Source organism: Mus caroli, unplaced genomic scaffold (genome assembly GCF_978045245.1).
Source record: "Mus caroli unplaced genomic scaffold, Mus_caroli_1 scaffold_20, whole genome shotgun sequence".
In the NCBI taxonomy this organism is placed as follows: domain Eukaryota; kingdom Metazoa; phylum Chordata; class Mammalia; order Rodentia; family Muridae; genus Mus; species Mus caroli.
Genome location: NW_028227275.1, coordinates 8,847,981 through 8,920,069, shown reverse-complemented (window position 1 = coordinate 8,920,069; position 72,089 = coordinate 8,847,981).

Here is a 72,089-nt window from a genome sequence, read left to right as displayed (position 1 = left end):
ACTAAACACAAAAATTTAGCTTGGAAGTTACAGCAATGATCACAGATGTAGGCTTGCATGATCCCAAACAAAAGATGCTATGAAGTAGGCCTGAGGCATTTTTCAGATGAGAGACTAAAAAACACACAAACCCAGAGAGCTGTAGATATCTAACACCTCCACTCTGCCTGTCTGCAAGAGTCAAATATTTGGCTGGTGATTGTTGGATGAATGCATACATACACATGAGTATGCGTGAATATATTACATGCACAAAAACGTTGAAAAGCCATAACCAATTCTGCCGGGTAGTCCAAAAGAGACACCAGATAAAGAGAAAGCAGAAAGTCTGTCTTGGCATAAAGTACAAACACAGGCTTTTCTCAAAGGGTTCCACACAGTCTTTGAAGTCACATAAAGCCAGGAAAGGCTTCCAAGGCTAGCTCAAATATGCACAAAAGCAAAAGAAAGGGGGAAATCAAAGAGGGAAGACAGAATTGCAGAGGGCAGCAATCTTAATCTGGAGCAGTCCTAAAAACCCAGTGCCTTAGGTTCCTAATACATACACAACAGTTTATCTGGACATTCTAGATGCATTGTCTCAGAAAAATGTTACAAGTAGAGGATTCATTTTCCTCAACAAAAGAATGGGAAGATTTATATATTATTTATAATAATGATAATAATAATAATTAAATTCATACCTCCATCATTAGAAAGCCCCTTCCCTTCAACCTTCTGTTGTCTTCTCAAGGAATAGCTTTTACTACCCCTTCTTCCTTACTGCAATTTCTGTTTGAGCCTTCCTAGCACTCATGGGAAGACATGGGGTTTCCCATTCCAGGAAAAAGCAGCCACACTTAGTGACCTGGAAAGTGAAAATGGTCCAGTCTGTTGTTCTCAGAGTGTTTGCTCTTTAGAAGCCCATAACATTTAAATATCATGATCTGTCCAACTCTCTCTCTGCCAGAACTGGGAATCCATTTAAATATGCAATTAAATTTTACTGTTATTTTATGACAGGAAACCCCACCAATACATTCTGAATTCTATGGCAATAAGGCAAAGGAGATATTTAATAGGCTTCAGAGTACATGAAAAACTCCGTGTTGGCAGCAGACTCCAACAGCAGCAGGTACAGCAATCAGGTAGTGAGATGTTTTCTATTACAATGCTGTATCTTTTCCTAGAATGAGTTAGTAAACCAGATTTGCCTGGAGCCCTTTGAAATGGAGGATGGCATGGAAAGAAGGGCTGGTGCGTGATCATAAATGAAGTAATCACACAATTTGTCAATGTTATAAAAAGGACATTGAGCTGGTGAGATGGCTCAGTAGGTAAGAGCACCCGACTGCTCTTCCGAAGGTCTGAAGTTCAAATCCCAGCAACCACATGGTGGCTCATAACCACCTGTAATGAGATCTGAGGCTCTCTTCTGGTGCATCTGGAGACAGCTACAGTGTACTTACATATAATAAATAAATAAATAAAATTAGAAAAAGGACATTGGAATTGATAGGACATTGAGTCAAAGAAGCAGAAACATCAAATTTCCTGAATGAACCTGGAATCTGGAGTTCATAGACTGTTTATAATTCATTTTCAAGGAGAGAATAGTTTTCCAGTCACACTGTTATAGCTGTCTCATATGAGGCTATGCCAGTGCCTGGCAAATAGAGAAGTGGATGCTCAGTCATTTAGAAGATGGAACATAGGTCCCCCAATGAAGAAGCTAGAGAAAGCACCCAAGGAGCTGAAGGGGTCTGCAACCCTATAGGTGGAACAACAATATGAACTAACCAGTACCCCCAGAGCTCGTGTTTCTAGCTGCATATGTAGCAGAAGATGGCCTAGTCGGCCATCATTGGGAAGAGAGGCCCATTGGTCATGCAAACTTTATATGCCCTAGTACAGGGGAATGACAGGGCCAAGAAGTGGGAGTGGGTGGGTAGGGGAGCAGGGTGGAGGGAGGGTATAGAGAACTTTCAGAATTGCATTTGAAATCTATATAAAAAACATCTAATAAAAAAACTTTCAGATTCCCCCTTAGCCATACTTATTTTTATCCCATGGTATGTTGTGGATTGATGTTTGTATGTTTTGCTCCCTCATGAGGGATGCCCCGATGAGGAGAAGATCACATACTCAGGGAGGTCAGGTAAATTCTTAATTGGTCAGATAAGGCTAGAGCCAGTGATTGGGCAGTGGAAGGAAAAGTTGGAGCTGAAAGTTTTAGGGAGGGGAAAGAAGAAGAAGATTAGATGAGACGGAGGACAAAGGGAGAAGAAGATGGAGGGAGACGGAGATGAAGACGAAGCAGACCCACGTGTCCTGGAGGAGCCACAAGTAGCTAGGGACTTCATAGATGGGCAGTAGAGCAGTGTAATGTACATTTGCCCAATGTAAATGTGCAGCTTGTATTTGTATCAGTTGAGTGTTGTGTTCTTTGTGCTGGCATTTTGGGGTTGGAGATTTGCCATTATACATCTGACTGGTATAGTGTAAGTCTCTAGTATTTTCATTTCACAGGGCTAAGGGAATCTGTATAAGCAGTACCTGGCTTTCTGCAGGCCAGCCACAAGGGGTGGATGGCCTGGGAGGTACAAGTGGCAGCTCCAGGCATTTCAGGAAAGATCGGTTCAGTCAACTCAGCTAGCAGAGGCAGAGCTAGCTTGGGAGCAGGTTTTTGACTGGAGTGGCTTGACAGCAGGTCGACCGTGGAAACTAGGGCAAGACTGCCAATGGGGACTGGCCATGGAGGTGGACAAGACCACCAAGGCCAGTGCATAGCTGGATTTAGTGTGGGTTTCCTTTTAAAACTACATGCTCTAAGGGTAACAATTGTTTTGATCTGCAGAAAATAATAGTTAACCATTTTGGAGCAAAATTAAATATAAATACCACTAAATCAAACCTTTTAACTTTATGCCTTAGTTACTTTTCTATTTCTGTGAGGAGACTTCATGACCAAATCAATTTATTTAAAAAACTTACTGGTGGTTTATAGTTTAGAGAGTTAGAATCTATGACAACTGTGGCAGGATGTGTGGCATCAGGCAGGCACGCATGTCACTGGGTAGGAGCTGAGAACTTACATCCTTTCCCACAACCAGGAGGCAGAAAAAGAGCTAACTAGCAACAAGTGAGTGATTCCAAATAACCACACGTAAGTCTCCCAGATCTGCCTAGAGAGGCAATGAGCCCATCCCTGACACCAGGCATAATCTAGACCAAGGTGTCAGGCTGTAGGGAGTCAGGTTCCAGAGGAAGAGGCAGAGTATAAAAGCAAAGCACACAGAGCCTGCTGCTGAGTGTCAAAGCACACCTAGGTCACCTGTCTCAGCGCTCTGAGCCCTCTTATCGATAAACTGCTGGGCTTCTCCTTGTGACTGTCCTCATTCTGGGATTCATTTTTTTTTAACACCTAGAAAGTGAAAAACAATCAAAGCCATAAAACCAAGATAAGGAAGGAAAGATACAGGACAATTCAGATAGAAGAAAAATGGAAATCATAAGATACAAAAGAATTTGAAAGTAGCAGTACACAAGGATTCTATATTACAGTCAAGGATACTGGAGTCCAGATAGAAGCATGCATGTGTCAATTTTGTATACAAATTCTCTGTGCTGGTATCCTAGCAACCATGAGGAACTGATTTTGATGCCTAGAATCTATGCAAAAATCTAGGGAGATGGTATTGCCTGTAATCTTAGCACCGAGGAGTTAGAAGCCAGCAGAACCCTGGGATGTGCTAGCCAGTCAACCTAGGCAAATAGACCAGTGTAAAGTCCATGACTCAAAAAGCCAGGTAAGTGCTCCTGACAAGTGACACCTAATGTTCACTTCTGGCTTCTACACACGCACATACACTCACACACACCACACACCACACACACACACACACACACACACACACACACACACACACTCTTCCTCTCTCTCTCTCTCTCTCTCTCTCTCTCTCTCTCTCTCTCTCTCTCTCTCTCTCTCTCTCTCTCTTTCACACACACACACACACACACACATAAAGTTAGACAATCACTGCTAGTTCTAATCTTATGAAGCCAGGATAGATAGGACTTGCCTTGATTTAGTATCTTGTGACCAGTCATTTTCCGTATTTGGACCACTGAATTCTCATCAGGTTTGAAAGGAGATCTATAGAAATCAATGAAGAGTTTTCAACTGTCTCAGGATCACAATCTTGAAAAATTAGAACACATGATTTGTGGCGTACTAGGATTGAGGAACCACATGTGGTAAAATGGAGTACTGGAATAATCAATATTTAATGCATTTTGGCTGAAAGAATGAGAATTAGGGAAGGGTAGAAAGATTAATGAAGTAAATTGAAAGAGAAATGTGATAGTAAAAAAAAAGTTGTGTTTTGTTTGTTTTTGTTGTTGTTGTTGTTTCTGTCCAGTGCATATTCTACATTATCAATCTCAGCAAATCTAATTTTTTGCTGAAGATAAAATCTCACCTGCAGTAGAAAATGTGGCTGTACTGGGTGAACAGAATCGCAGCTCCAGGAGCTGGCTTTGTAGCCTCTCAGGGGCATCTCTGCTACCTTGCTATAGTGTTGTCTTTGAGGAAGGAACAAAATCTAGAACATAGCCAAGCAGAGATGGTCATCGCTCTGCCACAAGACAGACATGGTTTGTTTGGACTAAATCTTAGGATTTTCATTATTTTTAGTGGAAATTCTAAAAAACACATGGACTTCCATAAACATGAGGAGAAGAATGCTACCTCAGCGTCTGCTACTAGCTCATCTATTAAAAACAATGACTTCATGAAATTAATAGGCAAATCAATTGAACTAGAAAATATCATCCTGAGTGAGGTAACCCAGTCACAAAAGAACACATATGGTATGCATTCACTGATAAGTGGATATTAGCCCAAAAGCTCAGAATACCCAAGACACAATTCACAGACTAAATGAAGCTCAAGAAGAAGGAAGACCAAAGTGTGAATTCTTCTCTCCTTCTTAGAAGGGGGAACAAAATACTCAAGGGAGTAAATACAAAGACAAAGTGTAGAGCAGAAACTGAAGGAAAGCCCACTGGACTGAGCTCAGGGTCCCCAATGGAAGAGTTAGAGAAAGGACTGAAGGAGCTGAAGGGGTTTGCAACCCATAGGAAGAACAACAATATCAACCAAACAGACCTCCCCAGAGCTCCCAGGGACTAAACCACCAACCAAAAATTACACATGGAGAGACCCATGACTCCAGCCTCATATGTAACAAAGAATGGCTCATGGGACATCAATGGGAAGAGAGGCCCTTGTTCCTGTGAAGGCTTGATGCTCCGGTGTAGAGGAATGCCAGGATGGGGAGGTAGGATTAGGTGAGTGGGTGGGGGCACCCTCATAGAAGCAGGGAAAGGGATGATGGAATAGTGGGTTTCTGGAGGGGAACCTGGGAAAGGGGATAACATTTAAATTGTAAATAAATAAAATATTTAATAAAATAAAAAGAAGTCAGTGTGAAGTTCCTCAGAGAGAGAGAGAGAGAAGAAGGGAGAGGGAGAGCAAGAGAGAGAAGAGGAGAGAGAAGGAGAGAGGCCTCTTGGGAAGGAATGTTGATATCATAGTTCAGTCTCCCCAAAAGTCCCTCCTGCAGATAATTTTTATAGTTACACAAACTAGCATTTATTCTCCCAAACCTATTGTGAGAAAAAAAATCTGTTTTCTCCTTTCCATGCATTTCCCTCTTTTTCTACCTATATTCATTCATTTCTTCTTTTCTTTATTTCTTTCTCTCCCCACCTGCTCTTCCTCCTCCTCCTCTTCATCTTATTCTTTACTACTTACATCCAAAACTCTTATATTCCTGAAAAGCATGGCGTTTTATAAGCTTCTGTTAGACACTTGTTGGTCTTTCTGTTTCTTCAGCATATTTCACTCTCAACAACACACCAAAGTCAAAAGAAAAATCCATGTTTCAGAGCAGAAATCATAATGTTTTGACATAAATCATAAATATGCAACCCCCCTGTGTTCGTGGCTTTTCTCACTGTTGTGACAAAATTCTTGACAGAAGGAGTGTAAGAAAGGGTTTATTGGGACTCATAATTATATAGAACAGTCCATCCCAGCAAAGAAGTCATGTAGGCAGGAGCGTGGGATAACTGCTCAATTTCCATCTACAGTGAGCAGAGGGAGAGAAGTGAGTGCTGCTGGTCGAATCATTTTCTCCATTGTATTTCCTCTGGAACCCCAGTCCATTGGATGGAGCCAAGCACATTTTACAGTAGGAATTTCCACCTCACTTAAGCCTTTCCAGAAACATTCTCAGAGATATGCCCAGAAATGTGTCTCCCAGGTGATTATAAATCATTTCAGGTTGACAGTCAAGATTAGCTATTACATCCCATGTCATCCCTGTTGGATTAAGATGATAATCTCATATTGAAAGTAAGCCAATCTATGACTTGATTTATTTTTAAGAATCTGGGAGGGGCTAAAACACTATTACAGCGTATAGACACGCCACAGAAGATAACAAGTAAACCATATATCTTGTTAAACAAGAGAATTTAGAGTCTTCAAAATAACTTATGATCTGTGTGGCTTATGAAAAGGGTGATATTTTTCTTGTGAATGCAAAAATCTATCTTATGGAGAAGGATAACTTCACCTCAAACCTCTGATCTCTGTGCTTGTTGTAACAAGTACACCAATCACATTACATTTATCTGAAATGAAAGGTGAAGATAGTTCCAATTACTGGAAAATGACCACTGAGATAAACATTTTTCTTCAACTTATAAAAAGACCTTAAATGAAGGAGGCCCAGAAGAAGACAAGGTCATTACTTAATTTGGGTTCAGTATAAAATTTCTAAGACAAGCACTAGAAGATATCACAGGAGGCACAGAAAATGGCTGTTGTACTTCATGAGAACCCAAATGAAGATCCCCAGAATCCACCTAAAAGTTGAACAGTATACTATAACATGATAATCCCAAAGTGGGAGAAGCAGAGACAGGTGGAATGCTGGATTTATGGCAACCAGCTTAATCAAAAGCTGATCCTGTGGTTCAGTGAAATAACCAGGCTCAAAAAATATGGTGTAAAGTAATAGAGGGATATACCCAAAGTTGATCACTATACTCTAAGTTCATGCTCTCATACATACACACACACACATACATACACACACACACACACACACACATACAGACACATATACACACATATACACACATACACACACACATACACACACACATAACCACACACACATACACACACACATACACACACATACACACACACATACACACACACATGCACACACACACATACACAGAGAGAGAGAGACCTCTAAGAAAATATAATGCCATGTTACCTGACAATAAAGCTTCATTGTGATGATGTGATTAAAATATAGCATACTGTACAAATAAAAATATAAATTTCATGAAGAAGTAGGGGAGAAAGAAATATTTCAAGTTCACTTCTCACAGGATAAATAACCTAGAAATGTTCCTTGAACTTTCCTGACCTGAGAGAGGGGTGCTGTTGAATGCAGAAATTATGAGTGTAGTAAACTCAGAACTGAAAACACATGGTGCTGGGAAATACTGAAAGACAGTAGCAGGGCTTGTCTCAAGATGCTCAGGGAGGAGAGAAAGAACCAGACTGCAGAAAGAGAACCTAGGAGAGGAGCGCCAGTAAGGCTAGAAGTCAAACGTGTTTCTTTTCTTTAATCAAAATCAACACTAGACGGGACACTAGACAGTTGAATGTGTCCCTAAGGTCCTAGTGACCCTGTGTTGTTTAGTCTATTAAAATAGAGTTAATTGGTTCCATTGCCAATTAAATGTCACTCAATGATAGTGACCTTCTCTCTATTTCCTGTTGGTTTTTAATATCCATCCTCATCAATTCTATCCAGGATGCACACAGGAGGTGTTCTGACTCTGAGAAAAACCTTTATGTTAATTATTTCATAGTAAATAATAAAAAATAGTAAATTGTCATACATCTCTTAGTGGTTTCTCATCCTGGTCACAAGCCCTGAGACTACGTATGAGAGGCAATGCTCATGAATGTCAGACCCTCTGCAAAAGAGGGATGGAGACGGAATCATGGATTTCTACTTGCAAAGGAGGAAGCAGACCACTCCATCTAAAAGGGTCTCCATGGAAACATAATTGACATGAATCCTAACTTGAATCATTTGACATAAAAGAATGTCTCTCTAAGTTAAAGTTGCAAATTTTAGTCCATAACTACTTTATACCACTTTAAAATTCTTCACGGACATACATTCTGTCTCACTCTAACCTTTTAAGATTGGTGTTTTCCCAGAAAACCATATGTAGCTAAGAAAAGAATAGATCCTTCCCTATGGAGTGACAGCAGTAAGAAAAACAGGTAGTTTACCAGTAAGGATACAGTAATCACAAAAAATAAAATGACTTAAATATTTTAAAATACCAATTTGTAATTCTGTGTCCACAGCTTGAAAATGTATCCTTTGAAATACATTAGCATTTGTTCTCCCTACCCCTCAAAAAATGTTTTAGAAGACGGAGAGATGGTTCGGTGGCTAAGCATGTGGCACTCCTTGTAGGGGATTCAAGATTAGTTCAAAGCACTTAAATCAGATGGCTCACAGCTGCCTGTGACTCAAGCTACACGGCATTGGACACCACCACCTCCTGCTGGTTCTCAGTACACCAATTACAGGCCATAGATTGATAAGCTGAAGAGGCAAGGATGTTAGCAAAGGAATTACATTGCCTTCTATAAGGAAACGTGGAACAGTCAACTGATGAGAGAAGCAATGAAGCAGGCAACTGTCATGAACATAAAAAAGAAAAGAATCAACAAAACTTTAGCAAACCAAATCCAATGGTGTCTAAGGACAGATGTACACAGCTTGTCCACGTGGATCTGCACCTTTGTACAGATTCACTATGTAAATTGCATAAGGGTAAAATGGTATAGCAAACCAATTTAACGCAAACTAACAGCAAGCAAATCCAGCACACTTCCCTGATGAAATTTTTATGTAATTTTGAAATGGACATATTCTGTACTTTAATAAAATACTTGCAACAAATTCATAAATAGCCTTACACTTAATTGCTAGGAACTAGATACATCTGCTCTATGGTTAGGAAGAAAGAATGTCATCTGTAGTCACTACTGTTTGACACAAGACTGAAAACCATATCCAACATTATAAGGAAAAGAAGAAACAAACCATACACACTGGCATATCAAAATATATATTTTGTTCAGAAGTAGCATATTTGTCTATGTGTAAATTCCAAGTGTCTACAAAGAAAACTCCATCTAAATATAAAGTGGATACAGAAAGAACAACAGAATATGAAGCAAATATTCAAAATTGTATTAGGTTCTTCCATGCCAATGATAGACAACTAGAATTTTATTTTAAAAGATTTATTTTATTTTTTTTATTTTCTGCATCTATGAGTATCTTGTCTTATGTATTTAAGTGTACCATCTGCATGCAGTTTTTCAGTGGAAGGCAGAAGACAGTGTCAGATCTCTTGAAACTTGATTTATAGTCAGCTATGAACTATCATGTGGGTGCTAGGAACCAAAATTTAGTCCTCTGATAGAGCAACCAGTGAATTTAAGCGTAGCATATAATTTGACTTTTTAAGGAAAACACTTTACAACAGTTCTAAGAATCACAATACCTTGGTATAGATTTAATATAATACAGATAAAAATTCAAAGTTGAGGTGAAATAAGTCAAATCAGAACAACATATAATACAATGTATGACACCAATGTGTACCATAACATATGCACAAGTATCAGGAAGTCCTTACTTAATAAAAGGAATTGGAGCTCCTTAAAGGAAGGACTGATCTTGGAAACAGAAGAAGGAATATTAACGATGAACATGAAGTCTTGTCCTATGACAGAAAGTGGATGGCACTCAGAAATTTTCTTTCAAAGCAACAAGTTGAGGAGCCTGGAATTTAGCATCGCAGGTAGGTGATGTTGATGAACATCCTGAGTGACAAAGAACAACCAGAAAACATCCTCTGTATGATCGAATGAGGATTGCCTTTTCTGTCTGCAGCTTGCTCTCCAAACCTTATCCTAGATTCACAAACTAATTAAGAAAGTTATCAAAGTTGAATTGAAGGATACTCCCCAACACATCTGACCAGTATTCTTTTTTTTAAATATTTTATTAGTTATTTTCCTCATTTACATTTCCAATGCTATCCCAAAAGTCCCCCATACCCTCCCCCCCACTCCCCTACCCACCCACTCCCACTTTTTGGCCCTGGCGTTCCCCTGTACTGGGGCATATAAAAGTTTGCAAGTCCAATGGGCCTCTTTTTCCAGTGATGGCCGACTAGGCCATTTTTTGATACATATGCAGCTAGAGTCAAGAGCTCCGGGGTACTGGTTAGTTCATAATGTTGTTCCACCTATAGGGTTGCAGATCTCTTTAGCTCCTTGGATATTTTCTCTAGCTCCTCCATTGGGGGCCCTGTGATCCATCCAATAGCTGACTGTGAGCATCCATTTCTGTGTTTGCTAGGCCCCCCGGCATAGTCTCCCAAGAGACAGCTATATCTGGGTGCTTTCAGCAAAATCTTGCTATTGTATGCAATGGTGTCAGCGTTTGGAAGCTGATTATGGGATGGATCCTGACCAGTATTCTTTAGAGTTGCAAAATGTGCTAAAAAACCAAATATAACAAAACCCACACCCACACGAAGTCTGAACAACTCTCACGGCAAAGAGGCACTCACAATGACACCATGGCTAAATTGAAGACAATATTCTAGATAGGATCATGGGACAGAAGGACAGTAATTGAAACCAAGGAACGCTGAATGAGGTTTCTCATCTAATATATAACAACATAGAAATATTGAAGCTTTAATTTATCTAACTTTTGTAGGGTATAAATAGAAGGTGCTAAACATGGAGAGACCAAGAAATTTCTATTACCTTCATTACACATGTTCTGTACAGTTGAAGCTCCTGCAAAACAAAAGTCTTATAAAAAATAAATTAAATGTCCTGTAATGTTGACATTTTATAAACAAAAATGTACACAATGGAAATGTGCTGAAAATTAGCATTAATATAAGACTCTGTTCCCCCAGCATATAAGCTGTTGCTAGCAGCTCAGTCCTGAGAAGGCTGATGATTCCCTAGTCATTCATACTCTTAAACAGGCCGCCGATGCCACTAAATCAGAGAGTGAATCCGTCAAGAATATCAATTATACATCTGTCTGGTGGGAGAAGAAACTGATAAAATGGACTCCTGTCACAGCACAGGGCACCGGCAGGAAATTAACACAGTGTCCTCTCACTCTGTGCTCTTCACTGTGCTAATCAACAGGAAAGCTCCAGAGTTTCATGCATCTGGAATCCGAGACATGATGTAGAGCTGAAGAAAATAAGGGGAATAATAATCGCAAGACAGGCTTGTCAGAAAGAACCAGGCAGGGAGCGGGGGAGGGAGGGAGGGGAGGAGAGGAGAGGAGAAAAGAGGCAGATAGAGTATTTTATAAAATGTAAAGTATGGAACCAAAGAATGTATACGGAATGAGATCCAAGACCTTTCAAAGTGCATTACTTTGGTCAGATTATAAAACTTGCTTATGCTAAAAGTTTCATACTACCCCCTCAAAATTCAAATAAGAGTATAAACTCATATCTATTCTTGCAATTCAGTGACAAATTTTGTTAGCCATTTTTATGTCAGAGGGATTTCTCTGTACCTACGAACACGTAAGATGTATCATGCTGTTGCTGTTTCTATATCTGCCTTTCTGTCAGTGACCAGAGCGCCTTTCCAGGTGAACAATATGGATAACACTTAATTCCCTTCTTAGTGCTAATTTAATGATGAACTTTGCTAGGAGATTGAATGTATTGATTTTACTATGAAAATACATTCTATATATATATATATATATATATATATATATATATATATATATATATATAAATATATATGTATAGTTCATACTTTTGTAATCATGCTCTTTTTATAAGCAGGTTCTTTTTGTTACCAGCAGAAAGATCCTACATCAGAAAACCACGAGGCAAGGAATCAGTGAGCCTAAGTTTAATATTCTATAGCCGTATTTGAGGAATCTCTCCTTAAAATTTTTGAAACTTCAAATGCATGCATATGAAATTTCTCTAAAGTTATTATATATTCATCAATTACAAAGACTTTGGAGTGTAAATATAACACTTATGCCTCTATGTTAGTCTTTGTGCTGCGGTTGCTGAATGAAATTGTCTTCTTTTTAATTTTGGATTCTTTCTTCAATACACAAACATATAGTGAACATTGAACACCCTTATTTTGAGTATTATATTCTTGTTGGATAGGCAGGACTTTCCTTACAAAGGGTCATGCCATTTGTAAATAAACACAATTTATGTTTGCTTTACTAACAGATTTCTGGGAATCTCTCAATCATCTATCTATCCATTAATCTATCCAGTCCGTGTGTCTTTGGGATTTGTATCTGCTATAGAATGGGGGTGGGGACAGATGTGGTGAGCATAGTATCCTTGTCTCAATTCCAAATAAAAGTACAAATCTTCAATAAACTGTGATTAACAATGTAAAACCTAAATACTTAATATATACAATTTATTAAGCTGAGAAAATTACCTTTCAAAGTCTGCTGAGCCATTTTATCTTAAATGATTTTTTTCTCATTTTGTCAAATGTTTACAGAGCATCTGAGTTAATTATTAAAAACTTTCTTCCTTTATGTTAATTTGGTGTTTTACATAATTACATTAATGATAAGCCAAACTTTATGTTTTTGTAAATTTTAGATGGCCATGATACATAGGTCCTTTGTAAACATTTGCAGAACTTAATTTGATAATATTTGACTTAGAATTTTTGTGTTAGTATGGAGATGGGTTTTTTTGGACATAATTTTTTAAATTTCTTGTATTGACGTTCTAGCTTTTGGATCAAGGCTAAGCCAGCCCACAGAATGAGATTAAATATATTCTCTTGTCTCTCTTTTGACAATTAAGGAAGTGGGGTTATTTATTTCACCAATATTACAGTAGCATTGTATACACAAGGCCATGTATTCTTCATTTTTGCTTAATGAAAAGATTGAAAATTAATAATTGAATTATGTTTATTATTTTCCAATCCAAATTGTATCCAAGCTTATTAAAGAAATTTGTAGAGACATGCAGTGTTTTAGGTAGGCCATGAACAGATAATCATTGACAATATACAGCTTTCAGTCACCAAATGTGATTGAAATGCATGTATTGCCAAAATTATATAACCATTATAAAATCCATTAAAATCTTCATTTGATGCTCTGATCAGGGAAAGCTTTGAGTGAAGACTGATATTTCACACTAAGGATGCTGCTTAACAATTTTTCACAAATCAGTACTGACTTCCAGGAAATAAAATGGCAATGGCAGAATTTTCAATCTGAATATACAAGTCTTTTAGAAAAGGAATCATTGCTCCTTTGAGGAACATCTTCATGATGATGTGACTGCAGACTCCAGATAGCCTAACACATTGGCACACACAGATATCTGGTTCATGTCCCAACAACTCTGTTTTTAAGTCGGCCATCATTGGGAAGAGAGGCCCATTGGTCTTGCAAACTTTATATGCCTCAGTACAGGGGAATGCCAGGGCCAAGAAGTGGGAGTGGGGGGGGTTAGGGGAGTGGGGGGGTAGGGGAGTGGGGGGGTAGGGGAGTGGGGGGGAGGGGAGTGGGGGGGAGGGTATGGGGGACTTTTGGGATAGCATTGGAAATGTAAATGAAAAAAATACCTAAATAAAAAAAAATTCTGATTAAAAAAAAAAAAGAGTGGGTAAGTGACGAAAAAGAGGATGGTAATGAAAGATGAACACAGAGAAGTAAAATTTAAGTCCCCCCACCCCCACCCCACCAGTCATTTGTAACATTTGATTTAGGAGTTTTGCACTAAAAGTCAAGACAGGGTAATTTGTCACTCTAATATTTTTTCTTATATTGACTGTCCAGTTTTGGTTTTGACTTCCTCTTGAATGAAAGTGAATGTGTTGCCAGGGATTCTGAGCATGCAAAGGAAGTCTCTCAAAACCACCAGAAAATAATAGTTTTGCCTTTAGCAGCCCAGCTTGGGAGCCATTCTATCAGTAGCACATGCTGCGTACCCAAAACAAGGAAGTGTTCCATATGTTAAGCTTAGAGAGGTGAAAAATATTCTGTGTTTTCTATAAAAATTAATAGAAATGGTTTTCAATTTGCAAAATCACCAGAAGTACAGCTAGCTAACAAAAATACATTGTCCCTGATAAACCTAGTATGTTTAGTTTTCCATAGTTCTATACCTGCTGTGTGTTTATATATATATATATATATATATATATATATATATATATATATATATATATATGTGTGTGTGTGTGTGTGTGTGTGTGTGTGTGTGTGTGTATATATATGTATTTATGTATGTATATATATATATATGTATTTATGTATGTATGTATATATGTATGCACACGCACACACACACATGCACATAACCTTCTCTTGTTCCTTCATTGCAGGCTTGGACTTTGGCTTTGGCAAAGAAGTAAGTTTAGCAATCTTAGAGATCATCTGGGTGGTTAATCTTTGCCCTTGACTCCATCTTCCTTTATTACATCCTTCCGCTTGTGGAAGAATGAAGTATGATGGTAACAACAGCAAGATATGGGTGCTGAGCCCAGAGATACAGCTGTCCTTGACTTTGGTAGACAATCCTGATTCTTCTTCACACTGTTACATCTTTCCTGCTGTAGGTCAGCCTAGCTATTCTTTTTTTCTTCTATAAGTGGTTTATAAAGAGTTTAATTATATTTTTACTTGTGTTCATGTCTCTGTGTGTGCAAGTCAGAGGACAAGTTGCAGGAGTCATTTTTCTCCTTCCATCATATACATTCTAGAGATTGGCCATGGGTCATTGAGTTTGACCGCAGATGGCTTTAATCTGAGCTGTCATTCCAGCCCTGGTGTCAACTTTGTCACCTGTATATTCTTAGATATTAGAGTCATCTAAAACAGTATAAATTATATCTATAAAATTTTTCATAGCTTCATTTTATATCCGTTTGAATGTTTGTAGTAATTTTAATGATATTTCTTCTTAACTTACTGATTTGGAAATTTTGTTGATTTTATGTCGGTTAATTGAGATTAATGATGGTCAGTTTTGTTGATTTTTAATTGGATATTGTATTTATTTACATTTCAAATGGTATCCCCTCTCCTGGTTTTCCCTTTGCGAACGCCCTATTCCATCCCTGCTCTCCCTGCTTCCTTTTACTCAGTTATCACAAATGTTGGCTAAGTCATTCTGCTATGTTAGCTACAGCTGAATCTTACCAGCTAGCTATTGTTCTTGATATCTCATAGGTCTTTGTATATTCAACTGTGGTAAATAAGTCACTAAGATAAAATACTTGGTTCTTATAATTCTAAATTATCAAGTTACCTGACGGGATACAACTATATCGCAATATTACAAAGTTTTCTCATGTGTAGGACATAAAAGCAACTTAAAGGAGAAAAAATGTTTATTCTGACACCCAGTGTGAAAGTGCTGTCGATGACATTGGGAAGGTGGTGGCAGGTGCTTGAGGCAGCTGGGAAGAACTATACTCAGGAAGCAGAGTGTGGTGAGCAGTGGTATTGAACTTAGATTTTCATTTTTACTCAGTCTCAGGCCTCAGACCAAGAAATTGAAACTTACACTGTGTGTGTGTGTGTGTGTGTGTGTGTGTGTGTGTGTGTGTGGCAGGAGGAGGGGGGAGGAATGTCTCTTCCTACCTCAGTTCCTCAGTTAACTCAATCTAACTTCCCACACACTCAGATATACCTTGTCTCCTAGGTGAGCTTACGTCACGTAAAGTTGAAAATCATGAGTAACCTTTCAACACTTTTATGATTCAAATATATATTAATTATGAAGTATCCATCCTTATTCTGAAATCTTCTTAAATGCTTTTTATAATATTCAAACATTTTACTTGAGCTTCTTAGTATGATTTATTTATACTTAAAATTTTGATATTCCATCAATGAACTGCATTTCTTTTTTGCAAATATTACTGTTGATGAGCAAAACTGCCCAACATGAAGAAAATTTGGAGAAAGTGTCACATGAAGACATACTAGGAACCTGAGATATACTAAGTAAAATGATAATATAAATAAGATGATAACTTTTCAATACAGATTATTTTAGTTGGAACTTTTAAGCAAGAATATACTTTAAATTATCTACCTTTGCCAGTACTTCAGGTCATCAGATTAAATTACTTACCATCTACATTGAATATTTCTTTTGTAAAAATGTCAACAGTTTCCTTAAGATGAAATTCAAATAAAAATGACTTAGTTGTATTGCTTCTAATAAGTACAGTTATATAACACAAGGTTATTTCTCACATGGAATCCATCACTAGAAAGAGTTCAACAGAGGTTACATTGGCACAAAGCAGAAAGAATGCAGAGGAAAATGGACAGTGAGTAGGTGGTTGGGCTTGCTGATATACAAGGCTTATTCTACATCATAAAATTGAGAATATTCAAAAAGATCATTGAGCTATCACAATTTCTCCCATAGAGTTTAAGAGTATGGAAGACACTCTCTTAGATATAGACTGTATAAGTCCTTAGTCATGAGAAGTGGCATAGCACTAGGAAAATCATGCGCAGAGGACCAATCTATGAGCCAGAATGCCTGAATTATTCTGTGTAACTTCTTTGGACCTCAGTCGTCACAGAAGGAGTATGAGAATAGTATCAAGAATTATAATTGTTGCGTAGTGCTGGCACACCCCTTTAATCCCAGCACTTGGGAGGCAGAGGCAGGAGGACTTCTGAGTTCCAGGCCAGCCTGGTCTACAGAGTGAGTTCCAGGACAGCCAGGGCTACACAGAGAAACCCTGTCTCAAAAAACCAAAAAAAAAAAAAAAATACAATTATATCTGGTGGTTTTATTGTCAGGATTATAGTCATATACTTTAGTAACTTTGTAACGGGGTTTAAAATATAAGAGATTATACTTATACAACTTCTTTTATGATTTGACAAAAGGAAGCATAATTTATTGCTACTAAATTTATTTACAAGGGTATAGTCTTTCAAGAAAAAGCAAGACTGTTTACCATCCCAAATGATAAATCTCTAGTTGCTTAAACCCTACAAGTCTTGAGTCTAGAACACAATGATTCCAGATATATGCAGATTACACTAGAAAAGGCTTTTCACTAACTGCAGTCATCCATCCTTGGCTTATTTTCCCAAAAATTCTCTGTAACATCTGCAAAAGCAATAAACGAATTAAGGCAGCCATCTGGAACAATGTGAGAAGGAAGAATTATCTTAAGGATTCTCCTCTGAATAACTGGCACTGTAATCCATAACTGTGAGAAAAATGATATTAAGAAGCCCATTATCATTAAGGGAAGAAAAAGAGATTTTCCTGAAGAAGAGTATGATTGCTCATTACGGTCTCAGAATGACATCACATGGAGATCACATGGCTAACGCAAGGTGAGCATATTATCCATCTTCCTTGCATTCTGAGTCTGGAGCCAGACTCTCAGCTCACTCCTCATGGGAAGCAGGTAATGGACTGAATCAAAATAGATGGCTGATGGCTCATTCAGACACCTAGGGTAAATTACTCCTGCCCTTAGCATGCTGGACTCATTAATAAAAATGCAGCTTTGCCATCAGCCCAGACATAGCCATAGACTACTGAAAGAACATAACAAGAGGAAGATTTTGAGGTTGATGCTTCTGATCTCTATCATGTATGGTCCAGCCTTACCTAAAGGCACAGCTACACCAAGAACAACTGAATTCAAAGAATGCCCCCTACTCTATAGTCCTCTAAAATGAAATTTCCAAATGCTGCAACCCCAAAGCTTTACTCTCTAATCCAAGGAATTTGTCTGGTCATCAGCTCAGTTCTGCATTGTTCAAGACATGGTAGTGCCAGCTATTAATGTGTGAATAGTTTAATATTTGACGTTTTCAGATCATTGGAAGCATGAACACTCTAGGCTTTTGTTTCCACTTGTAAAATGAGAATTGTGCTAGACTTATCTACTTGTATTTACATGTATGAAAGATTTCCTTCATATATGCATGTGTACCATATATGTGACTAGTGCCTGTAGAGGCTAGAAGACAGTGTCCAACCCCCTGGACTTGAGTTAAGGTTTGAATTATGCAGTCATGTGGGGGCTGGGAGATGCAACAGATCCTCTGCAAGAAAAGTAACAGTTTAACCAATTTTCATGATATTATTTGACATTTTCATAGATATATATAATGTCTATATATATAATATATAATGATATCTCTTGAAGATATCAATCTTCTACTTCCCACTTAACACTTAACTTCTCCATTCCCCTCAGTACATATCTCCCCCAACTTAATGTCTTTTCTTTTAAATGATCCACGGAGTCCAGTTAGTGCTGCTAACATGAACATAAGCCTAAGGCCACCTACTGGAACAGGTGACTACATCTACCAGTGACTACATCCCAAATGAAAAGCCTCTTAATGGCAAAGGGAAGAGTGCCATATTTTTATTTATTATATATCATCCTTAGAAAGCAGAGCTATGGCTGGCCAACAGTGGTTCCTTCCAGTAGCTTTCCTCTTTTCTCTGCTCATCTCCTCTTCCCTTCCCTTGCTCCCCCCCCCTCCTGTTCCTCCTCTTCTTGCCCTAACTTCTCTTGAACAGCTTTGACAAAATACTCCATTGTCTAAAACTTCTCACAGGCCTAAACTTAATGTTTCCTACAACTTTCTAATGGTGCAAACTTGGATACCAGACTTTTATTACACGGTTCTCTAGGTGAGTTTTAAGCTCCAAACGATTGTATCCCATACTGCCTCTGAGGAGGCAATCTGAAGCCACCAGGAGATGTAACCTTCCAATGGAATAAGGATGAGCCTTTCCACTGTGATGTGAAGCTGGCCTGCAGCTAACAGGTTTTCACTCAGAGTTTGTAAACTTAAAAAGTTCAAGGTTCCGATAGCAGGAGAGAGTGGAATTGTTGAAATGTTAATGTTAAAAAATGTCTTATGGCCCTTGCCTTGACATTTAAGACAGTGTGTGGACCTAATAAATCATCAGTATAACACAGTGTTATAAATGACAAGTTTGTTTAAATGTATGCCTAAGGTCCTCTTCAGTATGGCTAGAAGCAAGGGAAGTTAATCCACTCAGTCAGCATGCTCAGCCTGAAGAACACACCAGCTCCTTCCCGGACCTTAAACTCATTCATCAAAGCCAGGGCCACTGATCTCTCTTGGTTTTGTCTGTACCTTATCTGCGGCCAATCTCAACTGAAGGAGTAAAATATTTAAACTCTACCCTTTCTCCTATTCCTGTACCAAAATGAGATGTATCTCTTGATTAATTTTGAGCTGTTCTTATGACTAGACTAAATAACTCTCACACAGATAGCTCCCTGGCCCCTCTGACCTACTTTCAATGGACTCAGGTTTCATATTCCTCCTAGCCTCTCAAACCAAATTGATTTGTTCAGCCCTTTTCCAACTAACATGGTTCCTACATTCACACTAACACTCTTAAATCCCCATAAAACAAATTCTAGAAAAGGTCTTTCAAGTGAGTCAGTCTAGAAGTAAAACATATGCTCAGGTTTCAAAAGGTATCCATCCACTTCTTAGAACCATGGAGTGTCTTGGTGGAATTATGACTGAGCTCTGAGTAAAGGTCAGAGGTTGCACAGGTGAAGGGCTCTGGGGGCCATGACACAGGTGAACTAGCACTGTGGGGATCCACAGCTGTTAGTGTGTATCCGATGAACTGGTACTTTTACACCAATGGCTCTTAAATCACAAGAAAGAATTGCAATGCCTGGTATTTCTACCCATAAGCCTGATGATATTCCTACCAAAACAGTGATTTATAAAATTGGCTCTCTTCAGAGTCACATGAGCTTTATAAACTATTAGACCAATATACCTTACCCTAATGGGTACCACCACATCCCAGGGCTGACCACTAGTAATTGTTATAATAGTAAGGAATTTTAGTGTGTGGGATGAGAGAAAAAAAATTATTACATTCTATCAGAATGCCATTATGTGCTCAAAATTCTAAAAGAGATATATGTATCTAAAAGAAAGAAGGTTCAGCAGTTAATGATATATAGTCACTACGTTAAACCATGATGGTCTCCTCCCAACAGGAATGTTTTAAAACTAAAAATAATTAAATAACTAGCAGTTTGATCTAACATTTAAATAAAGTCTATATGCTGCTAGATTCTAATATTAACATAGTTGACAAATAGTGTGCATATGGCCCATGTTTCAGCTGTGAGGTATCTTCATAGACAATTTTCTTTTGAGAATCACAGATGTATGGGATAATGCAGTCCTGGAGTTGTCATATGACATAGGGAAGGATGAGAGGTTTTGAGTGATTCAATACAGTATTTGTCTTGTTATCATGCTCCAATTACACTGTCCTGGCTCCAATGTAATGTTGTACAGCTGATACAAAGTAACTAGATGCAGGGATGATCCAACATACATAGATCAATAAACGAAATCCACTGTATAAGCAGACTGAAACACAAAAACCACATGACCATCTCATTAGATGTAGAAAAGGTCTGTGACAAAATCCAACATCTCTTCATGATAAAAATACTGGAAAGACTAGAGATAAAAAAGACATATCTCATAATAATAGTGGTGATTTACAGCAAGTCCACAACCAGAATCAACCTAAATAAAGGCAAGCTCAAAGCATTTCTACTAAAACAGGAACAAGGGATGGTCCACTCCCACTATACTTATTCAATAAACTACTAGGAGTCTTAGGTAGAGCGAAAAGACAACTGAAAAATATCAAAGGATACAAACAAGAAAGGAAAAAAATCAAAATGTCTTTCTTACAAGATGACATGTTTATATATGTATATATTTGTAGGATGGCATATATATGCCATCCTACAAATTCCACCAGGAAACCCGTACACCTTATAAACACATTCTGTAAAATATCAGGATACAAAATTAACACACAAAACCCAGTAGCCTTCCTATACACACAAGACAAATGACTGAAGAAAAACCCAGGGAAACAATACCTTTCACAATTGCCCCCGATAAACCCTAAAATATCTTGAGGTAACTCTAACCAAGTAAGTGTAAGTCTTGTCTAATAAAACCTTTAAGTTGTTGAAGAAGATTAAAAAAAAAATATTTGAAAGGATCCCCCATCTCATAGATCAGCAGAATTAGTGAAAATGGTCATCCTACAAAGATCAATCTACAGATTCAGTGTGACCTCTACCAAAAGCAGAACATAGTTCATCCCACATCTTGAAAAAAAAAAAAACCAATTCTCAGCTTCATATGGAAATATAAAACCCAAGCATAGCTTAAAAAATTCCTAAATAATAAAAGAAGCTAAAAAGGTCTTCATCCCTGATCTGAAAATGTGCGACAGGGCTATAGTAAGAAAACCCACCTGGTAGTAGAGTGAAACAGACAATTTATCAAAGGAATCAAATTGAAGAACCAAACATAAGGCCACACACCTATGAACTCCTGATTTCTAATGAAGAAGCTAGAAATACATACTTGAGAAAAAAAAAAAGACCTTCAACAAATTGTGCTGATCAATCTCGATGGTTGTATGTAAAAGAATCCAAGGAGACCCATACTTCTCACCCCACACTAAACTCAAATACAAATAGTTCAAAGACCTCAACATACATCAAGATACCCTGAATCTGATAGAAGAGAAAACTGGGAATAGTCTTGAAGTCATTGGTACAAAGACTTTCTGAATAACAGAATAGCTTGCTGATCAAGAAACACTGATAGCAGAGGCATTATGAACAATTAATAAATAGGACCTTATGGAACTGTAAAACTTCTGTGTGGCAAAGAACATTCTCATTTGGACAAAGTGTCAGGCTACAGAAAGGTAAAATAATTTTACCAGCTACATATTCATTAAAGGTCTAATATCCAAAATATATAAAAAACTAAAAAATACTCAACATTGTGAAAACAAATAACTCAGTTTTAAAAGCTGGGGTACAGATCTAAGCAGAGGATTCCCAAGAAAGGAAACACAAATGACTGAGAAACCCTTGCACGTTCAGCATTCTGTAGCTATTGGGGAAATGCAAATCAGAGATTCACGAAATAACTCACTGATCAAGAGAGCTCAATGGGCACGTTAAAAATAATCAGTTTCCCAAGAGGCACTCAAACACAGCCCAGCTGACATCGGCCTGGTCATAGCGCCAAATAAAACATTCAGTTGTAAAATGTGTGTCCATTAGCTTTTCATGAAAAACATATAAACACATTCCTTCTCATGCTCCTTGCGAAGTACATCTAGGTGCACTTTGTCAAAATGTAATGAAGAGTGCACTTAAACCAAGAGGAAGTGAGGTTATAGGGGAAAGTCAGTCAAGCACAGGGATGCAATGGATCCACTATTGGCTTTTGACAGTTCCCCCACTGTTTAGCTTCTGTGCTTCCAAGCTGTCTCTTCAAGATAAACAATTTCAAAGAGGTGAGTCCACAGACAATTCCAGGTCAAAGTAGAAGCCCCTGTAACTTCCCTGCTGCACTATCAAGAAACAGCAGGTGTTTATCTGGGAACAGATGTCATCTGCTTTAATCCACAGAGGAAAATGCTCTTTTGAAGTGAAACACGCCCAGTATGTTATCAGTTGCTCTTGAGAACTCCCAGCAGGTTCAAACAACCAACTGGACCTAGAAGTCCCATCCTCAGTGGTGGCACAGAAGAACTAGCTTATTCCTCTTTGTGACCTATTGTTATTTACTTAATCTTTCCAAATGTCTTCTAGAAAATAAGAAAAGAATGGGCCCATGGTCAAACAAGTCTTCTGCCTCGGGAACTGAGGGCCTTACAAAGTCAGATGTGGAGAAGAATACTTACTTTCCCAATATTCTTGAGATGGCTGCTTTTTCTCTTTGTTTCTTTCTCTTTGTTTGGACAGAGTCTCACAGTTTAGCCCAGCCTAGTCCCAAACTCCTGCTCCATTCTCCATAGTAAAGATGTATTAGAAATATTCACAGTTCATTCTGGTCAGCACAAGCCCCCGGGCCACCTTGGGCACGAATTCAGTGGACAGTGCCACGGTCCCAGAGGACTCTCCACAACCCAGACACCCTAGCATACCAAGGATCTTAGTACTGGTGAGTGGAACACAGCATTTGTTCTAAAGCAACCAGGAGGCAGGAGGCTGCGCCACAATTACTCTGATACCTAAACCACAGAAAGACCCAACAAACATAAAGAACTTCAACCAATTTCCCTTATGAATATCAATGCAAAAATACTCAATAAAATTCTTACAAACAGAATCCAAGAACACATCAAATTGATCATCCATCATGATCAAGTTGGCTCCATCCCTGGGATGCAGAAATGGTTTAATATATGGAAATCCATAAACTTAATCCACTATATAAACAAACTCAAAGACAAAAAAACCACATGATCATCTCATTAGATGCTGATAAAGCATTTGACAAAATCCGACACCCCTTCATGATAAAAGTCTTGGAAAGATCAGGAATTCAAGGCCCATACCTAAACATAGTAAAAGCTCCAGTGATGGAGCTAGAGGAGCAAAAGGGATCTGCAACCCTATAGGAGGAACAACATTATGAACTAACCAGTACCCCCCAGAGCTTGTGTCTCTAGTTGCATATGTAGCAGAGGATGGCCTATTAGGCCATGAATGGGTGGAGAGGCTCTTGGTCTTTGAAAGATCATATGCAGCCGGGCGTGGTGGCGCACGCCTTTAATCCCAGCACTCGGGAGGCAGAGGCAGGTGGATTTCTGAGTTCGAGGCCAGCCTGGTCTACAAAGTGAGTTCCAGGACAGCCGGGGCTACACAGAGAAACCCTGTCTCGAAAAACCAAAAAAAAAAAAAAAAAAAAGATCGTATGCCCCAGTACAGAGGAATACCAGGGCCAGGATGTAGGAGGGGAGCAGGGTCGGAGGAAGGTATAGGGGACTTTTGGGAAAGCATTTGAAATGTAAATGAAGAAAATATCTAATAAAAAATTGCTTCTGAAAAATAAATATCCACTATAAAACCTACTGAGATGTTTTTTCTAAGATGGAATAAAACATTACGAAATGAAAACAAATTATTTAAATCTAAGAAAAGTATTAAGCTAGATTTTATTCTTCAAAACAAATGATTGTTTAATTCAGTATTTGAAATAATTTTTACTAAGACCAAACAGATACAGACTCTGAGCTAATAAATGTATGTGTTCATATTTTTAAAAACTTGACTCAGCACAGTAAGGTGGTCTACACCTTTAATCTCTGCACTAGAGAGGTTCAGGCAGGAGCATCCTCATGAGTTTGGGGATAGCCTGAGATGTTCAGTGATGTTGTGGTGTTTCAAAAGCCAAACAAACAGAAAAGTTACTTAAAGCTTTGGTATACTGCTTACTCATGGAATATTTGCCTACTATGCACCATAAAAAGCAATAATGAACAGATTCCTTGGCTCTTAAGTGACAACAGAATCAGTCAACAGGAAAGGATGCTGAAATACCTCATGACTGAGGCTGTGGTGGCTGGGTTCCTCCCTTCTTGTAGGTCTCAGTAGAGTTTCCATAGAGTGTGGCCTTCATGTCCCACTCCTGAAGGACAGTCTTACTGAGTGCTGAAGTGAGCCACAGCTTATTTACATTACAAACTCACACATCCAAAAAAGGATAAAGAGACAATTTTGGCACAAGGGGACACAGCCAATTCCATAGGTTGCAGAGGTATTCAGGCTATGATTATAAACTTTCACTGATCCCTGCCTTCTAATTCTCTAGTTCTTAAAGTGGCAGCCCACCCTGATAAGCTAATTTGATGTGCTTGGACATTTCCATTTCTTCTGACAATTCAGCACTCAGGAATCCACAAACACTGTTTATGACAATGCTTGCATGTTCCCAATAAAATAAAAACAGAAATAATTGGCAATATGTCCTGTTCAATTCAACCTAGTGACCATGTATGAGGAGAGATATAGAGATTCTCTGCCCTTCTTTGAGGAACCTCAGAAAAGAAGTAGTCAGCAGGATTGGGGAAGACACCTGGAAAGATGGCTCATCGGTTGTTCTTCCCAGAGAATCATGCTTAAACTTCCAACACCCACAAAGCAGTTCACAACTGTCTGCAAGTCTAGTTCCAGGAAATTCGACACTCACACACACATGTGTGCAGGAGAAAACATCAATGCATGTAAAGTAAAAATAAATAAATTATAAAAATCTTAAGTATAGTTAAAATTGACTTTCCTGTGCAAGTTTCTTTACAAAAATGGGGAAAGACCACACCTGAAGTCAATTTTTATCTGTTTTGTCACCATGCCCTAAGAGACTGCTTATTTCATTTATTTATCAATATAAAATCTGTGTTACCCTGCAATGGATATAAAGTTTGTGAGAGGGAGATTTTTGTCATAGGTCCTATTACAAATGTCTTGGTGTCTTTTGTCATATTTGGACTAACATAGGTACTCAGTAAAAATGAATGAAAGATTCAATAACGGCAAGATGCTAAGCAAAGCTTCTGCTATTATAAAAGATGAATATTCATATTAATACTATAAAATTAATATTATTATCTTTAACAATTCCAAAATATATTTTCCTTTACACAATAGTTAAATAGTTAACCCCTGTGGAAGATATATTATACAGTAGGCTCAGTTCTAAACTCATTAGACAAAGTATTTCTTTCCTATCACATCTGTGCAAGGGAAACTAAAATAAAGGTTTATGCTGTTGCTGCTAATTGTTAAATTAAACTTGAGTCAAAAGGTTGTATGTTAATCATATTTCCATTAAATACTAAAACTTTGAGAGTTTCATTGTCACTTTAAATTAAGAAACAACAAATTAATAAGAATTAGAGCGATTTTATTGTTACTTTTAGTTAATTTTCTATAAGCATTCAATTTTCTAAGTCAATACATTAAAACTTCATGCCCTTATAAAGATCAAATAAGAATGAATCATGTTGAGGCCTGGGGTGCGGCTCAGTAGGTAAAAACTCACTCCACTCACTGCACAAAGATGAGAGCAATTGACTTGGAAAGTCCAGAACCCCGTTAAAGCCAAATGTAAACATGTCTGTAATTTTACTGCTCCTAAGGGGAGATGGAAGAAGGGAGACGAGCGAATCCTTACAAGCTTACAGGCCAACTAGTCAGGACTACAGAGCCATAAACATCAACTTCAAACAAGGTAGATAGCAAGAACCTAAAACCAAGGTTGTCCTCTGCTATGGACACATTCTCTCTCTCTCTGTCTCTCTCTCTCTGTCTCTCTCTCTCTCTCTTTCTCTCATTCACACACACAGAGACACAGACACACACACAGACACACAAATTGAACAAGTTGAATAAATGATTAAAGTTTAGTGTTATTAATAGGGAGAAAGGATTATAAAAAATGTACACCATTAATTAATGTAATACAAACAATATATATAGTTCTCAAATCAAACAAAACTCCATATATCCGTCTATCAAATTTCCCAGAGGTTTATTGGTGCTTTGCCTTAATCCCCCAGATACTCTGAAAAAAAAGAAACTCTCTTCTGTTTCTGCAGTCATCTTTCCCTATGTTCCAGATGGCCATGTTGGCCTCAATGCAGCCCTTCCAGGATAACTGTCTGACCCAAGAGTTTGGGGAATAACTCTTGCCCCTCTAGGACAGGACAGAACCATTGTAGCTACCCAAGAATAAGACAACATTGTGCCATCTCCTATCTTGCTGCCTTAGGCAGGGAAACAAATTACCATCCCTTCCTTATATGATCTGATCACTGAGTAGGAAATTGCTTTATACCACACTCTCCTCACCATCTGACCCTCCACCACCATAGATCTCATGGTCCTGCTTGACCAGACTCAAACTGAAACTTTGGAAAACAAGACTTTAAAAATTGATGGCAGGGAGTAGGGTCTTTAATTTTCACTTTTTTTTCATTAATTTTTATTCACTTTACATCCCAACCACAGCCCCACTTCCTCATCTCCTCCTTGTTTTAACCTCCCAACCCCCTTCCTCCCTCCCACCTTCCCTTCTAATCAGTTAACCTTGTATTAATGCTAGTATTAATTCTAGTATTAAGCTTGTGATGACAGCAAGCTTGAATTATGCTAAATTCTTGGGAACTCTTTCAACACAGACTAGAGAAGCCCAACACACGCTGGTTTAAACAATAATGGCACCAAATAATATTGTTACAATTAATAATGAAAATAAGAATGTAACAAATTGGGGCTTAAACAGTGAAGAAATGGCAAGGTTTTGGTGCAGATCCAAATGAGACTGGTGTGCTCAGGTTCACACATAATTTATCTGCTTCATTCTCACCTTCAATAGAAGTGATTTTTATTTGTGGAAGGCAAGATGGGGACTTTGATCTTGTTTTCTTGTTGATCTTGTTTCCTCCCACAGAGAAGACACAAGGAATGTTTCCAGCTGTTCTGCTCTTGGCTGTAAGTTTACCCTTCATCTTCATAAACACAAGATAGTGTACCCTCACTGACCAATCCTGGGTAAATATGCTCAGTCCGTAGAGCCAAAGAGCATTCCATAATTAACAGCATTTGCATTAAACTGCAGAGTGGCTAAATAAAAACATACCAGATGCCTTAGTTTGGGTTACTACTGCCATAATGAAACACCAATACCAAAAATAAGTTCGGGGAGGGGGGACTTCATTTTAATCACAGCTCCATACAACAGATCGTCATCAAAAGAAGTGAGGGCAAGAACTCCTGCAGGGCAGGAACCTGGAGGTAGGAGGTGATGCAGAGGCCATGGAGGGGTGCTGCTTACAGACTACCTCCCTGTAGTTTGCTCTGCCTGCTTGATTTCTTACAGAACCCAGGACCACTGGTCCTACCCATAAAGGCCTGTGTCCTCCCATATCAGTCATTAATTAATAAAATGCCTTATTAACCTGCCCGTACCAGATCTTACTGAGGCATCCTCAGCTGAGACTTCCTCCTTCTCTGTAACTCTACCCTGTATCAAGTAGACAGAAAGCTAGTCTTCACAGCATGCATCCAGTAGAAGTGTGTACTAGCCTACATTTTTAACAAGTAGAAACGCAAAGCCCAGTGAGCTGAACAGCCTATTGAACATTGTCTGAGTTTCTACATCCAAGACCATGTGGCAAAATAAGATTTTATGGCAAGTCTAGCTCCAGGGCTAATTATAAAACCAGGCTTTTAGCAATGGCTAAGCCACACAGACCCCCTTGAGCAATGCTCTGATGTTTGCAGCCTGGGACAAGGACACTTACAGCACACCTGTCCTGCTCTCCTAACTCCTCCGCAGTCTCCAACTAGAAGCTTGCTTGGATTGTCTCATGATGATGCTTTTATAAAAAATTGCTTTGACAGGCTGTGAACACATTTATGGGAATGTGCCTTGTGGAGTGTGTTATCAAATGTGAACAATGTAACGCTAGTCAACAGACTCCTATGGCGAAAGAAAAAAATTTTATATATACTGTTTATATCATATATCATATTATATATAATAAATTATATTGCATTATATATTTCTCCTATATATATGTATGCATATATTTCCCATATATATGAATATATTTCCCCTACATACATATTATATACATAGGAGAAATAATTTTATTCATAAGAAGTGGTGTGGAACTAGTAAAAAGATATTATTCATAGGGAAGATTTTACTGCATAGCTGCCTTGTGAGTTGAAAATATTCCAGGGGCAACTGGGAGGATTTGGCTTCTTTTTGAGCTTTCTTAAATTTGAATTTTTTACACAAATTTTCTATACAATATATTCTGATCATATTTGATCACATTCCTCAGAACTTCTCCACCTCCCTGCTCATGCAATTTAATTAGCTCTCTCATCTCTCTCTCCCTCTCCCTCTCCCCCCCTCTCTCTCTCAAAAATTAATAAAAATTCAAAACAGACAAACTAAAAAAAATAAAATAAAAGGATAAATAACAAGACAAAAAATATCAAAACAAAACGAAAACCCCTCCCTCCTCTTCCCCCAAAATAGAATCTATTTTATGTTGGCTAACTACTCCTGGACATAAGCCTGCCATCAAGTGTAGTTAATATATACAGTGAAACTCCCTTGGATAAAATTGTCTTTCCTTTCTGAACAGGTATCAATCATAAATAGCTCCTTGGTTAATGGTGAGACCTTGTGTCCACCTCCCTTTCTCATTGGTTAGTGGTGGGACATTGTGTCTACCTCCCCTTCTCTTTAGTTAGGGGTGGGACTGTGTCTACCTCCCTTTTTCACGGGTTAGGGCTGGGCCCTTGTATCTACCTCCCATTCTCAGTTCTGGGACTTCTATGGCTTGAACCCCTACAGGTTCTTGAGTATTTCACAGTCTCTGTGAGTTCATGTATGAATGAGTCCTGTTGTGTCTAGGCAACACCATTTCCTTGAAATGATCCATCATCTCTGGCTCTTACACTCTTTCTGCTTCCTTTTCACGTGAACCCCTGAGCTTTGAGAGGGGGTGATTGATAAAGACATCTGTTTAGGTTTAAATGCCCCTAAGTCTCTCATTCTCTTCACACTGTCTGTTTGTGGGCCTCTGTGTTAACCCCCACTGCTGTAAGAATTCTATTGTAAGAAGAATCACCTCTGATGAGAGTTGAGTGGCGCTCAGTTGTAGGTCCTTTGCAGAGAGAGACTCCGTAGTCCGTAGAGTAATAAAGGAATGAACCAGGAGGAAAGGCCAAGAGAGGCCTCCAAGAAGTAGCTTTGCATTTTAACTTCATCACTGGATGCTTACTCCTGTATGTGGAGAACTTTTGTCACTCTCTTTTATCAAGTGCTCATTCATAATGTGTCCCCAGTCAGCCAGAAAAGAAGCACAGAGAGCGTTTAGACAACTGTGGCTCCTATGCCAAGGCTGCGACGGACAACTGACCCAGGCAGGGTGAGCAGCAGCTGTACATCCCAAGCCAGCTTAGCTACAGGGGAGGGGTAAAAGCAGGATGAATCCTTGCCACTTAGGTTTCAAATGTGAAAGCACATTTTAAGCAACCCAGACTGACTGTCTTTTTCTTAATCCTTTCACACTCACCCCAGTGGGCACACGCCTAATCCTGGAGTTCTCAGAATCACATGAGAAATTTATTAATACACTGAGCAACTCCCCAGACCCAGGTCCAAGAATGCAATGGCGCAGTTTAGAATCTGAGGAAAGACTAGCTGGGTGGCTCTACATTCTGAGAAATAGCATGATAAGCTATATTAATGACTGACTGCTTACTGTCACCTGTTTCTCTTAGCTTTTAAATTCTATTTCTACTCCGTTCTGCTTCCTATCTTAATATCTTCCTCTTCACTCCACAGATGGATTCTCAGATCCTCTGCTGTATAGATGATCCAGGCTCAGTGAACACATAAGTCAGACTATGCAAGAAAATGGGACTTATATTTGTGTGTGTTTGTGTGTGTTTGTGTGTGTAATATACCTCTAAAAAATAATTAACTTCTCCATGCAAAAATAAAGATCACACTAATCAAAAGGAGAGGTGGGCAGGGTTGAAACTATTCCATGAAAGAAGAATAAAAAAGTTGATACTAAACATGAGCCTTCGATAATTAATTGCCTTCCATGGCTCTACATATAATTTTGGGAGGAGGATGAAAAATAGGTTGCTCAGATCATATAAACCACTTCTTCCACCTCATGATTTGTACACTCCATTTATTTCCCAAACATTGTTCCTATGCCTTCTTTATAGTAATGCCCACACTTGAACTCTCATATCTCCTGGTGATTGAAAGTCCAGGGCACTGCCTTCATGCATTACACCCATTAAACTCAAGTGGTATTAAACCTTTGAGATGAGAGAGACAATACCTCATAAATCTCAAATATAATCTATAAGTAAATTTAGCCAGTCTGCCTTTGAAAGGAGTGATTTGTAAATGTTTGTGATTTTACTATGTATTAGTGAAAGATTTACACTTAATTAGCTGCTTGGAAATAGCATTACTACATTTCCTGACAGCAGGTGATTGTCTGAGGAGATGCAGTGTTAGCCCAACTTAGAGATAAACAAAAGCAACCACACTACACGTGGACTCATCAGGAGGAAGACTGAATACTGCTGACATTCAGGAGATTATTTTCAAAGAGTATTTGGGGGACCTAAAATATATTTCAATATGCAAAACCCTATTTGCTGATCTCAAACAACAGAGAATACAAATTAAAAACTCAAGATGTCTGAAATGCTACATTGTTTAGATGTGAGTTCATGCTATAGAATGACATTCTTAATATTAATATGGAACACATTTGCTCTGTAGAGCTAAGGAACTTTTCTCTATACCTATTTAGTTCTACCTCATTAGAGAGGAATTTATAGAGAGAAGCGGTTGGAGTAACACCAGCAGCCATAACTGTAAAACTGTGATTGTATAATTTAATACACCAGAAGCCGGTTTCTTATTCTGGAACCAATCATAAAATGTTCATGGATTTAGTGGGACCCTAAGTCCACTGCATCCTTTGGAAACATCACTCCATTGAGCTTAGTTAATTCTACACCCCATGAAGTAAAAAAGATATGAAAAGGACTGGACAACTTCCTGTTAGGTTATGGGTTCCACCTACATTCTCTTAGACAAAACTAGCAACACATTCGCCTGATTGGGAAAATACCAAATCCGAGCACAAGAGCTCTTCCTCATCCAAAGAGCACACATTTTGCTAGATAGATAGAAATCTGACATAAAGAATCATCATAATAAGATAAAAATAAACTTATCTAAAACTGTGTTCTCAGATCCAGCTATGGAAGAGTATTGCCAGACCATGGTAACATGTTTTAAAACCTCTAGACTCAAGAGATTGTGAGTTTGAAGTCTGCTAATATCCATGGGTAACAAATTTTAAGATTGTGTAAGCTAAAATTGATACTACTTGAAAAAAAAGCAGGGCTTTAGTCTCATTTCTTACCTCCATACAAAAATTCAGAGAAGCCCTCACAAAAAAAAAAAAAAAAAAAAAAAAAAAAAAAAAAAAACAACAACATACATCTGTAGCTATTGACATTATCTTGGTTGCCTATGAGAACTAGACAGTAAGACTCTATTGATGAACATACTTTGTACTTTGATTACAGAACAAAGAGGAAAGAAGCTGTAAATGAACCAGAAGTTTCCTCCTTGCTGTCTAACTTTCACAGAGCCTGAAGGTGTTAAACAGGATGCTAAGGAAGCAAAAGCAGGAATGGTCTAATCATCTGTAGATCTTACAACCTGCAGTAACAACCTTTCCAGCAAGACATGTCCACTGTCCACTGGTGCAACAGGAGCAAGACTATTATGGGATAACCAACTGCTTCCTGATTAGATTTGATGCCCACTCCAAAGGAAGGAACTCAGGCCAGGTACTGGAGAGCTGATCAAACCTCATGGCTGAAGAAGTCATGGGAAAAACATGCAACAACTGTTTTACACCATGATAAAACTGTCAAGCTTCCATCTCAACACACACATGAATCCATCCATACATACTTACATGCATACATGCATACATTGTTATTAATCTCTGACAGAGAAGCACATTTTGCTTGTGGAAAGCAGATGATACAGAAACTCATCATGGCTCAACGTTCTAGGAGTAAATAACTATTGGCTGCTTAGTCCTACCTGGGACATCTATAGCACACATTCTCCTACCCTACATCTTAGGAAACATCACAGAAGGGGAAAAAGAACAAATGTAAGGGCCAGTGGAAATATCTTGCCAGAAAATTTTTCTGCTGGTTGAAAGGTTCACATATGACTAGTACAACTGATGATTTTTCCTCCTTTATCAGCCTGAGTCACATCTTCTGACTCTATGAAAGTAAGTCAACAAGGAGGAAACTTTCACAGCTTGTTTTCTCTTTGTCCTGAAACCAATGCACACAGCATCTTCAGCAATAGAGTCTTATTGTCTACTTTCAGGAGAACCCAAAATATTGGATTCTAGACATGACCTGACCATTGCACCCATGGATGCAATGCAGCTGTGACCTGCATCAGATCTTCACAAAATTGGGATTACCAACATTTCATTATTCACAGAAGGGTCACTCATGAGATCTCACTCCTTCCTTGGCATCTCTAGGCAGTTCCTGGTTGCTAGAGAAGAATGTACCATTTTGCTCAGTGGCATGGCCACTGATAAGTTACCCTGTGCTCCTGTAAATGATCTCCTACTCATGTTCACAGCAAGCCATGACAATAAAACTCAGTGGGTCACACATAGAGTAAAGACATCAAGGTAGAAAGAAGCTTATTAGGAACAATGGGAGAGAAGAAGGGAAGCGAGGTCAATTGGTGAGCAGAGTTACTCAATTTTACTATATAGACACATGAAACTGTCAAGAAACAATGATTTTTAAAAGTGGAGAAAAGCACATATTCTCCTAATATGTGGATGATGTTCACAAACATCCTGAGTCAGGATCTACACGCATATATTACAGCAAATTTGGAGATAAAGATGATTGCTAACACTTATTAGGTATTTACTATCCTGACTGTTATTAGAATTTAAAAATTGTAAATGATCATATCTGACACTCAAACAACTACATGAATTTGCATTATTCTTCCCATCTTAGAAAGAAAGAAAGTAGAACACAGACAGGTTAAATGAATCCCCTTAGCTTGGAGAAGGATTTGTGAACACTCAAAAATAGGCAAAGCCCTTATATTTCTCATGGCTACACATTTAGAGAAAGACGCAGGAGACCACACAGAGACAAGTGAGATTAGAGGTGAGGTGCATGGCAGCTTTGATAAAAGAGCTCTAAGACATTTTGAGGATCTCTAAGTAATAGTACTAAGTAATAATGTTTCTTGTTCTCAAGTTGATTGTGAGTATAGACATGTCCTCTGATCTCTATGGATACAGAGCTCTTATAAAAAAGAGTATCAAACACATCTTTTTCATAAATTGGAATGAATTCTCACTATGTCTCTCACAATTATTCTTTCTTGAGTTTCCCAACCTAATGAAATGCGTGCCTTTCCACTCACAAAAATCAAGTGATACTAATAGCAGAGAATCATCTCCAACTCTTCCCTTGCCCCCCCCCATCCTGCCATTGTAATCCAGTCAATACTGTGTCCTGTGAGAATTGCCTGCCTGGTGTTACTCAAATCTTTACCTCATCTTCATGTTAGCACTTGCATTAAGGTCATCATCAAGGTCGTCATTGTCTCCCCAATGCTGCTGTAAAAGTCTTCCCATTCTTCACACAATAACAAGAGTGGACTCTCCAAAGCACATTGGATAAAGCACTGCACACTGACATTTCCTAACCAATCTGCATATATTACCCTCCCTGCCCCACAAGCCTTGCTCAGGACCACAGGTTCTCAACCAGCTGTATCCAAGTGCTCTTCCTGCTTCTCACCATGTTATGTCATTTACATTCATTCTTTACACACACAACTATCCTCTAGAATACAGCATCTACTTCACATGACCAGAGGAAGCGATTTTATCACTCAACACCTCTTTAAATGTCTCTTAAAACAGAATAAGTCAAATATTTCAAAACTTTTTCATTCTCCACTCTAATGCAGAACTTAACTGTTCTCCAATTATTTTTTTATTTTGCTTTATTTACTTCTTTTTTAAATTATACTTACTTTTTAGCCCCATATTCCCTCCTCCTTTTAACAAAACAATCTAGCCATGTCTGTTGTCTCAATAATTCTTGAATTCTTGGCGATTTTATAATTAGAGAAAACTGTAAAAGAATTGCTTATATCACTCTATAAATTCATGAAATCATATCACATATTCCTTTGTGAACAAGTTTTTTTTTAATTTTCCATCATGCTAATATTATACTTTAAGATATGTATGTGGTGGGTTGCCAGACAAATTCTAAAAGTGCCTTTCTCCATAACTTTTAATAAGTTTTAAAATGTATACATTTTCTTCCCGTTTGAGTTGAGATAAATAGAAGGGATATAAATAAATGAGCAGGCCAAAGAGCAGCTAATTAACAAGAGCAAAGTGCTATCCTTTGTAATTTGACTATGAATAAAACCCATGTGTGCCATGTAAGTAGGAAGCACAGCTGAGTCCGTACGTAAAATTAGTGTCAAGATAATAAACTCCTGTTAAAGAGACTATCTTATTCAAAGGACGAATGTTTATTATGCAAGATGACTAAAGATAATGTTTGGTATTGTAATAAGAATAGATAAAGCAAAATTATCCTTTATATAAGAAAAGTAGATTAACATTCCAATGGATGAGGATGGAATGCATTGTTTATTGAATAATCAACAATCCTGCTGAAATGTTAAATTATTCAAAACTTCGATTAGTATGTCAACCTTGCTACATTTTCAAACATTTTCATAATGATCATTTGACATCATAAACTGGAAGGCCTGGGTATTTAATGGCTTTGTTAGCAAATTTTTCAAAGAAAGTTAATATGAATTAGTTAAATTACATGTGCTGGTTAGGTTTTTTTGTCAAGCTTTCACAAGCTGGAAAGAGGAAACCCCAGCTCAGAAGATGCCTCTGTTAGAATAGCTTAGAGAGAAATCTGTGGGGCATTTTCCTGATTGATGATTGATGCAAGAGGACCCAGCCTCCTGTATGTGGTGCTATCCCTGGACAGGAGGCTGGTCCTGAGAAAGTAAACTGACCAAACTCTCAAGTGCAAACCTATAAGCAGCTTTCTACCACAGCCCTCTGCTTCTGTTCTTGCCTTGACTTCACGATAGATCACATACTGCTTTCTCCATTGGTGCTATATCTCAGCAACACAATGCAATCTAGAGCAGTGATCACACTGCAGTGTTATCTTAGAAATCCCCTATCTTTCTTAGCCATGTTAATCATGGAAAAATCCCAGAGGGATCACCAGATGTTAAGCAGGAGTCTCAGATGAATAAGGCAGATTCAATGTACTTGGACCATCATCGGAGAACATTGTCATCTTGACTCTGTGCAGTTACAGGACCAATTTCCTGAACTCTGGGCTCAGACAAGCCTGCTCCTGTTGACTTGAGTCACTCATTCTTCACAAACCTTAGTTTCTTCATATGCAATGAAAGAACAATATTGGTTCACAAGGTAATCGTCAGTAAGGAACCAGGATTTATACCTACAAAGTATGACTCTAGAACTCTCTAGAACTCTCTAGAACTCTCTCTAGAACTCTCTAGAACTCTCTCTCTCTCTCTCTCTCTCTCTCTCTCTCTCTCTCTTTCAATCAATGTTTTCTAACACTGAACCAAAACTGATCAACTGAGGTAACTGACAAAACTAGATTCAAGAAAGTCACAATCAAAGACTGAAATTATGTGGAAGGCCTCACAGAAGGGCAGGTAAGAATCCGGTGAGAGTACATGCGAGGCCCTGAGCAGGGATTCTGCTTCCAGAACCATCTGAAGGGATGCAGGCAGCATACACTTTGGACTTGGTACCTTCTATCACTTTATGGCTTCTTCCACTACCAACAAAGCCAAGCCTCTCAGCTTAGGTCTAACACAGCAACATAAACTACATAGAGAGCTACAAACAAACTGCAGAGCTCAGTATTGGCCCATGCAACCTGTCCTTGTAATGGGCCAATCTCCCATTTCACATAGTTTTAAAGATAATCAGTGATTTGCAATCTGACTTTCCTCTCAATGTTGCACTGTTTATTTAAATATTTCAATTTCTTAACTCTATTTTTTTAAAAAAAATTCTTATTTTAGATATACTGAAAGATATTACTAATTTCAAAGAGCCTCCGGCTTATCAGAGACTTTTAAGTCTTTGAAAAATATTTATCCTAAAATACACTTAGATTGCAATAAAGTCATGGACACTCTGATTACTTGACCTGGTCTTTTGCCAAATTCTTCAAACAACCATTAATTAAACATAAACTATGTGCCAAGCCCTGGACACAGTATGAGGTAGGAACAAATTCCACCGACACAAGGTTCTGTTCTCTGATGTGCAATAAAAGATGGAACTGGAGGACAACCAGAGCAGAGGCCAGTGCAGCTCAGAGGGGAAGAAGGAAGCATGAGTGATGGCTTATACCTGGGAGAAATGAGAAATGATCAGAAGCAGATTCCCAGAAGAGGTAGTGGCTCGCCCGAAACTTGAATAGTATGTGCCTCCCAGGAAACAGGGAAATATGGCCCTTCAATATGAATGAAGTACAAAATTAAATAAAAATGTAAGTGGCTCCTGAAATCCTCAGTTTTCCCAGCCTACATTAAACCTTACTGTAGCATGTTCGTATCAGAAACAGTAGGCTTCAGAACTTGCAAGCATCCAAAGAGGAGCCAGAAATTTATCCTTCTTGCAAACATCCAGTAGTGCACTGTGATCCATGCCCTGTCTTGCTCTTTATTATGTTAAGCTATGTCATCTGCTTTAGTTACTAATTTACTTAACTGATTCTATTTTCTACAACATAAGCTCAGGATTCCCTAAACAACTACAATTTATTAAAGAATAGATTGAAATATCAAATTGAGTGTAAAGTGGATCATATCTAGCTCTTTCATATTGTGACATTAAAGGCAGGGAAAATTCTGCTACAAAATACTTAAATCAATTACCAAAATTGCCATCCACTTAGTAAGTGCTCAGTAAAATTATTTCAGTTGAGTAGATCTGGGTGGAAAATTCACCACGAGAGTTCAGGCTCATGCGGGGCAAACAACAGAGGGAGGCACACACTCACAGGAACACTAACGATTAAAGAATAAAATAGTCATTTATATTGTCTGAGCATCAAACCAAATGAATGTTTGAAAACACAGGGCAGTCAATGTGTCCGAAAGTATTTGCTATTTTAAGATGGATAGAATAAAACATGTTAGATATCTTATTAAAAGGAAAGTGACATACTGAAGGCTGTCAAGATGGCACAGCTGGTAAAGAGGCTTTCTGTGCAAGCCTGAACACATACTTGAGCCCTAGAGCCCAGAGTGGAAAGACAGAAGCAACTCCTGAAAATTGTCTTCTGACTACACACAGACACACAGGCACAGAGACATATAAACACACACACACACACACACACACATAATATACATTAAATAATACCATTGTAATGTGCATAAATGGATGTTAAAATTATAAATTATGAGCTTGCCAGATTATTAGTCATAAGAAAAGAGCTTGAATCTCCAGAAACATATTTTTATTAATTTATTTCTTATTCATTTTACATCCTAATTGTCCCCTGCCCCATCTCTTCCCAGTCCCCTGCTTCCATTCTCTTCTCCCCAAAGAAAGGGAAGCCACCCTTGGGTACCACCCCACCTTGGGACATTTAATAGCAGTAGGACTAAGCACATTCTCTCACTCTGAAACCCAACCAGGAAGCTCAGTTAGGCAAAGGGGAGCCAATGGCAGGCAACAGAGTCAGAGAGAGTCCCAACTGCAAGTGTGAGGGGACCCACATGAAGACCAAGCTGCACAACTGCTACAAATGTGCAGGCGGCCTAGGTCCAGCCCCTGGATGCTCTCTGGTTGATGGTTCAGTCTTTGTGAGATCCCATGGGGCCAGGTTAGTTGACTCTGTAGGTCTTGTGGTGTCCTTTACCCTTCTGGCTCACTCAATTCTATTTCCAACTCTTCCACAAAACTCCCCAGGCTCCACCTGATGTTTGGCTGTGGGTGTCTGCATCTGTTTTCATCTGCTGCTGGATGAAGCTTCTCAGGTGATAGTTATGTTAGGGTCCCGTAGGCAAGCATAGCAGAATATTATTTGTAGTTTCAGGGATTGTGTTTGTTACCTGGGATGTGTCTCAAGTTGGGGCAGTTACTGGCTCTTCCCTCAATCTGTGCTCCATCTTTACCCTGCACATCTTGTAGGCAGGACAAATTTTGGGTTGAAAGTTCTGTGGGAGAGTTGATGTCTCCCTCCCTCCCCTGGAAGTCTACAGGAGATGGCCACGTCAGTCTCCATACCCCATGGTGGTAGAAGTCTTAGGGTTCCCATAGACAGGATCATACTTTTAAGACCAAACATATACTCTCTTCTCAGGAAAGTTCCCATCAAAACCTCACTATTCTCCAATTTCCATCCAAAGCCACTATGGTGGTTTGAGTGAAAATATCCATCAGAGGTTCATAGGGAGTTGCACTATGGGGAGGTGGGCCCTTTTTGAAGTATATGTGGCCTTTTTGGAAGAACTGTATCACTAGAAGAGGTTTTTCTCATTTCAGAAGCTCAAGCCAAGCCCATGGTTTACTTTCTCTTCCTGCTGCCAGGCATTTCACATGTGGAACTCAGAGCTACCTCTCTAGTACCATGTTTATCCGCATGCCACCATGCTTCCTACCATGACGGCAATGAATTAAACCTCTAAACTGTAAGCCATCTCGAATTAACTGATTTATTCTTTATAAAAGTCGCTCTGGTCATGGTGTCTTCCTCATAGTAATAAAACCCTAAGAAGGCCATTGCACTCATAGAAGAAATGTTTTTGTGGCCCATATGTGACATGGCTGTCGACATGCTTACAGATTTTCCTAGAAATAAAAAAAAATTACAAAATGTGGAGGAAAAAAATTGTCCCAAGATTTCACTTCCAAACGTTACCAAGCTGACCCAAGATCTTGAAAACTGATCTGAAGTAACACCAGGCTGGGAAGGAGAACTCATTACAGAGACCAGGACCAATGTGAGAAGGAGACAATTTACCCTAGGCACAGAATAATGAATCTGAAGGATGAAATCAATGCAAGCAAAAGCTCTCTCTCCCCTCTCTCTGCTATCATACTTTGAAGTCTGAAGCACACATTACCCCTTCCTATTGCTATTCTGTATGAAATCAAGGTAAAAAGCATAGAGCCTGCTGTCAGGTATGGTACTTACTAATTGGCTAACCTGAAGAACGATGTTTAACGTGAAAGAAATGTGCATTCTACAACGAGTACAACCTGGGGTTCGCTGTGTTCTTGTTTCATGAAATTTTCTGGAGATTCCCCCAAAAATCACGCCCTTAAAATGTTGTAGAAATTGAAGTATAAATTGGGCAAGCATTATGGAGTACAGGTATATGTTTAGGCTCCAGAAAACCACACAGCTGACGTCGCAGAAGACATACAGAACTCTCATGGCATTTATTCAAGATAGACTTCTAGGGTTATGTTTTTACACTTTAAGGTGCACAAGGCTCGTGACCTTGAACATATATCTGCATTATGTAACTAAAGGTATGGCTTTTATGTTACTTGGTGAGATGATTTTACATCATAAAATGTAAAGTATGATGTACCTCAGACCCTTGCCCCTGAAGAGACATCACTCATCTTTATTCAGCTTTGCAAGAGATCCATCTAAATAATAACCAAACAATTTAGCAGGTACAGAGACTATGAGTAAACCACATGGAGTATTAGATAATTTTAAAAGTTTTCCTTCCCTGTAAAAGACAGCATGCATTGCTTCTGAGACACTTCCATACTGCAGTATATAAGCTGTAGCCTGCCACGCTGCCAGGTGGATGTCAATTGGCACCTTAGCAGGTACTGGAATCTTCTAGAAAGGGAATTTCAATATCTGATTACATTGGCCAATGGGCATGCATGTGGGAGAGTTTAACTAGGTTAATTGGGGTGAGAAAAGTTTCTACTTTCTGATGTCCTAGAAATCAAGGACTGGCCGGGCGTGGTGGCGCACGCCTTTAATCCCAGCACTTGGGAGGCAGAGGCAGGTGGATTTCTGAGTTCGAGGCCAGCCTGGTCTACAAAGTGAGTTCCAGGACAGCCAGGGCTATACAGAGAAACCCTGTCTCGAAAAAAACCAAAAAAAAAAAAAAAAAAAAAAAAAAAAAAGAAATCAAGGACTGTAACCTGAGACTGTGAGATAAACCCTTTTTTATGTAAGTTGCTTTATTTTTTTTTCAGAATATTTTATCGCAGCAGCTGAAAACTGAAACTGATTAAGGAGGATTTTAGCAAAAGGCAGGTTGAAGGACGTCCATCTGCCTTTCCTTAATTCTGAAGCCTTAAACCTTTATGGCTAGACAATGCTCCAAGGTTCTGACTTCTTCACCTCTCTCTTCTAGTATATGTTCTTATTAATAAGTTAAGTTTAGGTCAAAATGATCCCTAGAAGGTTTCAATCCATGAATAACAGACCTCATTTTTCTGCAAAACACTTTTTCTTCAAATACAGAATCTCTCTCTCTCTCTCTCAAAAAAAAGAGAGAAAGAAAAGATAAATTTCTAAGTATACTTCAATTCTCAGTGAGGTGTCTGACTGTTTATGGGGAATAAAGTAGGTGATTAATGAAGAGTTGATAATTATTATTTGAATTGTTTTTTAAGACACAAATTAGAGGCCATAATCAGAAAAAATACAGAGTTTCATCAGTGGTTAAAGGAACCACAAACCAACAGACATTTTTTTTTCAGGTCAATAGTTTTCTCATCAAATAAATATTGATAAGACACAGGTAAGAAATATGAATTTATTTTTTTACTACTTAAACTTTCTGATGTCATTCTAGAAAATAGAACCTGGCACAGAAAGATAAATATTGTATATATTTGCTTATTTGTGAATATCATCCATTAAATGAGTGATAATTAAGCTACCAAACATAGACTCATAGAGGTTAGGTATGGACAAGGGGCTAGGAGGACACATGTATCTCTCTCAAAGGGAGACGAATAGATTTCATGGGTAAACTAAGGTCAGGAAGGATGGTAATGGAAGGACCAGATGGGGAGGGGGGAAGAAGACTGCATTGAGGAAGGGAATGTGAGAAGAGACAATAAGAATGAAGGTTTATTTAAGGAGTGGTATGGAAATCTAGTGCAATGGAAACTTCCTAAAATATATGAACCATCCTAATAAAGTCTCCAAATAATGGAGGAGATGGAGTCCCAACTGGCCATCTCTTTTCAGCAACCATCCCAGTGCAAGGACTACATCACATACAATTGAGTTGCTGAGCAGGGGGTATCCAATGTAAATCCCCAAACAATTTAGGCTGTTGCCATGACAATAGGTTTCTCTCCATAAACTGACAGAAAAGACCCATTGCTGAACAACACCGCACAACTTATTGAACATGAAGAAGTCAGGCTGGTGCCTACAAAGACCCTTCACACTTATGTTCCAATGTCTTAGATACAGGATGGTATGATACACATTACCAAAAGATAAACAGGCTACCAAAATACAAATGCCAAATCAGACACAAACTGTTTGATCTACAATGCTATCCTGTCTGCGGAATATGCTAGGGCAATGATGGATCAAAGCCAACACTGGAGTCTCCAATCCATGATTTAAATTATGGTCCAATCCACAAGATGGAGTGTGTCCTTGACACTGCTTCAGTGACCAAGAACAAAAAAAATGGAGAGCCCAGAGACCTGGAGAAAAGCCAAATACTTTTTGGAGAAAAGAGAAAAGCTCTTTTTAGAAATAGGGTTAAAATGACTCTATGATATTCTGCCATACTCATACCTTGGTGCCTTATTCAGCCACCATCACAGAAGCTTTCTCCTACACAGCCAGACGCCATGAGAGAATGAGAGACTTTGAAACACTCAGCCCTAAATGGGAGGTGCCTAAGAAACCCCTCTGCTCAAAGCTCTGAGAACCCGGCAGAATAGAACTGCGAAGAGGATAAAAGCAAGAGGAGATGGAAGATACCAGGAAAACAACTCTCTCTACATCAACTGAACAAAGCTTATGCGAACACACAGAGACTGAGGCAGCACGCGCAGTGCTTCCATGATCCTTCACTAGGTTCTCTGTGTGTTCATTAGAGCTTTCAGCTAAGCTTTGGTATGGGGCTCTTGAGTGCATGAAAGTGGGTCTCAGACTCTTGTGTGTTCTCTTCAGCCATTTTCCTTCTACTGACTTGCCTCACCCAACTTTCCTCTGGGTGGCTTTTGTTTTATCTTGTTATATTTTATTTTGCTATGCTTGCGTATTAAGTCTTAGAAGCCCCTTCTTTTCTCATGAGAGACAGAAAGGGAATGGATCTGGATGGAAGGAGAGGGCAGGAGGAACTGGGAGGGGTGGAGGGAGGGGAAACTGTAATCAGGAAATGTTGTATGAGAAAATAGTCTGGTTTCAATAAAAGGGAAAATAAATTACAAAAAAAAAAAAAAAAAAGAGAGAGAGATAGTTTCAGTGTCTCCAATGCTGTCAAGACAATTGTCATATGGAAATCACACCTTTTAGATTATCAAGGGTTGTTTGTTTGAATGAGTGATTATAAAAGCTACTGGTCATTGTTTTCCATTATATATTAGATGTTACCCTTTGTGTTTGTATATTTTCTCTTACTTAATAGTCTAATATAGTTAATGTCTACACCTTATCACAATCACATTATGGTAAAAAAAAAAGTATCAAGAAGTGAAAAAAATCATCTGATGTTCTTTTATTAAGGAGTTACACAAATAGAATTCCACATAGACCATGCAGTTCAGAGCCCATGTGCCTAACCAACAGAATATGTAAATAATTGAACTCTGCTTAGGCATTAGAGAGTTAGGAATTTACTAATCATTCTTGAGGCGTGATGATAAAACAACAAGAGAATTTAGAGAATTTGAGATGGTAAATGCTTCCAAACCCTCAGACATCTTATGTTTTACCTAGAAACAGAAACTAGTTAGATATAGCACAGCTATGTCCTAAGTCAGTAAGCATAAGGAAAGACTTCCTCATGGTAAAGGAGACTTCTCTGTGCTATGAAGATCAAATGCAGAAACGCAAATATATAACTAAACATATTACTGCCTTTGCAAAGGTCAGAGGAGGCACTGCACTGAAAGACTGACAAGTCAGGACTTCTCTGGGATGACAGTATGACTCAGAGGATAACATTTATATTCATTTAGGCCAGATGGCCTATTCTTGACCAGAAAACCCACATAAAGGTGGGTGGGAAAACTGACTTCATGAACGTGTGTTAATACCTCTGTGTATGTTTTTGAGCACACGTGCCCCCACATATGCATTATACACACATAATAATTTTTATTTAAAGACCCCTCTCCTTATAGATAAACCATTCAATGCCAGGAGATATAAATATGCACAAACCATTCAAGAAATCATCAGGACAGACAGAAGGAGAACTCAGCTGTGCTTGCTCCATGTGCTGACCTTTATCATTATAAAAGGATACACAACTTACTTTGAATATAGCCTTATGGGTGAAGGATGTCCTTAACTGAGCTAACTCTTAGATGGATATGCCAAGGCATAAAATTCTGCTCCTTGATCCACTAAAGTCTTTTAGCAGCAAAATTAAAAATCCCTTTTCCTCTAAGGCTGAATTATATATCCTCAATTACCTCATATACATGATTCATAACATAGAAAAAATGATTAGTGCAACCTAGGCCTTAATATGAAATATCTTCAATCAAACACCATTATTAATTTGTGATTTGGCTCAGAGTGGCGGTTTCCGAGAAAGAAAACAAACAATTCATAGCTGAAAGATTCCGAGAATTGGAACACTCAAAGGATGTGTATTTCAACTCACTTGCTTGAAATTAGCTTATCATATCATGAGGCCATTGCTAAGCAAGTTGACTGGGGCCTAGAAATGTAGATAAATATAGCAAGGTTCAGTTTTGCTAGAGAAAATGGGTAAAGCCATGGAATTACCAGTTGCAGAAATTTCTGGCAAAGTAAGCCGTTATAAACTTTCGAGAAAACTGTTATGCATGCATATAAACATGAAATGCCTCCACAAGCTCATGTGTTGAGCCTAAGTCTTTAGCTGCTGACACTGTTTTATGAATTTCACAAAATTTTACTGTGCATGGACCAGGTGGGAGCAGTGTGACATTAGGCATATATCTTAAAGTCAAATCAAAACCTGGCCCTGATATTCTCTCCTTTCTCTCTCCTTCTCACTATCATATTCCTTTCTCTCTCTCTCTCTCTCTCTCTCTCTCTCTCTCTCTCTCTCTCTCTAACTCTCTCTCTATCTCTCTCTGCATATATATATGTATATGAATATATGTGTGTATATATATATATATGTATATATGTGTGCATATATATATATATGTGTGTGTGTATGTGTATGTGTATGTGTGTGTGCGCACACACACATGAACATATATACCTCTATGTGCTCTAAGTCTTTAAGTCTTTATGTCTCTCTATCTCTTCTATCTGTTTTCATCTCCTCTTTCTTCTTCTCCTATGCCTTTCTACCATAATGCTGTGTTTCTTCATGACTCAAATACTGGACATGACTGAACATGGACTAAAACTTCTAAAACCATGAGCCAGAATAATTCCTCCTCCTTTAAGTTATTTATGCTATTTTGTCACAGTTACAAAAAGTATTTCTAATATAAAAACCACGTAAGCTATATTATGCTAGTATTCTTTAAAAATGATATAAAGTTTATGCGTGAAGTGAGTTGCTTTTCTGACAAGATGACTATTCCTGCCAATGTACAGGCTGTAATTTTCTTGTAATATAGTGTTAACTTAAAAGATCACTGCATCAATCAGAACTTAATTGTTATAACAGATGTAAGTAATAACAAATTTCTGCCTAGAAGAAATTTATTTAAACAACATAAGGCAGTAGGCTAGGGAGATTGCCTTGGAAAGGTATACAGCCAAAAGTTGAAGGAGTTAGTGTGAGGGAATCATGGTGCTTCTACAGCAGAGTACAAAAAACTCGTATCCACCCTGCAAACACTGGAGCTAGCATCTCAGCATGAGCCAACAATTTCCTCTATGTCCATTAGAGAAGAATCAGGCAACTTTCCTGCTATTCCCATTGGGAGCGATCTTATACAGTTCCGAATCTTCAAGTCACTGCTCTTATACTTTCTGGAAGTACATTAAATTCTGTGGCTGTCCTTGAATATAAGAGGTCAAATTTTCAACTACATGAGAGGAAGAAACTACATTGTCTAGTAAGGAGATCTCCAAAAACAAGGCTTTCAAAATATTAGTTGCTTTTATTCTTATTTGTACTCTTTCCTTGGAGAGATAAAAACATCTACCCTTTCCTCATACGATGCCAACAACAAAGCAAAGCATAAGTTCTTTAACTCCAGAAAAATTCACCCAGGAGCACCAGTGAGTTCACTGGAATGACTTACAGAGCTGCTTACAGAAGTGTCAGTAACCCCAAGGCATGGACACTGAAAAGTCTCCTTGATGTGAATAATGGCTTCTTCAAAGCCACACATATGAATCCCTTCTCAACTACCATTCCCCAACCTATATATGGTAGCACATAAGAGACACTGAGCTCATGTGCAATTAGGGAAGAATTGCCTATGACTGACCTAGAATCTCAGGTAAAGATATAAGGACTCTCCCATACACTCTAAGGGGACTGTCAACAGCCAACAAAGGTATATCCTCCAGGATTCTTGCCTACTCCTTCCTCATTTTTATTAGTTCTTTGAGAATCTCTCTCGACCATATTTTAATCATATTCACTGTTCCACTGACTTCTTAGAAATCCATCATGTCACTACCCATCCAAGTTCTGCAAGTAGACTCAGCTGAATTGACGAAGTCGGTGGCTGTTTTTCTCAAAGTCACCTGTTCTACAACAAGTTGCCACAAACAACTTAAGGGAGGAATGAATTGTTCAACTTGGCCAACAATTTGAGGGTATATTGAAACAAGGATGGAGAACCATGGCAGCAGCCCTCAGGAAACAGAGATGGAAACTGCTGCTTCCCATTGTCAGAGTCAGTCCTTAAACATTTCCTGAAATATTCTCATAAACACACCCAAAGATATATTTACATAATTGTTCTAAATCCAATCAAGTAGATAATGTGCATTAAGCATTATTGCAAGTATATAAGAAGTTAATCAGAGGGAGAAAATTATATTGTTCTTAGGTTATGACCAGTAACACTATTGTTTTGGGAAAAACTGAAAAGAGACAGAAACAGTTCAAGTTCATAAAGTGAAAATTAGAACTTTCTCTCCTATTTAACAATGCTTGTACATATTTGTACAGGTTATTGAAATAGGAATGATCCATGGGTTACTCTTCTTCTCCTGAGCCAAACATTGGTTTTTGGTTTCAGGAATTAGCTACTTCTTTGAAGTACAAAATGTGTCCTTTATTACGCTTATAAGGCCCAAGACACACAATTCATATATTAAATATTAAATCAATGTTTCACAGAAAGTAGGGTAGAAAGGGGGAGGCAGTAAATACCTGAAATAAGACAGGAATATCAGTGGATGATGAAATGTAGAGTTTCTAGCAAATCTGACACAATCTTTGTTGTTCACAAACCCTACTTCACCTATTTTCTTCTTCTTCTTCTTCTTCTTCTTCTCCTTCTCCTCCTCCTCCTCCCCTTCCCCCTCCTCCTCCTCCTCCTCCTCCCCCTCCTCCTCCTCCTTCTCCTTCTTCTCCAGTGACCACTAGCAATTCTTTTAAGTATTTTGACACATTGATATTTTTATCATCCCTAAAACTTTATATCATAATATAACAAAAAATAGTAATACACAAATTATAGCAAATGCTTCTAAGCTCAAGTTAGTTAAAACTGGAAAATTATTAGACATTATTGATTACACCTGCACTCAAGAGGCTCCAGCAAGAGATTTGTCATAAACTCAGAGACAGCTTGAGCTGAAAGTTGAGTATCTTCTCAGCATATGCTAATGAGTAAGGCCCTCTCTCAAACACAAACCAAACAAACATAAATCCCCAAATACAAATATATGACCAAAATAATTCATGTATTTTTGACAGGGTATACACAGATAAGCATGATTGAAAGACATGCGATCAAATTAGATGTTAGATATGTTACACAGAGAAGTTAGGTAATTAGCAGAATAAGGAGAGAGGTAGGCAAGATAAATTTCTTCCCAAACCACTATTTTTCCCATTGCTAGCCTTGCAAACTCACAGATAACGAATGTGGGTGGAGGTTTGGAAACAAAAGTTAACAGTAGGAAGGAAAAGGGGTAGATATCAATCAATCTGGCAGATGTAGCACTGCTTGCTGTTCTGGGAGACGTTAATTCTGTTACTAAAATCCTATTTGAAATACTTAGAGATAGATCCATGCTAAAATAAGTAGTGATTACTCTTGAGTAAATAAACAATGACCTTACCTTTATCTACATTATTCATTATAAATGCCACAGTGGCTTTGTTCATCTTAATATTTTATAAGGAATCACTTCACATGCTATAAGATGTTCCATAGGGGTTAAGAGAAAATATATACAAAGTAAAGTCTTTGCATAAGCAGTAAATGTATATGTCATACTGTAGGAATGTACAGAGAGGACATTTCGGGTGTGGCTGAGCTGTACATTTTGAGAAAGACAAGTTTACATGGCACATATTATCAACAAAATAGCCTATTAGGATGCAAAAGCATTCTGATAAGCCAAACACGCTACATAAATGTTTGCATCCTAATTCTCAGATCTGGTGTATTAATTACTTCTCTCCTAGATGTAGTGAAATGCCTGAGAAAAGCAAATAAGAGGGGAAGGCTATATTTCAGATCACAGTTCAAGGGTACAACGGTCTCGGCAGTGAAGTCAGGGCAGCAGGAGCTTGAGCCAGAGAAGCATGAATCTGGTGCTCAGCTCATTCTCCCCTTTCATTTAATCTAGGACACCGGGGCATGCAATGATGCCACCTACATTCAGGTTTGGCCTTCTTGTCTCAATTAACCTAGTCTAGAATCTCCCTTATAAATATGGCCAGTCTGCTAGATGATTTTAGAGCTTCTCAAGATGACACTCATTATTAGCCATTATAGTGTGACCTGACAGTGCAACATTTTTCAGTTTTGATTAGATTAAACATCTTGGGGTGGTATAATTGCAATGAAAGAGACATGTGGGAAGGTGGGTAATCATTGAATTCTTATATAGGAGAAGGACAATATGTCTTTATTCAAGAACAAGAACATCGGCTAGTGAAGAGGGAAGATACTATGCTTCTGGCTTTAAGGATACACAAAAGGGCCAGATGCCTCTACCAGATGGAAAAGGCAGAAAGGGGTATCTCATCTGGAACCCCCCAGAATCCAGCATAGACCCATGGATATTTCCACAGAAAGAGGTTCTTGCAGACTTTGTGGCACCAGACCTTTATGTCTGGATTATTTTAAGCCACTGATGTTGCCCAATCTTACAGAGGCAATAAAGACCTATTAGAACTTCCTGTCAATGATTATATCATCAGTGTACAAAACCAGAAGTAGAGAAGGAGACAACACTCTGTCAGGACACTCTCATGTACACACACATACACAAAGAAAGAAAGAAAGAAAGAAAGAAAGAAAGAAAGAAAGAAAGAAAGAAAGAGAGAGAGAGAGAGAGAGAAAGAAAGAGAGAGAGAGAGAGAGAGAGAGAGAGAGAGAGAAAGAAAGAAAGAAAGAAAGAAAGAAAGAGAGAGAGAAAGAAAGAGAGAGAGAGAGAAAGAAAGAAAGAAAGAAAGAAAGAAAGAAAGAAAGGAAGGAAGGAAGAAAGAAAGAAAGAGAGAGAGGGGAGAGACAGAGAGCGAGAGAGAGAGAAAGAAAGAGAGAAAGAAAGAAAGAAAGAAAGAGAGAGAGAGAGAGAAAGAAAGAGAGAAAGAAAGAAAGAAAGAAAGAAAGAAAGAGAGAGAGAGAGAGAAAGAAAGAGAGAAAGAAAGAAAGAAAGAAAGAAAGAAAGAAAGAGAGAGAGAGAAAGAAAGAGAGAGAGAGAAAGAAAGAGAGAAAGAAAGAAAGAGAGAGAGGGGAGAGACAGAGAGCGAGAGAGAGAAAGAAAGAGAAACAAAAAATGGTGGAGGTGAGGGAGGGAAGGGAAAAAGGAAGGAAGAAAGGAAGGAAGGAAAATAAAAAAGAAGGAAAGAAAGGAAGAAAAAAGCAAGCAAGACAGACAGACAGAAAGAGAGAGAGAGAGAGAGAGAGAGAGAGAGAATTTCAATCACTCTCTATGTGGTCATATGAACTTCTCTGGTAACTGTTCAGTTCAATATCTTATACAATGACTGGAAGATTTGGGTTTTGGTATTTAATTTATATAGTTCTTATTGTATTCTAAATATTACGTCCATGTCTGAAATATAAATGGCAAAGACTCCCCTCCTCCATTCTTGAAGTTGTCTCTTTTCCCTACTGATATTATTCAATAATGTGAAGAGGTTTGTTTAACTTCATGTAATATCACTTGTCAATTCTTGGGGTGGTTTCCTGTGCTTTTATTGGGGAAAATTTATTTAAAATGTCTTGAAATTCCTTCTCTTCACAGACAAAATGACTAATAAGAAAACAAATAGCAACATATTCTGCTAAGGATATGGAGAAAGAAACTTTTATTAACTGCTGTTGGGAATACAAATTAATGTGGCCATTATAGAAATCATCATAAAATCATAAAGGGTCCTCAAAATCCTAAAGTGGAACTAAGTATAAATACATGTTCAATGCCCTCCGTGTGGGCCTTTGCACAATGATATTCATTGGTACACTGTGAAGAATAGCAAGGAAATGGAACAAGCCTAGATATTAGTCAACATTTAGATAAAGTGAATCCATTGTATATGCACAGAAGGTTTGATTCCACTCTAACGAAATATGAAATCATAATATTTGCAGGAAAACGAAGAACTGAAAGCTACTATGCTAAGCAAAGTAGCCCAGACACAGAAAGTCAAACAGCATAGGTTTTCTCACACACAGATCCTTAATTTCAGTTTTTATATGTGTATGCGTATCAATGTAGGCCATGAAGTTAGAAAGGAACCAAAGTGAGGAAAAAGAGAATTGAGGTCTTAAAGGAAGAGGAGAGAAAACAGGATATAAAGAAAAGCAAGATGAAGACACTTGTGACAGCCCAGAAGGGGGGTAGAGAGGAGGGGAAAGGCAGCAGAAGGGGGCAAGGCACAGAAACAAAGTATCCATGAAGATTCCTTTTAATGGTAACCTTTAAAAGTGAAATTTTAAATGGCATGTTTATTCTTGTCTCTCAATCAAACCAAGGAATGTAGAAACTACATCTCGATGTGCAAATCATTTACGTTTGATCAGCTACTGTGTTTCTGAAAGAAACTGATGAGTTTAACCAAGCAGAGGCAAGACTGAAAAGTAAGCAGGAATATTACTAAAAAGTAGATGCAGCAAGTAGGAGCTACCTCTATTTTATATAATTTCCTTGATTTTTCACTTTTCCGCCCAGCATTTGAGTTTGAGATCTGTGGCTGTAGAAGAAAGCACTCTGAAGAGAAATGCTCCTGAAAAGGAGAGAGTCAGTATTAGCACTGACTCTTTAGTCCTTAGAAAGAATTTCAGAACAGGCCTTCAGGCCTCCACTTCCAACTAGTCTGCTGTGGGTTAGAGGAGGGTAATCCATAGCACATAACATCTGTATGTAAAAGCACAGAAGTTATTAAGCAGCAAGTGTGAGCCCTATCACTACTAGCTCAGAATAATCGTTGTTAGCCAGTCTCAGGAGTAAGCCTAGTTGCTCCATACTTATATGTAAAATCACCGTGGGTCCACCAGGGAAAACATCTTGAAGATAATAATATTAATAATAACTTATTATTATTATTATTATTATTATTATTATTATTGGCTTTCTGACATAGCTTTGAATAGGTTCACCTTACAGCATTTTAGATGGCTTTTTGAAATGGAAGATGGGACTAGGGAGAACAAAGGAGATACATGACCAAACAAAATCAAGTCACAGAGATCAGATTCCAGGGAACCATATAGGACATTATCTACATGAATTACAATACCTGAAACCCAGACCTAATTTCACTATCTTTGTTTCAATTATATTTTATATTTTAATGCCATTTCAATTGTTGAAACTCTCTAAAATATACAGATGGGGGCATCAAAACAAAATTGGTTTGAAATGAAGAATAATAAATATCATATGTTCTGAATTTAAAAACAACTAATATAGTGATGTTCCCATGGAGAAGCCCAACACAGTGAATTAGAAAGAACCTGATCCCTTATCTCCAGAGGGGCAAGATACCTTAGAACAAGGACTTTCCTCAATACCAAACTCTGAGGTTCATTATTTTCAAGACCTTTAGCAACTCATAGCCCTTCAACATTATATAAGAGAGCCATTCTGCTCATAGCTGTCCTGTGAAGAGTGACTGCTTCTCCATCCTCTGGATGCACGTGGTAAGTTCTATTCTAGTGGTAGCTCAAGCCCCTCTCATTAGATACTCACTGGCCACTTCTGGGAAAGCTGAGAGTCTGTCTTCTAAATAATTATAATAACCACTTAACAATACCATGCATGTAATAGGAATTCCTTTACCACAGGGGGCTTCCTTTACCACAATATTCTAGAAATAACTAATATTATGAAACACAAAAAAAAATGACCATGAAAGAAAGTCTTTTAGTTTTACTAGGTGGGAACAGTATCTTAGGGAGAAAACATTTTATTGCTATTCTCAAAAGAAGTATTCCTAAAAGCCTTTTACACAACAAAATTTCACACACACACACACACATATGAATGATAGAATTTATTGGTCTCCTCAAGTATATATGGTCAATGGGGGAAGACAGTTCTCAGAGCAAAATTTTCTCAGTCCAAACCATCAATTAAAAGCAGATAATAAATTTGAATTGCAGTTAACTAAATTAAAAGTATATCTCTCAGGAAGGCTTGAGAGATTGCTTAGTGGTTAGCAATGCTTGCTTCTCTCTCTGAAGACCCATGTTGTATTCTCACCATCCACATCATGTGGTACACATTCACTTATATCATGAGCTCCAGGGAACCTAACTGCATCTTCTGACCTCCATGGGTAACTCCCCTCACTTGCTGATATACCCACACAGGCACAGATGCACACACACACACACACACACACACACACACGTGTATGTGTGTGTGCTAATTTGCTATACCTTGAAGCTCATATGCTTGGAGTTTTTTGATAGTAAATTTATGATCTAGTAAGATTAATCAAGTAGATGTCATTTAGCAATTATGGTAGCATGAAGTTAGTCTTAGAAGAATTCTAAGGTTATATGATAATGAAGATACTAAGGGTGTATTAATATGGTACTTTTATAAATTACCCAAAACTGTGATTAAGTAAACAAGTTCTGAAGTATATATGGTCTTAACACATTTTCTCATTCAAATTTTATATTTTAGATAAGGAAGTTGTTTTCTACGGAGGGGATCTTACCAGGTCACAGGAGAAGCAGGGGTCAAGGCTGCATATCCACAAGTCCTACTCCCTTATCTATTCTGTATTCCCTTTAACCAAGGAGACAGAGAAGCTACTGACATTGGAGGCAAATGTTAAGGCAGAGGACAAATACTGTTTGATATCCCCACCTAGCAAGGACAGTAGGAATATAAGACTCAGCCACAAGGAATCCAGAACCTGGAGTGTACAGTATGCAAGTGTAACAAGTGAATGGTCTTGGCCTTGGTTACTGGGCACCAAGCTCTCTGACAGCTCTTTCAACCATATTTGAGAAGCAATGGAGAGTTAATGGAGCAGATTGAAGGAGGCTAACTGAATCGCACCTTCCTAACAGAGAACAGTACATGCCTGGTACTCATAAGTGCATTTTAAGTAAGTTCACACACAGTACTTATTAAAGTAATAAGTAAAATATAGCTAAATTCATTTTTACTGAATTACTATCAGTTCTATTAGAGATATATTATACTAGCTGGTTTTATGTCAACTTGACCCAAGCTGGAGATATCAGAGAGTAAGGAATATCAGTTAAGGAAATGTCTCCATGAGATCCAGCTGTAAGGCATTTTCTCAGTTAGTGATCAGTGGGGAAGGGCCCAGCACCATTGTGGGTGGAGGCAGCCCTGGGCTGGTGGTCCTGAGTTCTATAAGAAACTGGATGACTTAATCCCAGCACTCAGGAGGCAGAGGCAGGCAGATTTCTGAGTTCAAGGCCAGCCTGGTCTACAAAGTGAGTTCCAGGGCAGCCAGGGCTATACAGAGAAACCCTGTCTCTGAAAAAAAGAAGAAGAAAAGAAAAGAAACCAGATGACTGAGCAAGCCAGGAGGAGCAAGCCAGTAAGCAGCATTCACCTGTGGCCTTTCTATTAGCTCTTACCTCCAGGATCCTGTCCTGTTTGAGTCCCAGTCCTGATTTCTTTTAATGATGAACAGTGCTATAGAAGAGGAAGGTGAATACACTTTTTTTTCTCTATAATTTGCTTTTGGTCATGGTGTTTTATCATAGCAAAAGAATTCCTAAGACATCCAATCTTGTGTGCTTTCCAAAATCTGTGGTAGTTAAAGTGAGAATACACACACACACACACACACACATACACACACACCAGCTCATACATTTGAAAGCTTGGTCCCCAGTTGGTAGAACTGTTTGGAAGGGATTAGTAGGTATTGCCTTGCTAGAGGTGATATGCCACAAAGGACAGGTTTTAAGGCACTGTTTTCAACCTTCCTACTACTGTGGCCCTTTAAAATAGCTCCTCCATTGCTAGTGGGATTGCAAATTTGTACAGCCACTCTGGAAATCAATCTGGCAGTTTATCAGAAAATTGGAAATAGTTCTACCCAAAGACCCAGCTATACCACTGCTGGTCATATACCCAAATGATGTTCCACCATATCACAAGGACACATGCTCCACTATGTTCATAGCAGCCTTATGCATAATATGCAGAATCTGGAAACAACCCAGATGTCCTTTGACTGAAGAAAGGATACAGAAATGTGGTTCATTTACACAATGAAGTACTATTCCACAATCAAAAACAAAGCATCATGAATTGTCCTCGTGCCACCCACAGGTTTCGAATCACTGCTTTAGGGTTTCAAAACCCCACACCATTGCCAGTTAACTCTTCCTGCCTTGTGTTTGTGGCTAGAGATATGAGCCCTCAGGTACTACTCTAGGACCATGACTTCAGGCCTCTGCCAAGTCCGTGTCATGGACTCTAACCCTATGGAACTGTGAATTACAAATGGAACACTTTCTTTTTTGTAAGTCTCCCTGGAAGTGGTACCTTATCATAGCAATAGAAATATACCTAAGAGGAATGAACAGTCAGCTATTGGATGGAACACAGGACCCCCAATGGAGAAGCTAGAGAAAGCACCCAAGGAGCTGAAGGGATCTGCAACCCTATAGGTGGAACAACAATATGAACTAACCAGTACCCCAAGAGCTCATGTCTCTAGGTGAATATGTAGCAAAAGGTGGCCTAGTCGGCCATAATTGGGAAGAGAAGCCCTTTGTCTTGCAAACTTTATATGCCCAGTACAGGGGAACACCAGGGCCAAGAAGTGGGAGTGGGTGGGTAGGGGAGAAGGGCGAGGGGAGGGAACTTTAGGGATAGCATTTGAAATGTAAATAAAGAAAATATCTAATAAAGAATAAAAGAAAAAAAAAAACACAGAAAGAGGAAAAGGGTCCCAAGGGTAGGCAAAAGAGCCAGAGCCAGCTCCAGTTCCCACAGTTAGGAATCTCACAAGAACACTGAGCAACACAGCCATGCTGCATATGCAGAGTACCTATGTCAGGCTCATACAGGCTTCCCAATGACTATGAGCCTAATTGATTCCCAGTCAGTTGATTTTTTTGAGCCATGCTCTTGTGGTATCCTTGATCCCTCTGACTCCTCAATCCTTTCTTCCTCTCTTCTATATGATTCCTTAGTTCCCCCTAATATTTGTCTATGAGACTATGACCTTCTATCTCATAACTCCTTCCAGAGAAACCAAAACATATTACCTACTGATAATCTCTGCTCTACAGCACGGCCATATCTAATGGACAACAACAAAACTCATAATACCAGCACAGATGCTTGACAAAGGTCCAGCAAAGCTGAGTTGAGTGGTGAAATTGCTGTTGTGTGGACTTTCATTTTTGGATTTGATCTCCACGAATTGCCTGCTTGGAGTCTTTTACAACTTGAGATATTGGATTGATGGAAATTCTCTTATGAATTATCCAGGAGTACTGCTTCTAAGTTTTCCCAGAAAAGCCCTCAGCTTTTAGAGAGATTTCGTTATCTTGCCTACTTGAAGGTTTTCCTTAAGTTCTTGAGGTTGTGACTCATATAAGGAGGAAGGAGATCTCCTAGTGAGGATCTGATGCCAAGATACTCTTGGGATATCTGCCCCTGAACTCACTCAGAACAAGATAATCAGAGCAAAGTAAACTTTAAAAGGTAAACAAGATTCAGTGGGCCAGAGGAGTTGGCAGCAGATAATATTAAAAGCATCTTTTTAATTTTACACTCTGACCATTAAGAGTTAGTAGTGCACTGTTTGGCACATGGCAATCTGCCCCGGTTGGCTTGGAGATTTTTCTTTCTGTCTAGTGCCCTTGAAACCACACAATTCTTAAGTATTGTGTAATGGAATTGATGAGGAGAAAGGATTGTAAAAGATAACTCTGTTCTGTCACTGTTTATCAGTGATGACTATAATTATGACCAAGAAAAAGTTAAAGCATGTATCTAGAGACAAAATTAATATTATCTATGCTTTGGAATAACATGAATCTATCCCTGCTGACTGAGTTATGTATAAATAAAGAAACACTCTGGCTGTCAGTATGCCAGGCTGCAAGACTCCTCTGAACTCTAACTTACTCCTCCCTAGATGACTCCTTATCTCCTCTGCAGGACCTGGTCATCACCAGGCTTGTGCCCCAGAAGCTCTGGCATCTGAAGCTGATTTCTCAGTAGGTGTTCATTTTCTTCAGAACTGTGACAGCAGAGAAAATTCAAAACAAAACAATAGAAAGTATTGTTTCTTTATATTTATTATTTTCAGAACTGAAGCTTCATTAACTCAGACCCGAAACACAGAGAAAATTCAACAAGTCAAGAACTAACATGTCTCTGAAGTGATACCTTTCCATAATTCAAAGGTAAGGATGCTTCAATCAACACCTTTGACAGATGACAACAAGATTCTCATGCCTGTCAGTGAATATAAAAGATAGCCATGGTGTGAAGTTTTGAAAGATGTACAGTGACGTTTGTACTGAGCTCTTTATATAACATGTCCTTTCTCCATGCTGAAGTCACAATACTCAGAATACTTACTTTAGGGTCATCAGTTAATTTTGCTTTTTATTATTCTCACGGTTGAAATTTTTGAACTTGGATCTGTAGTTCAAATGGATTTCTAAATATTTATGCTTATATTCATAGACATGTACAGCACTCAGCCTTAGTCATAGGAGTCTATCTCAGTGTGGGTCACTGTCAAAGTTCTGGATTCACAACTTGCCAAAGGGCTGAGAATAACTGATGGCCAAGTTCTTGTCCCAAATCAGATGCATATGTCACCTCTTTAGAAGCCCGACATGGAACATCGTGGAAGAGATAGGAGAAGGGTTGTGAGAGCTGAGGGATGGGAAACATTGGAATAAGATGCTGACTTCTGGACATGACATGGTTGCTGCACTCATGGACATATAGCATCTATGACCACTGTCATGGGGCCAGGAAAAAGAAAGGAAAAGGGGAATCATTATGATAAAAAAGAGAGAGACTAGTGAGCAATAACTGGGTTGCCAGAAGTAGGACAGAAAAAAGAAAGGATGGGGGATGAAGATTATCACAATGAATTCCATGCATGTACAATATTGTCAAGAATAAAAACACAATTAAAAAAGTTCAGTCTGCAAGAAAGTATTTTCTAAATTTTGATGTCTCTTTTGAGCTATCTGAGGGTCCCTACCAACTTGACCATACAGTAGGTTCTTAAGCACAATGAGTGTACATACTGTTTAATTTTGATATTGACACTTACCTCTTGCGCGCGTCCGACTCGACCAGCAAGAATGATGCTGCAACAGGATCCTTCTGCACACGTTTATTGGGAGAGCTTGATTGTAGAGGTGAAAAGACCCTGAGCCCAGCCCTAGTGCTGCTTTATATAGGCCTAGGAGAGGCGTGTCTCACACCCGGGTTGTGTTTTGCTTGGTTGATGCTTACCACCTCATTTGCATTCCTACATCTGATTGGTTACTTTCTCTCTCATCTGATTGGTTAACTTCTCTCTCTTCTGATTGTTCAATTTCTCTCTCATCTGATTGGTCAATTTCTCTCTCTTCTGATTGGTCAATTTTGGTCAATTCTCAAAACCTCATCTTGGCAAAAAACTTTCCTGCGTGGTGGCCAGCAGAAGCCTGTGCCACTCTGCAATGGCACATGTGGCTTCCCACATCTCCCCCTTTTTGTTTTAATAAAATGAGGCTGGACTAGGCCTGTGCAATTATGTCCATCCGCTGTGGCTCCTGTTTTAGGTCGTTCCTCCAATGTCACAGTCTTTCCCGTCGTAGGGTAACCCTATCGCCACTGGGCCCCGTGTCTTAGGTTGGCCTGTGCATGAGGAAAGTTGCCCGTCTCTGGATACCTCAGTGCTGTGTGACAGTAACTGCTAAATGACCTAGGGCGAACTCTGCAAAAGAGGCCAGCCAAAAAATGAATTAGTGGGGAAATCATAATCACCCTGTCGTATGCATCAATGTGCAAGGGCTGATCAATGATCATTATCTCCTTGCTTTTCTGGGAATAATCTTTAGTCAGTATAAAGTTCATGGCTGACATCACATCTCTTCCCCATAAGTTTACAGATAAAGGGAGTACATAAGGTTGAAAAAGCCCTGTCCTTCCTTCTTTATCTTTCCATTGTAAGGATTTTGCACTTATAGTTGGGGTAGCCTCATATCCTAATCCTTGTAAGCTATGTGACGATTGATTAACAGGCCAAGAAGCAGGCCATCAATTACTGGATATAATGCTTTTATCCGCTCCTGTATCCATTATACCTTGAAAGGTTTTTCCTTTTATTTGTAAAGATATGTACTTTCTTTTCAAACCTACTCTTTCCACCCTTTGTACACTGCTTTTGCATATCACCTGTTTTCTTATGTTGTTTAGAATAACTCTAAACTTGAATTTCCAATTTTAAGCTAACTTTCTGTTACAAGCAAAAGGCTGCCTGCCCCTTTAAAAGCTCCATTTGCAATCGGCCCTCAACAGGGCTTTTTCAGCTGTACTTGACTCCCAGCCACCGTGCAGCTAACTTGTCAATTTTTGCTGTGCAGACTGAGACTGCTTTTTATATTTTTCAACATGAAACACAGAACATCATTCAATCATCCAAACATGAATTGACAAACATATAGACAATTTGGTGCACCAAAAACAGACAATAGACAGCTCAAAGGGACACAGATATCCTAACCAGAGCTAAGAATATCTCCATAGGAGTCAGAGAGGAAGCAGGACGTCTCCCGTTTTCCTTCTGTCCCTAGGAGGGCTCTGAAATAGCTTATTTTCATTTTTTCTCTTTCTTCTGGGAATTCTGCACAGTGGCTGCTTCTAATAGTTACTCCTCTTTCCCTGAGAGCTATCGTTAAGCCTTTGATGAAGGCTGCCTCTTTAGTCAAAGTCCTCGAGAGGAGGGTAAATTGACTTAATTTTTTGTTCTTCATTTTTTATATTATCCTTTATATCTTTATATTATCCTTTGTATCTTTATATTATCCTTTGTATCTTTATATTTTATATTATCCTTTGTATCTTTATTTTTAGCTTCCTTTCTTTTTCTCTCTCTTTTTTTTTTTCTTAAATTACTTATTTTTCTGCGTGCATCTTCTTTTTCCTTTCTCTCTGTTTCTGATATGCCTTCCTGGTACTCCTACAATATCGCTGCCCTTCCTTAACAGCTGGTCCCACACAAACCCAGCAACAACTACCAGACCTACTGCGTAAGAAAGCATACCTCTCAGAGTCTTACCTTAATTTCTTTATACTTACTGGTACCACTGTTCCTCAGCTGAAGAGTTCTGAATCCACGCCGGATCCTTCTCAGCAGCCTGTTTTACGGGAACCTTTATTAACCGCTCCTTCCCCACGATGCAGTTCTGAATCCTCCCTGTAGCAGGGGGTCTTCACTCATGCCTGAAGATGTTTCGTCCCGGGTTTCGGCACCACTTCTTGCTCGCGTCCAACTGGACCAGCAAGAACAATGCTGCAACAGGATCCTTCTGCACACGTTTATTGGGAGAGCTTGATTGTAGAGGTGAAAAGACCCTGAGCCCAGCCCTAGTGCTGCTTTATATAGGCCTAGGAGAGGTGTGTCTCACACCCGGGTTGTGTTTTGCTTGGTTGATGCTTACCACCTCATTTGCATTCCTACATGTGATTGGTTACTTTCTCTCTCATCTGATTGGTTAACTTCTCTCTCTTCTGATTGGTCAATTTCTCTCTCATCTGATTGGTCAATTTCTCTCTCTTCTGATTGGTCAATTTTGGTCAATTCTCAAAACCTCATCTTGGCAAAAAACTTTCCTGCGTGGTGGCCAGCAGAAGCCTGTGCCACTCTGCAATGGCACATGTGGCTTCCCACACTTACCAAGCAGGTTTCCTAAGAAGATACATTGTAAAAGCCTAGGAAACTACTAAGGCATACCAGTCTATAGAAATGGGTTAAGCTATGACTTAGGAGACTAAGGGAAGAGGGATCTGTAAATAAACAGGGACCCAGTTCTTGATGGATCAGGTAGGGGACTGATTTGTTCAATCCAAGTGTATAAATAACAAAAGAACTTGTATTTATGCCCCTGGGAAATGAAAACAGCACATGTGGAGAGACAACTTTGGAGACTATGGAAAGCATGGTGTGCATCATTTGGACCGGGATATAACAGGATGAGATATGTTTTACATACAAGATGTATCAGCTGTGTTTTTCCAGGCTGAGGGCCCAGAAGAGCTTGAGAAAGTCAGCATAGCAGAACAAAAAAAAAAAAAAAAAAAAAAAAAAAACCCTGCTCCTGAGGCTATGGAGACAGAGTGTACTCTAGTCACATCCCTTGCTAGCTCAGTACACTGAGAAAATGATTTCATTTCTTGGCTTTACCAGTACCAAAGAAAGGATCCATTCAATAATAATTGTGAGAAAGATTCACAAACTGTGCATTACATACAATAAGATATATTGGATAATTGAACAAGATGTGCAACTGGTCACACCTAAGAGAACAAAAGCTTTCCACACGTCACAGAGTATTAATAGCAAAGACATTAATCTGCCCCAAAGTAGTAATAACTTTATTCCATATACATATTTTGTGGTAAGCAGATAGTGTTAATAAATAAGTAGACCTCATTTACAATGTTCTAAACATGTATTAAAACAGAGGGGTTTTTTATTTTAAAGAAAACACTGGTTTTCTTTCAAGGGTATGAAAAGAAGCTATCCTCTCCTGCCCCATATGAAAACGTATCTATATACTTTAAGGAAGGATGAACTGTCAGGAAGTTTTGTCATGATATTCTTGCAAGGATGTTCTCTTCTGATCACAGTTCTAGAAAAAGAGATACCAGCCTTCAATATTAGATTCAGTTTTTTTCCCATAAGTACAAGATTATTCTTTTTGAGAAAGCCTTCACTCCTATTACCTATCCTTAACCTATCCTTATTTTTGTTCTAGTTTCTGATAAATTTGGCCACAGGAATGCAGCAAATCTTGCTGACTATTGAAATAGCTGATTTCAGCAGGACTTAGAAAATTTAGCCTAAAGATAAACTGACCTGTGATAGAAACATATCTCTTAGGATAATTTCCCTCATCCACAGTCAGCCAGAGTGAGGTCTTCTTGCCAAGCTCGTTACTGGTCACGTTTATTTTTCCTGAAATTGAGTCCACTCTATGAAGGAGCCGACACTGAGGAAGCCTTTTCCGTGTCACACTGTACCAGTTCTTAACACATCGCATTTTTCCCACAAATAAACAGAAGAAAAAGAACAACAGAGAAGAAAAAGAGGAAAGAAGGTGGAGGAGGGAGGAAAGAGAGTGGGGAAGAAGAAGGGGATCAAGAAGAGAAAGATGATTTTGGAGATAGAAGAGAAGGAGTGGGAATAAGCTAGAACACTTGGCTGTAGTCGACAAGAATAAAACCACACAAAAGGAAAAGATGAGTTGTATGAAGTGGAGAGCTGAAGGGCAAATACATAGTTAAGATGTTTTTGGAGTGTGGCATGCACACCCTTCAGAACTGACATCCGGAGATAACAGCTCTCATAATTAACAATGTATCCCTCCCTAATAACTACTTGTTTCTGGTTCTTAAAACCTCAACTCAAAAACCACTGTGGATTTGGCAATTCTACCCTTGCTAACTTCAAGGTGATCATTAATCCATTCATAGCTCGCCATGCTCTTCTATATAGCAAATATCGAGGCCCAAAGCTGAGAAGCGGTTTGGATCAAGAAGAGACACACAGCTTCACTTTCCCCCCACCTAATGACACTTATACAAGAAGTTTGCAGCCCAGCCAATCCATTTTTTACTTTGGGTTCTCAGCAGGATGAATGTCAAAGGGTATTAAGAGAAGAGCCAAGAAATATCCCACTTGGTCTCTACATGCTCCAGAGCCATAATTTTCCATTCTACCTCTCAGGAGCACCAAGAGTGGAACTCTGGACATCATCTCATTATTTCATAGGGTTGAAATGCATTGATCCAAAAATAGAATTAATGATCACAGGGATAATGGGCAAAAGTTATATGCTATAATCTAAATCAAACTCTTCTTCACTGAAAATACATTTAATGTGGCACATCCCAGGCCCTCTGTGCCACCTCTAATCATTCTCCTAATAAAACCCTTCATGCTCTAAAATAACTGTTTTAGTTCATAAGGCAAGGATTAGACCTCCTGGCTCCATTCCTATATTTGCATGCCTCCGGCTTTGTCTCCAGCTTTGTTTCTGGTCCCACATTCCATCTCCACTAGTCACTATCTGTTTTCTCAGCTGTGATGCATATGTCTATAGGTATCCCACCTTCTGAGAACAACTAGAGTAACTCCAGGACGGTAGTGGTGAGTTTTCTGAATAATACCTACTGTTTAAATTGAGCATAGCAATCCCTTAAATTGTGAAACTAATTTATTGTCAATTGAAACCACAAAACATTCCAGAATACTCACAGATACCTTGTAATAGTCATAGGTTTTATATATGTTCTCATTCTTTCTATCTTTCTCTCTCATTCTCTTTCCCTTCCCTTCTCTCTCTCTTCATCTCTCTCTTTCTCTCTCTCTCTCTCTCTCTCTCTCTCTCTCTCTCTCTATATATATATATATATATATATATATATATATATATATATATATATAGGGTGTTTGTGACTATATATATATATATATGTCACAAACACCCCTACATCTCTAAACCCCCACACACGTGCACATACATATACCTCCATACACACACACACTCACACACACACACACCTATGTCTCCATACACAAACAAACCTACACACCTATACCTCCATACACACACACCTACACTTCTATACAGTCAAAACATTCTTACAACATAATTACTCATCTCCCCAATATTTATTTCAATTTTTCTATATTTTATCTCAACTTCTTAGGATCTACTGTTTATCTGATTTAAATTTTTAATTCACTGAGAAGATAGCACTTTTTTGTTTCTTCATAGCAGCCAGTATACTTTTGAATAATGCTTATGGTAACACTTAAGGAAAATAACCACACCATATGCCTTATGAAAATCATGATGCTCTTAAAGTATATTTTTTTCCTATAAACTAGATAGCAAGCTGTGACTTTAAACCCAAGTCAACTGCAAGAAAGATAAAGAGAAACATTAGTGTTACTTGACAGACATGATTCACCAAGAATCATATTTGAAACATCCAACTATACAAATAAAGGGGACTGGTAGTTAGTTGAGAGCCTGGTCATTGCTAGAGCCAGTGAAACGCATGAGTAACATAATATTTCTAGGAGACAGCAGACTGCTTAAGAAAACATGACACAAAATATGATGATGGTGACTCAAGAGGAATAAGACCAAAATGTGTTTGCAATAGCCATGACGACAAGGGGCTGGAAAGTGTCCAGTAGCCTGACGCCAACATCCCATGTGCTGCAAAACTGAGTTATTAAAGGCCCTCCCATCTATCTCCATGATATTGAGAGGCCAGACAGTATCAGAGAAGCAGTAACTCATGTCCCTAAGTCTTTGGTAATCAGGACAGGAGAGAGAGAGAGAGAGAGACTGAGACAGAGAGACACAGAGATATACAGAGAGAGAGAGAAAGAGAGAGAGAGAGAGAGAGAGAGAGAGAGAGAGAGAGAGAGAGAGAGAGAGAGAGAAAGAGAGAGAGAGAGAGTTTCCTTCACCACACCCTGGCAGATTTCCTCTCACCTTGACTCACCTGGCCCTATTGCCTCTATCACATACTGGCAATAAAGGTTTCCTTATTCTTGTGACCAGTGTCCTTACAATGGACATACCTAATTTCTCAATGTGGAGCAAAAGGATCCAGGATAATCCCCTGTCTTGCCTACCTCAGCAGTTGATACAGAAATCATTGATGTTTAAATTTATTTGAATATGGTATTGGTCTTCACCTAAGTCTCATATGAATAAGTCCATACTAAGTTCACGCTACAATGTCTCTGAGCATCATCCATCCTAATGCTAACCTGCCAAAGGCAGAACTCGATACACTCACATCTAGCTACTGATTATAGATCATCAAACAGAACACAGCATGCTTCTTTTGTAAACAAACTACAATGGTGGGGTTTTCTTTAACTTTTCTTTGTTTTTGTTTAAATTATATATTAGAAATATGGGTTGTTGATGTTTAGTATCTGCTAGGGCTACCACTGGTCTTGCTCTTGGATCAAGACTTTGGCATTCTGCTGTGTGTATCTAGTTTCTGGGCTATGTGGTAGTTCTGTATTTCAACTGGAACTTGTGTAGACTCTACAGTAAGGTTATTCTTCTTAAAGACATTTGGACCACGGGAAATTTTTCAGTTCTGCTGCTCTCTGAAATACATCCATAATTTGACCTTTTCTGCTGTCCAATTATTTAAAACATGGGTAAGTAATTTTGAGCCAAGACGAAATGAGAATAAAAGATCAGTTCTTTTTCTCTTTTCTTTTATTAAAAATTTAGCAAGAAGACAACCCAGGGAAAAATCATGACACCTTTAATTTCAGCTATTAGATAGGATAACAGAGTAAAAATTATCTGTAATAGATTCAATTTTTTTAATGTGCTACCAGCTAGCAAAATGACCTTAAAATTCACTCAACCTTTAAGGTCACAATTTCTTATTCTATAAAATGATCAAATTATATTAAGTAAACTATCTGAATGGCCTTTCTCACTATAATGTTATATCGTGATGAGGTACACCAATCTTGAGACTTAAAGAGAAATGCAACAATCTTAGTTCAGTAAAAGTTTTCAATTCTCATACATAGGACATCCTCATCCCAACATACAATGGTATTATAAGAAGCAAGAAAAACAAGAAAGCATAGTAATAATAGTATTCCTAAACATATGGTTCATATAACCTTATAGTCTTTGCAGCATTTCAGTCATGGACATTATAGCTTCCATTTTGTAGTGGAGGATGCAGCCTAAAGAAGAAAAAGAAATAAGTGAAACACATCTTGGTATTACTTGTGCATCTCAAGACTGAATCTTATAGCATATCATCATGATATATTAAATCATGATATATGGATACAGATGACTAACACCATGAAATTGCCTTTCTTTGATGCTTGGAGAGATGCAGATTACAATGAGCCTCTAATCTTTGGTCCTGAAACAAAATTTCAGTAAATAATGAGTAGGCCATAAAAGGTATAAGAATTTAGGAGAAGTCAATATCTAAAACATGGCTACTACTACTCAGAAAAGGCAAAGTTTTTTTATTTCCACCAATGCCCAAAAGTAAATGGTTTCTAACTGACACAGACTTTACCATTCCTCTGTTGGGACTAAAGACTGGTAGTGAGTACAGTGTGTCTGTATGAGCTAAGTCCCAAAAGCTTTCAACCAACTCCAGAAAGGAAACTGAGAATACTGTGTGTCTTTCATTAAGTGGTTTTATATGGCATGATTGCTATTCACTATGAAATTTCTTTCCCGCACATCACAAAAAGACTCTGTATCTAGTAGTGATTTAGATAATGAGTGACACCTCTTTCATCTACCAGATACAGTCAGATAAATGACAAATAATAATGCATATTGATGGGTATATATTGTATATGTTGGTTGCTCTCAAAGGTACTAGACCTGCACTACTCTTGTGGGCCATGATTCCACGCTCTTTATCTTCAATCCATATGTAACCTCTATGTTACCTCACACCTTATCCTTTGTGCCAGTCCGTGAAAAATAATAATAGGTTAACATGACTGATTTATTAATTGATTGGTTAGAAATATACCTAGGATCAGGTTTTTCCTCTCTCATTCTAGAAGCTAGAAACATTTAACATTGCTTTTTGTAGTTGACATTGTTTATCTCTCTAGAGGTGGTGGGACCTGAGAGGATGGAGATGATAAATGAAGCAGACTAAAGTCTCATGTAATGGCCAACTTCATCCAGAGACTCAGAAAATTATACTGAGAGATAAGAAGAATCACATCAGTAGTGGATACAATCACAAAGATAAGCCACACATGTCAGACAAGCTGCACATAGAAGAGATTTGTTCTTCCATAATGGCATATAAGCAAATAATAACTAGATACAATGAGTAATCTGAAGTAAACCCATTCCTGTCCTCTATACCTGGGAATGGCACAAAAACAAATCCAAGAATATTTCTGTATTTTAAAGAAACTGAGGTCACAATACTCTAGTCCTAGTTTCTTGGTTTTTTTTTTTTTTTCAAAAGCACTCAGAAATCTCCTCAGCTAAATCCATTCTTGGACCAAGTTCCAACAGACATTTAAGAACTAATTTGTCTTGTCTATAAGAGGAACTCAGTCTTTGTGTATAGAATCAATTGTTACCACCCATAAAAATCTATCAAATACAAAAAATAATAATAATAACCTTAACCAAGAAACTATCAGCATCTGGTAGCTTCTAGGCAGAAGCTGTGAAAGGCAATGTTAAATGTTTGTAGTTTCTAGAATGAGGGATAAAAAACCTAGTCCTAGGTATGTGACTAATCAATCAATCAATCAATCATGTTAATCTACTATTATTTTCCAGGGGCTGGTATAAATGATAAGCTATGAGATAACATAAAGGTTACATATGGATAGAAGATAAAGAACTTGGAGATTTACTCCACATGAGTACCACAGGTCTTCTTGTGGCTTTGTCACTAGAAGGTTGCCAGGCTCCAGTGGACAAGCCATTAACATATATGGGCCGGCCTGCACTAAATAAGTAGAAGGAGAGAAGTAAAAGAAGTAAAGAGAAGTAAAAGAGAAGAAAGAGAAGTAAGACATTATGTTGGGAGGTGGATACATTGGAGAGAACTAAAGGTGGTTGAACATAGAAAATAAAGAGTTTATGTGAGTATATTGTTCATTGTACACATAAGAAATTCTCTTTGATTGGTGGTGTAGTCCCTGGTAGCTCTAAGTGGTCCAGTAAGTTGATATGGTTCTTCCTGTGGGGTTGCCAACCCCTTCAGCTCCTTCAGTCTTCTCCCTACCCTTCTATTGGGATCTCCATGCTCAGTCCCATAGTTGGCTGTGAATATCCATATTTATATTGGTCAGGCTCTGGCAGAGACTCTCAGGGGACAGATATACCAGGCTCCTGTCACTAAGTGCTTCTTAGCATCAGCAATTGTGTCTGGATTTGGTATCTGCAGATGGGATGGATTCCCTAGGTGGGCAGCCTCTGGGTGGTCTTTCCTTCAATATCTGCTCCACTCTTTGTCTCTACATTTGCTTTAGACAGAAATCATTCTGGATTAAAATTTTTGAGGTGGGTGGGTGTCTCTATCCCTCAACTGGGGGCCATGCCTAACCACTGAATATGGTCTGAATATGTTTTTAGCTCCCCTTTGTTGGGTATTTCAGCTAATGTCATCCCCGTTGGGTCCTGGGAACCTCTTGATTCCCTAACATCTTGGACTATCTAGGGGCTATCCCCAGGTCTCCATCCTCCACTGCTACACATCTCCTTTCAATTTCCTGACCCTCTGTACTTCTCCCTGTCTCCTGCCACACCTGATCCTGCACCCACTTTCCCTCCTTCTCTTCTCTCTCTCCCAAATCCCTTCCTCCCTCTACATCCCATATGATTATTTTGTTCCCCCTTAAAGTAGGGAATGGGTGGGTGGGTGGGTGAGCGAGCAACCTCATAAAGGCAGGGAAGGGGGAAGGGGTCTGTGGAGGGGAAAACGGAAAGGGAGATAACTTTTGGAATGTAAATAAACAAAATAACCAACAAAAAAAAGAGAAAGAGTGCATATCATGTGTGTTCTAGAAGCTCAGAATACCCAAGATGAAACTCAAACCACATGAAACTCAAGAAGAAAGACCAAAGTGTGGATATTTCAATCTTTCTTAGAAAGGGGATCAAAATACCCATGGAAGGAGTTACAGAGACAAAGTGTGGAGCAGAGACTGAAGGAATGAACATCCAGAGACTGCCCCACCTGGGGATCCATCCCATATACAGTCACCAAACCCAGACACTAGTGTAGATGCCAACAAGAGCTTGCTGACAGGAGCCTGATATAGCTGTCTTCTGAGAGGCTCTGCCAGTGCCTGACAAATACAGAAGTGGATGTTCACAGCTATCAATGGGACTGAGCACAGGGTCCCTAGTTAAGGAGCTAGAGAAAGTACCCAAGAAACTGAAGGGGTTTGCATCCCCATAAGGGGAACAACAATATGAACTAAACAGTAAAATCTCCCTGGGACTAAACAACCAACCAAAGAAAACACATGGTGGGACTCATGGCTCCAGCTGTATATGTAGCAGAGGATGACCTTGTAGGTCATCAATGCAAGGAGAGACCCTTGGTCCTGTGAAGGCTTTATGTCCCAGTGTGGGGAAATGCCAGGTCCAGGAAGCAGGAGTGGGTGGGTTAGAGAGCAGGGGAAGTGAGGAGGGGACAGGTGGGTTTCAGAGGGGAAACCAGGAAAGGGGATAACATTTGAAATGTAAATAAAATATCTAATAATAAAGAGAGAGAGAAAGAGAAATTCTCAAGGAAGAAAAGAAAAGACTATAGAAATAACTGAATGTTTATAACTCAGAATGAAAAAATAAGCAAAACCTATTTGTTTCCCTTTCTGCTTAACTGGTGATTTTTTTCTTTATTTGCCACTAAAACAAAACAAAATCACGAAGTCAATTTACTATGTTTGAACATGGAGTAAAATGTTGGAACTGATGTCATCCCATAGAAAAGTGGGCATATGAATCACAGTAATTGACATAAATTAGTTGTAGCTAAGAACACAGGCCCTGGACTGAGAACCTACTAACTGGGTAAAATTGGCTCTGCAAGCATGAAGACTGTTCTATCACTAGAACCTATGTGGAAAGCTGGATGTGGTAGCAGGTGCTAATAACACAAGACTAGAGACACGGAGATCCTTGTAGCTCTCTGGCCAGCCAGTCTAGCCAATCAATGGGTTCCAGATTCAGTTAGAGACTGCCCCAAAAAATAAAGTAATAAAAAGATATCTAGCACAAATCAATGGGCTGAACATACAAATACAAAAAAGCACATTGAAGTATAATTGCATATTTAGCTCCACTCCACCTTTCTCTCTCTCTCTCTCTCTCTCTCTCTCACACACACACACACACACACACACAAATACACACACAGTAGTTTTTTAAATGGCACTTACTTTATTAAGGAACATTAAAGTCCAAGTACTTCCAGAAACAGAGAGTTGAGTAGGATCTATCAATGTCTTTGCAGAGTTTGTAGTAAAGGTCATATTATAATTATGAATGTTTATGTCATACAGAAAGTTTCTTATATTCTTACCACTTTCAGAAGGAATTTTGAGGTTACTCACCAAAAGTGTGTGTGAGACTTTAATGACTCCAAGGCAAATTGAGTCTTTGTCATCTTTTTATTGTAAATGTCATGGGCAGGTCCCAAATTAGATACTGAGATTAGGAGTATGCTATTTGAAGATATCACGGAGGCTTGTCATTATCCACAGAGTATACAGTGAGAAACTCCAAACTGGCCTGATCTAACCACTGCCCCATTGTGGGGAAAGATGCAGTAAGGTGAAACAAATGTTTTCTTCACACTAGGTTCTTGGTAGACATTGCTGAGTGACCTGCTATGTACCTTCCTTAAGGCAATAATATCCTTTGATCAGCAACATCCTCTGACATTGTATAATTTGATCAGTAAACAAAATACTAAGGAGAAATCGGGAATTAAAATGGAGAACTTGTTTTAAGTGTTCAAACTCTTCTAGAAGATAGCCGGCAGTAGGATGAGATGAATTTGTTTTAAAATGTCACTTATTAAAAATTTTGAAGTTTTTATGAGGAAGTGTATGTATGTGTGCACACGCTCATGCTCTCTCTCACACACACACAGCTTTATTTGGAGTAGCATATGTAAAAATAATGTACAACTCACAGACATCAACCATCATTTCCTCTGTTTTCCTTATTTATTTGCTAGTTTGAATAAGAATAGGGGAAGTGTCTAATATTAAATCACACTGAAAATACATCACAAAACCATACCATAAGAACACAGGAACTCAAAGACCAACCACCATCAATATCAAAATGCAAAGTCATTATAGCAACAAATATCTTGCATGCAATTTCAGTATGCTGTTCCATTTGACATATCAGTGGCTTGTTTCTCTTCTAACTATAGGATGTTGCTCCGTAGAGATCCTACCCTGCCAAGTATGTCAAAAACACTTGCTCCCTCACTTCTCCAATTGTTTTTTGTGTCCTTGAAATGCTCTACTCTTTCTAGCCCACTAGTTCTTCCCAACCGCACATCTTTTGATTCTTCTCTATACTAGCTCTGCGTTCTAACCTTCCTTCTTGCTTGCTAGTGGAATCCCTCAAAAATGAAGTTAAAATAAAACCAGTGTCTCTGAAATATTTGGACTCTATCCAATATGCCGTGTAATTTTAGACACATTTTCAAATTTATTAAAGGACATTCCCCACCTAAACAGTAAACTCCAAAGCCCTGACTAAAGTTTAGAGCCAACACTGTCCTCCCTGGGTGACTTGCCTTAACCACTTCAGGAGTCTTTTGCTTACCATGCTTTCCCACAAGGATTTTCTTTCTAATTCTCGAAAGTGTCACTCCAGATATCTAACATTCACCTTTTTCTTTTCTCTCCATTTAGAAATAATCACTATTCTAAACTGCTTGATGTCTACAACGTGAGTTTGCTTCTGGCAGGACCTTACAGAATACTAACTAAAGACAGTGACATGGTTAATAGTATGTTCTCTAGGGGAAATAAAATGCCTAAATTTAGATCTAATTCCAATAGTCACAATAGAATGGTAGCAGTGAAAGGAAAATATCTAACAGTGATGTTCTATGGATTAAATGTGATCACCCAAGATCTGAGATGGTATCTTCAGCAGGGTTGATTTCACAAGTCTCCATAACATTTTGTCAGATATAGAACAGCACCAAAATCTGAAAGACAATTCCTGTGATTCTGTCAAATTATTGGCATGAACATGAAGACATAAGCAAGCATGCAGCAATGCTCCAAGCTTGAGCCACACCAACAGCTCTGTTGGCTATGGCAAGAACAGCTATGGAATAGTTAATTTTACACTTCCTACGTGTAACTCAAACCAAGAAACGATATCTAAATATGTTAGTAACAAACACATAGAAATTCTGAGCTCCAGTAGCTTGATGTTAGTAAAATATAAAATATTCCCTCTTAGGAGAAAGTCCCAGAGTGGGAAGAAGCTGGGAGAAATGGAATCCATACTGAACAGCACTGGGTAATGTAGAAAAAGTAAAGAGAAAAATCCAGATAAAGGGGGAGAAAGGAAGAAAACCAGAATAGAGAGACAACAGAAAAACAATATATTATGACTATTTTATAGTGACAACAGAAGGTACATAAAGTAAAAGAAGTAAGTCTTATATAAATAGCCAAAAGAAAAAGAAAGGATTGAAACCAAATTCCATGTAAAGTTGA